The following is a 71,549-nucleotide window of genomic DNA, read 5'->3' as shown; positions in this document are numbered from 1 at the left end:
ATGTGTATTAGCTATAGATATAGATAGGGCCTAGAGCATCCAAAAGGATTTTCTCAAAAAACTTTATGATAACCTCCGTAGTGAGTTAGGGGAACAATCATGTATTCTCACATCATTTATTTAACACCTAATATAGACTTTTTTAAAATCACGCAAATTACTCAATTTTTTGTGCATATTAATAGTCCATCGTTTTGGCGCTTCGAAGCACGCAACAAAAAAAATTTAAAAAAAATTATGAGGACCTCTATAATAGTTGGGTAGTCATCACGTATACTCACACCATTTCTTAAACGTCATTTTCGCATTCACAATTGTTTTTACAAATCACGTAAATTTCTCAATTTTTCGTATGTATTAGCTCATTAATATGGCGCCTGAAGCACCTAAAAAATTTTCTCAAAAGACTATATGAAGATCTTTTTAATGAATTGGGAAATCACCACGTATGCTCATACCATTTCTTAAATGCCCATTTCCGCATTGACATGCCTATCTAGAAATTGCACAAATTCTTCAATTTATCGTGTGTATTAGCCCATAAATCTGGTGTCACGGAGCACCTTAAATATTTTTTAAAAAAAATTTTATGCGAATTTCCGTAATGAGCTGGGAACAATCATGTATACTCACACAATTTTTTAAAGTCAAAATTCGCTTTTACAAGCTGTTTTTTAGGAATCAAGCAAATTTCACAATTTTTCGTGTGTATTAGCTCATTAATATGAAGACCTCCATAATGAGTTGGGAAAACATCACATATCTTCATGCTATTTTTCAAACACTCATTTTCACATTTACAAATCATTTTTTAAGAATCTGTAATTTTTTCAATTTTTTGTGTGTAAGTAGTGCATTAGCCTATGAATATGACACCCAGGAGCACCCAAAAAAAATTTTCAAAAAACTTTATAAAGACCTCTTTAATGAGTCGGGGAACCGTCACATTTGTAGGAATCAAGCAAATTTCTCAATTTTTCGTGTATATTAGCTCATTGATCTGGCACCCCAAAGCACTCGAAAAAAATTCTCAATTTTTTTTATGAGGACCTCCATAATGAATTGGGAAACCATCACGTATTCTCACACCATTTTTTAATCGTCCATTTCTGCATTTACAAATCTTTTTCTTAGAAATCGCGCAAATTTCTCAATTTTTCATGTGTATCAGCCCACAAATTTGGCGGCCCGAAGCACTTAGGATTAATTCTCAAAAAACTTATGAGGACCTCCCCAATGAGTTAGTGAATCATCACGTATATATACCCACACTATTTTTAAAGCTCATTCTGCATTTAGAGACCTTTTTTAGAAATCGTATAAATTTCCCAATATTGGGGTGTGCCCATGGATGTGACACCCAGAGTACACAGTTTATTTTCTAAAAAATCTTTAAGAGTACCTCTGTAAAGAGTTGGGGAACCATCATATATCTCACACCATTTTTAAATGCTCATTTCATCATTTACATGCCTTTTTATGAATTAAACAAATTTCTCGTTTTTCGTTTGTATTAGCAATAGATCTGGCGCCCCGAAGCATCCAAATTTTTAACCTTTATGATGACCTCCATATTGAATTGGGGAATCATCATGTATACTCACATCATTTGCTTAACGTCCATTGTCGCTTTTATAAGTACGTTTTTAGAATCACGCAAATTTCACAATTTTTCGTGTATATTAATTCATGGATTTTGCCTCGGAGCATGCAAAAAAAGGTTCTCAAAAAACTTTATGAGGATCTCCATAATGAGTTGGAGAACCATCTCATATACTCAGATCATTCCTTAAATGTCATTTCGCATTCACGTGTTCTTTTGTAGGAATCACCCAAATTTCTGAATTTTTCGTGTGTATAAGCTCATGCATCTGGCGCGCTGGAGCACCCAAAAAGAAATTCTCAATAAAATTTATGAGTATCTTTGTAATGAGTTGGAAAACTATCACGTAATTCGCACCATTTTTTAAACGTTCATTTCTGCATTTACAAGCCTTTTTAGGAATCACACAATTTCTTCATTTTTTCATGTGTATTAGCTAGCTAATAGATCTGGTGCCCCGAGCATCAAAAATATTTTCTCAAAAAACTTCATAAGGACATCCTTAATAAGTTGGAGAAGCATCATATATACTCACACCTTTTTTTAACTTTGCATTTACAGGCTCCTTTTTAGGATTCACGTAAATTTTTCAATTTTTCGTGTGTATTAATCCATGAATCTGGCAACCTTGTGCATCAAAAAAAAATTCTCAAAAAACTTTATGAGGACCTCCGTAATGAGTTGGGGAACCATCACATATACTCACATCATATTTTAAACACCTATGTTCGCATTTACAAATCCTTTTTTAGAAATCGAGCAAATTCCTCAATTTGTCGTGTGCGTTACCCATGAATCTGGTGCCCCAAAGTACTCAATTTTTTTCTCAAAAAACTTTATGAGAATCTCCGTAATGAATTGAAGAACCATCATGTATACTCACTTCTTTTTTTAACAGCTCATTTACATATCTACATCTACTTTTCTAAAAATCAGCAAATTCCTTAATTTCTTGTGTATTATGATTTCTTGAAAAGATGTTAGATGGGTCTGCTTGCAATTTTAAACTTAATATGTACGGAAAAATAGAATTGAAATTCAAATAAATACATATTCTTGATATATACCTGCACAAACAATAAATTACTATTATTACGCTGCAATTTCAAACATTTTAATTTTGACTATATGAATTCTCGCTAATCATATCCCGTTTTAAACGTATAAAGAAAAAAGGCATGAGATAAAAGTAATATGTATGGCCTTAGCTTGATATTCATAGCAATGCATGCGAGTTGCAAACATAAACACAGAAAAAGAAAAGAAAAGTCCAAAACGACAAAGTGAGGGAAAATGGAAAAAGGAAGATATGTTGCATGCTAGACAAAACAAGTGGGGTCATTTTTGGTTCAACTATATAAAGCACATTTAACCATGTTCCATAGGGCCCCTGGTCCCCAACAGCCCGAAAGTGTCACCTGACACTGCTTCGTCAGACTTCATTTAATATTAAAGAAAAAATTAGTGTATGAATTATTTTTGGATCCACGAAAGGTCGAACTCCAAGAAAATGTGATATAGGAAGTATATACAATAGCAGATGTATTAGTAGATGACTAATTTAACGAATCAATTAATCTGGACGTACTATACTTAGATATAATACATAAATATATTTATTAATGTCCTCAAACTTTGAGTGTCTACAAATAGGCACTTAAACTTGTATAAAGATAAACAAATAGACTGACGAATCCTACTTGTCACAATACACGTAGGACACCATGGAGGACATAAATTTCCATGTAGAATGTCATATAGGACGTTTGTGTCAATTTTATATAAGTTTAGGTGTTTAGTTGTGCACATCCAAAATTGGAGGGCATAAATGTGAAATGAGGTCAAATTAACGAACATATTTATATATTATGTTATAAATATTACACAAAAATGATAATTTTACTGTTATTTCAAAACTCTCCTCCGCGTTATTCTTGGTTGTGTAGGCTATGGCCCGGGAAAGTGAGAGGGTTGTGTTCTTTTGGGGACCAAAAAACAAAAGGAATAAAGCACACACTGAAACTACGAGGCACATGCTGCTTATACTGATGGATCATAAAACATGCTTGTTGCTCATGGATCACTTCCTAGATGTTAATATACTTGTACTATTCTACATACATGCACAGTTTATACAAAAACTATATAGTTATTTTAATGGAAAAATGGAGGGTGAAAAACTATTAAAATAATCGAAAATGATATATAATAATAAATTATTAGTTCAAATTAAATGTTATAATTATAGTCTGATTTAATTTTACTTCGTATTGGATGTCTCAAGTTTAAAATTCCTTGCCAGCAAAAGCTAAAATTTGCTTTCTGAGTCGAGCTCGTCGCGTCAGACTTGTCTGGATACCTTTCCTATGTGATTTCCGAGCTATCACATAGTAGCTATGATATTACCCTGTGGGCATTCAAAGCATAGCAACGACGGATTTCCTGATAATAAAAAATGAAAGTTTGGTGCGTTATGTGGTGGCTTACATTGGTTCACTTATTTCCAACAAATCTTCTTATCCTTAATTGACATAAATGTCCCACCATTTTATGACGAGTCTTCACATATAAGACTACAAATTACTTACCAACACTCTTTTAAAAGATGGTTTTGAGGTGAGTTTTGGATGTGGCATAGTTAAAATGTATCGACATAACGAGTAGATAAGGCTAGTAACAATGAGGTATGTCAAATGAGGACATATCATATGATTTTGTATCGTGAAACATAAATCACATTGATTTGATATACGTATATGATTAGGGTAACAGTACCTCGAGTATTTATTTTGAGGCGTAAGTAAGAAAATAACCTCTTAAAATTGCTTGATGGGTCCTTAATTTAATATCACAACATACAAAACTCAGATTGTTACTAAATTTTAAGAAGCTAAAAAAATTTATGATCAAGAAAATTATTATTGGGTAATTAAAAGAGAACCAATATGCAAACTACAAAATAAAAATACACTATCCTTCACCAATTGCTTTGGTTCGATTCTTCTAATCACAAGTTCTTTATTTTTAAGCAAGTTTATAAATTTCTTCTCAATTTGTTTCAAATTTTAATTAGTTTTTTTAGATGAACCAATTTCAATTACTTTTTTTTAGTCATTTCTACTCATATAAATTGTTTTTGAAGTTCTAATAATTTTAATGCAATATTATCTTTTCTAGTATTTATTTCTATTATAATGATTTATGAAAATATTTTTAAAAATAGAAATCTATAAAAGACGTTCAGTGGAATGAAGAGTCAGAATTTTCATAAATGAATTTCAAAATATGAAAAAGTAACAATTATAAATAGTATAATTTTTTGTCCAAAAATACAAACGAACTCTTTCAACTCTTATTAGCTCCGCCCATAGTGCCCGCATTTTTTACAACATTGCTTACAAGTTGAATGACCGATGAAATTCAAAAGCATATTACCATGTTTTATTTTCATTAAATTTAATCATATAAAGCAAAAAAATATTATGTGACATAATTGGACCATCTTTCCTTGTTATAGAGCAATTGTAATTGTTACTAATAAGAATATTTTAAAACAAAAAAAGTAATATGTAGGGTTTTTATGTTTTTTTTTGGCATATTTTAATATTTATCTCGCATAAACGAATTTAAATGAATTATTTCATATTTAAAATCTGAGATTTTCCTTATATAGTCTATCATATAAAACCGTGAAAAAAATAGTAATTAGAATCATAAATATATAGATGCTTTAATAACAAAGTGACCTCCGATAAAAAAAAAATAGTATGACATTAGTACTCAATCAAGATAATCTTGACAATTTAGGGTATGGTTGTGCACACTCAAAAATACTTAATATTATTAAATGCACATGTTATTTAATTACCTAGTGATAAAATAAAGCTAATCCATCTCAAATAATTCATGAGATAGATTTGATCTCTTTAATTCACTTATAAAACTAACATTAGTGCTTATTTAAAACTCAATCTTCAGAATCTGATAGAAGAATTGGTGTTTGGACTTCTGCAGAATTTAAAGATAACACATCTGGCTATGAGCTTATGATGACATATTGGGTAAATTTAGAACCAGATCTAGATAGGGTTTATGAGTTCGGTTAAATTTAATACTTTTTTTAGAATTTTTTATTTGTATTAAAAAATTTATATATTATTTTACAGGTTTGAACCCAAACCGTGTTATAGTATTAACAAGTTATTATTTGAGCAATTTTCACATATAACAAACATAAAAATCATATTTATATCTTATAGCTATATTTTGTATAATTGCGTATCATAACAAATTTTATGTTTGGTATATAGAGCTTTTGATTTGTATAATTCGCTAGATACATCTTATTTTATACAAATTGTTCAATTTTGTATTATTTTATTTTATACATTGTAATTTGTATAATAAGATTTGTATTTATATAATTATAAATGTATAAGACAAAAATATATGTATTTTTATTTATATATACATTTTTCTGTCGCTTGATATAAATAAAAACCAATTTATATATTTTATACCAAAATATATAAAATAATTAATTATGTACCAAAAATAACTAATTGTAAATCCAATCATATGATAAAAATAAAATATTTATCACAAATTTAGATAAAATAAAGTATAATTATAACATTTAATCTAAATTAATACTTTATTATTTCATATCGTCTTCCCTTATTTTAATGACAAAGTGATACAACGTGCAAAAGTACCACACGTGGCTTACATGCCGTATATTCATAGCAAATTAAAGGAAATCAATCACATGCAGACATGTGACTAAATTAAGTCCTATTAATTTATAAGTAGGAGAATGTGATTTTCCCATATACTTTAATTATTGATTAGTGAGTTCATTAATCATAGTGGACTACTAATTATTCTATTAAATATAAATTAATTAGTATGGTGGTGACAAAAGGAAGGAGTAAGGAAGGTGATAATTATAATTAATATAAAAGAAAGGGTTGTGAAGAGATGATCAGTTAGCATGCAGGGAATGTGCAGAACATGCTGTTCCATTCATGCTGCTTCACTGTCCATACTTTGACACATGCCTTTCCTCAACTTTTATGCTCATTAGGCTCCGAGGCGGAGCTAAATGAAGGTTTATGAATTCAAATAAATTTCATAATTTTTTTTGTAAATTTTGTATTTATATTTTAAAAATTATATATATTGGTGAACCACTAACAAAATTATTTGATACTTCTAAAAAAAATTTAAAATATTCTAAATTCTTTATTTTGACTCCGCTTGATATTTAAGATTTCGCATTCAAATTTTGAGTTGGTATGTGGACGTACTTGATCAATTGATCAATAATTCAATATACATATGTGTTAACATTAAGTTCAATATATATATATATATATATATATATTGACTTGGTTACTGCCGAAGATTTTTTTTTTTTTTTGCCTAAATCATAAACAATCACCAAATATATTGAATTTTCCTTTCAGATACGTTAACTACGTCATTTTTCTATTGAATAATTGAAACAACCATAATTTATTTCTTTAAAAACTGTTGACAGATTTTGATATGCTTTTCTATTCTAAATGCATTCAATTGTGTTTGTATTTTAATGATTTTGATTGAAGGAATGAAGACAAAATGTGTTTTAGTCTCATTTGTTTTCTAATGTGTTCAAATGACTTGCGATAAAACACAATTATTCTCGAACATTTCACTATCAATTAGATTAATAAGTTCTAAAATAATCTTATCAATATCCCTCATAAAATATGAATCCACATTTGTCAACGATCTTTAAAATAAAAAAATTATGAATAATTTAATAATTCAATAGAAAAATATTTGTTTTTTTTCCTCTATATTACACTGTTTTTAGGCTGGCCCCATACTCACATTCACATGCTCCCTTTTCAGAAACCATCAATAAACCTTTTCTCTATTTTACTTTGACTTTATTGCCCTTCGCTGACGTACTCTTCCTTTTTTTAGGCCATATTGATTTTTTTCTCTTCTAAAATTCTACTAATTCATATTGATTATAGTGTAGGGTTTATCATATAATTAATTTTCTAGTTGGTCAAGTTCAATGCTTTTACATAGTACGTACTTGTCTAATCTTTTAATTTATTTATTGAGATTGTGTCCTTATTAGTTATAGTGGATTAATGTTCTTATATGATAATAACATTTCATTGGTCTTTCTATCATAAAGATTTAGAATTGATTTTGTTATATGTCATGTATGAAGTCTAGGAATAAAAATCATTCATTAAAAATCACAATAAGAGATAAAAAAAATTAAAATGCTCCAAGTCGAACCAAAAAAAAAAAAAAGGAACATGATTGGAGTTCTTCATATTTACATCACCCCATAAAGTATAAAAATGTGGGTATGTAAACTCTTTTAGGTCTCATTTATCCGCCCTTAATAGAGGTCTAAATTTTAGTTATTCAGTTTCATCCTATTAAGATATTCGCTTTTGGGTTTGAATCTAAATCTTTTAAATTCAGACAATTAAGTTCATTTATTTTATTTTTTAAAAAACCTCTTAATGGGTTTGAATGAATCAAATCTGTAGAAGACTCTTAACAATATTTAAACTCATTTAATAAGTTATCAAATAATAAATTATCGCTTGTCTGCTTTAAGCGTGCCTTTTTATCTGATAACTAAAAACTTTCTTTCTCTCTTTTCTCAATCAAACACCATTTTTCCCCTCTTGAACTGGTAAGTTTTCATAAATCCTTTCAAGTTTTTTTTATATTAATAATTTTCTTGTATTGACTGTGTCAAGAACATTGTTGGCATATTGGCGTTTATTAAAAATTTTGAATTAAAAAAAATTGTACTTCTAAATCATGATTGTAAAACTTTTAAAACTTTTTGTTTATCAAAAGCGATATATTTTGTTGAAATGAAATTTTTATGATATTTTATTAATTAAATATTAATTTCACATGCACATTCAGAAATTGAAAACAAACAGTATTAATTATTTAGTGTTCAGATTTAGAGTCCACATCTTAATATTCAAATATATATTCAAATCAAAACACCTGAATCTTAAAGCAAATCTTAATATTCAGATGTGTATTCAAATTCGAACCTCTTAATATTAATGGAAACAAATAAAACATTTAATCAAAAATAAGTTATTCTTTGATTATTATTCTATTATCATTCTGAGATAAAAATAACACTATAATATGAATGACTAATTTTGGCACAATTCATATCATATTTTATCTAAATTGATAAATTCAAATTAAAATATTTCAAATTTAATTATTATCTCTTGTCTCTGATACGAAATGTGCTCGAATTTATTTAAATATGTGCAGAGGGTAATTTGGTAAACGGAAGTTGAAGGTCCTGTCAATTAACATGTGGCATAGAAGATAAAAATCAGCTTTTACTGTTTCTGATAAATTTCGTGCTCGCTAGTTGTACCCATCTTCCCGCGACAATTTTTCGATTCATACACCAAATTTATTGTCGTTTTTTGACCAAATATATTATTCGATAAGTTCATTGTGTTTTTCTTTCGAATATCGATAAATTAAGAAATATAGAAATAATTTATTTCACTAAATATTTATTAATATTATTTATAATCACCTTATAAATTATAATCTTTTCGTTTCAAAAAATTGATCTACTTTGACTTGAACAGGAGTTTAAGAAAAAAAGAAGATTTTTTAATCTTGTAGTTCTAGATTAAAGTTATGTCAAATGTAACAAAATGCTCTTTAATCTTGTGGTGTTATACATGTTATGTGTAAAGTTAGGAGTCGTTTGGTACAAAAATAAATAATGCAAGGGATTAGTAATGCAGAGATTAGCAATGAAGGGATTAGTAATGCAGGGATAATTTTTATCAAGTGTTTGGTTCATTGTTTCTTATCTAATTTTGTGTGTGGTTTAAAAGTTAAAAAAATAATCTTTTCAATTATACCCTAGAGTTATTATGAGATTTTGTATTTCATGTAATTGAGTCAAAGTAAATAATTAACGGAGGATATTATTTTTTATAACATTTTTAACTAGTTAGGAGAATTAAATTTTTATTGTCATGTTCACTATTTTCTCACTTAAATTATTTGAGAATAAATAATTGTCATCTTAATAAATTAGAGTTGATAACTCAAAAGGCCACACAACTATAATGATTATAAAAAAATTTTATTGAACTTTGTTTTGTATCAATAAATTTTAAAAAACTCTTTATCATAAAATAAAATAAAAATATAAAATAACTATAGAAAAATAAATTAAACTATTTTTATACGCGAGATGTGTGTGTGTGTGTATATACACACACACTCTTGTTTTAGACTACTTGTGTAATGTTTAATGAACTTTCATTAAGAGACAACATTACTTATAAATTGTTCCTAAATTCATATATCAACATTAACATATTAATCGGATTATAATATTTTATATTAATAATAAATAAGTTAAGTAATTCACATTTTAGAAACAAAAAATTATATCTAAATAATAAAAGTTGTAAGCTAATTTATTTAAATAACTTTATTAGTATAAATATAAAATATAAAATCAAAAAAATAAATTAAATATTAAAAGGATTTGAGGGGTATTTTTGTCTTTACCTAGAATAGTCCATGGTATTAGAGCTAATACCTCCAAATGGAAGGTATCAACAATACATCACATAATACCATGTAAGATGTATTAACTAATCCATGGATTAGTTATACATAGGCTCACATTCCTACCAAACACAGTATTAAATTATACCACATATAATACATGAATTATTTCTTTCAATACATCCTACCAAACGTCCCCTTAAAGTGTTATTAAAAAAAAATGTTTTTTTAAACAAACTAAAAAGAAAATAGAGTCATTAAATGTGTGTAATTTTTAACAATAATCTCTTTTAAAAAAGATAATTAATTTTATTTGAAACTTTAAATTGATAGATACTTTGAGATATTTATTTTTATAAATTACGATAAATAGTTTGAGATAGAGATAATAATTCCTTCAACCCAAAATATACGTTGTTTTTTTTTTGAAAAAATTCTAGAAGTCAATATAACTACATTGTGAAATAAAATTTTATTAAATTAACTTAATATTTAAAAACCAAATTCAGATGTTAAATACAATTTAAAAAAACCTTCTATTCTATCTGTTTTAATTTATATGGCATTTTTTATTTGTTGAAAGTCAAACAGTTTAAATTTGATAAAAAATTTTACGTATAAAATATTTAATATTTTTTTAAATGAAATTTATATATTTATAAATTACGTAAAAAATATTAAAAATCAAAATAATTAATAATTTAAAATATTTAAAATATATATAAAAAATTTACAATTAAAATTAAGTTTATTTCAATCTCAAAATTCAAAAAATATCAGAAAAAATTCTTCTCACCATAGTAATTATCTGATGAAACAGTTGTGGTGGCAGTGTTGTAATTAGTTCATAAACAAGTGGCAAATCACAAAACTCACCGTTCTCTTTGGCTATAAGTAGCAATTTTAACAGCACCAGTTCCGTTCAACAGAAACTCCATTTTTCTCGGCACCAAATGGGTTCACAGCCAAAAAAATCGAGTAGCTTGCGGCTAAGGAGATCGAGAAGAAATTCTTCCGTGGAAAAACGGTCGAAAAATGGAGTAGTTAACAACAGTAGCAATGCCGCCGGCGATGATAATTCGATTTCAATTTCGGAAAAATTGGAAGCTCTGAAGCAACTTCTCCCAGTCAACAATGGCGAACTAAAAGCAGATCAGTTATTTGAAGAAACAGCTGATTATATTGTTCTTCTCAGAACTCAAATCTTCGTTTTACAGAAACTGCTCGATTTTTGTGACGATGCATCTGGTCAGTCCCAACATATTAATGCTGTATAGTTAGTAGTAATTATTTCCTAATCGAATTTTTATTCTTAGTAGTTAGGTTCTCAATTGAAGGTCAGTAGTTACTAGTAATTTATAGTGACAAAAATCTGAAATACATTCTAATTTTTTTTTTTTGAAATTATTGTTACGATATAGTACTGATAAAATATGTTCCATAAAATTTGATATCGTAATAATAGTTTCAATCAAAATTGAAATATGTTTCAGATCTTCTCTTAGTTATATGGTAGAGTTCTACATTTCTTTGAATCTTTCTGAGTTTTAGCGCTGCTGAGCGTATATTTCTGTAACGTCCCTAATGGGAATATTTCATTCAGATAAATTATATATTATGCTTTGAACAACTCCTTTTCATTGTTCCCCTTTCATGATTGGAAGTTTACTTCTCCCAAAGAATTATTAGTCGAGAGGTATTAGATAGCTCTATAATTATTTATTGTATCGTTTATATCTTAGTAATAAAATAAATATATAGTTTTTAGATAATTAATTTGGTTTTCAACCAAGCGATTAATGAAGATACATTGAAAAGTAAAAAAAATTTGTAATTCTAGTAATGTTGATTATATAGTCAAAAACATTTGTAATTCTAGTAATGTTGATTAAAAACTAATCTCAGTATTTTGGGACATTTTCAATGTTTTTTACACAAAATAGTTGTAGAAAAATAAACAAAAATGTCATGTAAACTTAGATTAATATAATATATAAATATATTTTTTAATTTAGCTTTAATTAATTGATATTTATGTCGTTAATGAGAGGGGAATATAATGGGTTTGATGTTATGGTATCACATGCTTTGTTATCAATGGCTGTGACAAGTAGTACTACCACTACTAATTCCCACATGTGCACCATCTCCCTATTTATGAGAGTCGAATGAATGTTTGAATGGTCACTCGTACGGGGTATAAAATTGAATTAAATTATAAATTGAGTTAATTGAAAAAAATTTGAGTAGTAATTTAGTTTGACTTGGTTTAATATTGGAAAAAAATCCCGATTATATTTGGGTGGTTTGATTTCAAGTAAAAAAAATCAACTCGAGATTAAATCAATCCGATATATATAATTTTAAAATTTTATTTTATACGTAAAATTACTTATTTTGATATAATTTTTAAATATCACTTATACTTTTTCATAATTTTTATCTTTTAATATATTTATTTCATGTTTTGAAGTTATAATTCTTAATAATCTAATAAAGATTATAATCTATACATGTTGGTAATTATAACAAAGTCTAAATAAAAATTAATTTAATACTAATGCAAAAGAAAATCAAATGAACACTAAGTATGGCAATAATACTAAATATTTTATATTTTAGTTTTACATAGATTTAGACAATTAAAATACATGATCTAATTTTACTTCTTTTAATATTTATTCATGTAACTAATACTTTCTAAACTTATTTTAGCATGATTTAGCACTATAAATAATGATCAATTTCATTATGACTTATTAATTTGCAATAGTTTTTTACGCGATTTTATTATTATTTTTTGTTGGATATTTTAGTGTCATTAATCATATCACATTTTCTGTTATTTTCTTGAGAAATAACTTGGATTGTTGCATTTTTGTAGAACTAACGAAATATTTGAAGTAAAAGTAATTTATATGTTTGTATGAAAATTTTATCGAAAAAACTCGAAAATAAAAAAAAACCCAAAATATCCAAAAAAAAACCGAAGTTGAAAATCGAGTTTTATTGATTTGATTTGGTTTATAAATTTAAAAATCCGACACAAATAGTTTGATTTGATATTTGAAAAACCCGAACCAATCAGGTCATTTACACCCCTGATCACTCAATTTATAATAAATAGTTATTAAAGTTACTTTATTTTATTTTATTCTAGGTAAGTTATTTAACTTTGCCTTAGCTAATCTGATATCAATTGGTTGGACTTGAATTTAATAGTTATTTCTTGATTTGTCCGTTAATTAAAATTATTATTTAAATTTTAAATTATTAACAATCTTAAAACACCATCTAGTTGATCAACTAAACTTAAATACGCTTTCGATTGGTCACATGATATACAAGTGGTCTCAAACTCTTCTATAAGAGCATGCACTACATAAAAAATGAGTTTTAGCGGCTATTAGCACTCTTTGTATATGTTTTTAAAGGCTTTAGTGACATTAGATATAATGACACTTAACTAATGCCGATACTAAAGACTTTAGCACTCTACATTAATGTGTCTATTTATCGCTGCTAAAAGTTATTTTTGTTTAGTGATGGAACTTTTAATAAAAAGTCGAGAAAAGTATTGAAAACAACTTAAACTTGAAGAGAATTTAGGAGTACAGTTAATCAAGTAAAAATATATTTTTAAAATTGTCAATAGTTTAAATCAAACTAATAATTCACATCAAATTTACGTCAAAATTAAAACTGTTTTCATACCCAAAATGCTCACTTTTAAATTTGCTCATGTAAAACAAATGTGGTCAGATTATGACTTTTAAACTCATTGTTTTTTATGCCAGATAAGAACACCTAGTATTATAAAAGGATGAAGACAATGTCTATAGTTAAGAAAACTAGTTAATACACCATTTAATTTATAGTAAAAAATGTAACTACTAATCAAGAAATTGTTTCAAACACAACAATAATATTTTCTAAACGAGTTCCAACATTATATTATAAAGAAAATAAATTAACAACGTAGATTAAACTATTCTCACCACATGTACACAACAATTAATATTACTAGACCACCATAACTAGAAAACACACCCAAGATTAAATTAAATAAGAATACCTCACATATTACAAGTTTCTATACTTTTGAAACTACATATAAAGGATATAAATACTTATATTTAACTATTCTTAATGGATTAATGATTTATCGTATAAGGAAATTGAGTATTAATTGTTATCCCAATTCATTTGAAATGGGTTGACTATATAAAAAGTGTCTCATATAAAATATTTAAGTAATGAACTAAGAGAATATGATAGATTAGTGACCATTCAACACAAGTAAGTTTGTAATTTCTTTACTCTATTTTCTCGAAAACACAATTACCAACATTAGAAATGTGCTCCATATAAAAAATATTTTTCATAAAAAAATGTGTTTGTGGAATTATTTTTTTTTGAAAAGTAAGTGTGGGGATGGAATTAGGGGCTAAAGATGAAGTGTATTGAAAGGTGAGAAAAATACAATATTTTAAAATATTATTTGTGGAACTTCATTTTTCTACTTATACTAGAGAAGTCATTTCTTCTTCTTCTTTTTTTAAGAAATTCGTTTTCCAAAAAGAATATCTTTTCAAACTTTTGACCCTCGGCGCCAAACAAATCTACCATAAGGTGATTTTCAGGAAAATATAATCGAACGACAATCACTATAACAAAGATAATTTTTATCGGCAACAAAAAAGATATCTTAATAAAGAGTGCTAAAGTCTTTATCGGCATTTGGGAAGTGTCATTAAATTCAATTTCGCTAAAATCTTTAGGAACATATATAAAGAATATTAATTGCCGTTTTCTAATTAATTGCCGCTAAAGCTCATTTTTTATATTGTGAATGAATGAAATTGTATATTTCCAAAACTATTTAATATCTCCAGTATGATAATTCATTGCTTGATATAATTTCAATTTTCAACATGTTCATTTCATCTAGTGTGTCCATTGACTAAAAGCACATAAAAAAGTGGATCTGAAACATATATATCACACGTCAACATTCAAAAGATTATATGGAAAAACATTAGGTTAAATTCTTAAAGGTGATCACTTTTATTCAGACAATTATTGGAACAATAATAAAGTGAGTATTAATTATAAATTAAATGGAGACAGAAATATTAGTTCTTTCCTTTAATATTTTTTGGTTTGTTTGTCTTAATATAATAATGTGAGGCTCAAATTAAATAGGTAGAAAATAAGTGAAACATAAATTAAAGCAAAAGGATTATCTTTGACACATCAAAAACTACAATCGGCCTTTGTAAGAAATTAGGGAGGTTTGTGACGATTTTTCTATCTTTTCTACCGTTAATTAGTATTCTTATGCGTGATGATAATTAATTTGATTGTTGTCATCTGACTCTATTATGGATTTCCGATGTATTTTAAAACACATTAAATTCGTTCATTTTTACTTGTTATAGTTTTCTTTTGTAGAATTAAATTATAAAAACTGTGACTAATATTTTACGATGTATTTTTTCATTATATTGATATGCAAAAAATTAAAATTTATAGTACTTTCATATAGTTTTTAAATATTGTTTTTTTTATTTTTAATATCAAAATAATATTATCTAATTAAACTTTGAAAATTAATCAAAAATTACCACTCGAAATTTTGAGTCAGTTTTAGACATTTAAGGGACAATTTACAAAAATTAGGTGATTTCCTTAATTTTTCATGTGTGTTAGCCCATGAATATTTTGATGATATGCCTTCCGAATGATTTCTTTATGAAACCTATAAAGTGTTACGGAAAATTACGTATAGTCTCACAATTTTCAAAGACTATTGTGAGCACTTAGGGGCTTATTTACACGAAGAAGCCCATAAAAATTTATGTGTGTTAGCCCATGAAAATTTTGATGATACGATGACAAATAAAAATGAATAAACGGATTAATAATTAATGGTAGTCCAAAAAAATCAAGAGAGTAAAATTTTTTACCTTTTTATTGCCATGTGGTCCAAGATGGGTGCTTTTAACATTGTTGATTCTGACACCATCTTGGACAAATGAGTTTACAAACTGAGAAACAAATTACATTTAAAAAAACAAACAAACATAAAACATAACACACTTGGTAACAAAATGGTAAAAACCCACACTTACAACACATTAAAAAATACATGAATTTAAGCAGAAAAACACACAAATCTTCCTTCAATTTCCTATGATGATTTAATCCATTCAATAAAATTTATCAAATTTTGGTGAGACTTTCCACCTTCTTTCACTGAGTTCATATTCATTTCCTTGATTTGCATAGCTCTTTTCTTGAATACATCATTCCCTAACAATTGTTCCACTTTAACCTTAATTTCTCCACAACTAATAATCCCATTATCCCCTTTCTTTAGTCCTAATCCAACTTTCCATATATCACAAACATAACTTTGGTTCATAAATTGGTCAGCAAAATAAGGCCAACACAAGATTGGAACCCCGTTACTCATTGCTTCTATCGTCGAATTCCAACCACAGTGACTAACAAAACAACCTATACTAGAATGACTCAACACCTTTTGTTGTGGTGCCCAACTCACTATTTTCCCCTTTTGCCTCCCTATTTTTTCTTCAATTTTTTTCAAGAAAATGTCACTTTTAGTATCTAGAGTAGTAGTTCTCACAACCCATAAGAATGGTTTGTTTGATAGTTCAAGCCCTAATGCCAATTCTTGAAACTGAGTTTCATTGAATATTGTGAAGCTCCCAAAGGCTACATACACAACTGAGCATAATGGTTGTTGATCAAGCCAGTCTAGACAAGTTGAGTCCTCGGGCCAGAACGATCCGGCTAGTGAATTAGGAGATTCTCTAGAAGATATAAGGGCTTCTGCTTCAAGTGACAACGCGTTTGATTCGAGTGAGTTGTTTGAAAAAAGTGGACCTATAGGCACTATCTCTGGTGCTAGTTTGAAGGCTCCTGGTTCAAGATCATATGTTGAGTTGCAAATAAGCCAATCTGCTGATTTCACAGATTTATTGTTGTGAACCAACATGTTGAAAATGATTTTTTGCATTGTTGAATTCCCCATGCTTGTCCAAAGTAAATCTGATGTGTTCATGATTGGCATAGTTGGTTCAAACTGAAAAGTATGATCTTTTATTCTTGGAGTCCCTGCATTATAGGGTTAACAAAGTTTCACTTGTGGATACAGAGATTACGTTTTATGCACCGATGATATGAGTAAATAAATCTCTATGATAAGTATTGATTGTTAACCTGGTAAGAATTAGTAATAAGGATGTCCACTAAGAAGTTCAAAATATGAAAAAGTAAACACTCGAAAATTAAAAGGAAGTTCAACATCTTCTGTATAAACCCCTTCAGTTATTTGGAAAAGTAATCACAGGGGATTCAGTTGTTTTTTACTTCACCCTTCAGGAAGGCGTAATACAACATATCACATACTAAACTACACCGATATTATTAAAAAAAAAAAATCTTTACACAAGTCAGTAATATGACTTGACCCAAACATAAAAACATAGATTAGTATAGAAAAGTACTTACCATCATTGTCAATCAAGCCATCATGAATCAACTTTGGAATGTTAAATCCAAGTATCAAATTAGCAGCTGCAGCAGTTATAAAGGCTGCTCTCTTAATTCCCATTTTGTCTGCAAGTTCCAGAGCCCATCCAAGGCTCTGATCAGCAATAATGCAAGTAATCCTTTCGTCTTCCGATACATTAGTTACTTGAATCAACTTCTCAATTTTTCCAGGCATGATTTTAAAGATTGCTTCAGATAATTTACCTGGCACATTCTTATCCTCCCCCGATTCCGATTCATCTAAAACTGAAATCAGATGAATCTGATCATGCAAACTATTTTTTCCTGATAAAGAATTCAGAATACTCTTGTGTGTGGACTCTGTGTTGACAAAAGTGATCTTGAAGCCATATTTAGCTAAGGATTGAGCTAGCTGCATTAAGGGAATAACATGGCCTTGTACTGGATATGGTATTATCAATATGTGTAGTTTGCTCATTCTTGTTTCCTAATCTTTGATGTTCAAATGAAAACTAAACTTCCTAGGTGTACATTTTGGTGGAGAGAGTTGGAAATTTATATGGTTTAACTATTAACGGACGACAAATTTGGACCATTTTTAGTAATACAAATAACACGATAATTGAAACAAAGGAAATAACATGTAATTCCAAAATCGAAGAATAAGATAATAAGAGAGTACTGTTAACAATTATCATACAGTATGTCATATCACATAAGTTAATTCCAATAATTATCAACTTTGGTGTTTTGTGTATGAAATTGAAGTTGAGGAATCTTGTACCATTTCTGTTACACCAGACTACAATAATTTTTCAGTATTTAATAGTCAAGTTTCTTCTTATTTGGGGCTAATTTAATAGTGGGGTTGAAGTCCAAACAGAGTAACGACAGCTTTACCATTAATAAACAAAGAGATCACATCCAAAATAATGCCCCAGCTGATATATCAAAAATAAAGTTTGTGTACCAGAAATAATAAACTTATTATTCTAGAGATAGACTAGAAATCAACAACAATAATATAAAGTATGTCAATAAGTTCAAATGGATATTAGATTTGATTATAGAACCGCTGATACCATATTTCAATGTATGACTATCTCATCTAAAAGCTTAAACTGATAAAACACAGCTTTATTAGTTAATGATATTAATGTATAGATTGTTTATGCAACAAAATAACAAATGATATAATAATGCACGAATACAAACCAATAACATCATAAATAGCCATTGTCAAATAAAAAGCCCACCCCAACATCAGTTCTTTTTTATTATTCTTTTCATTTACTGATGCAGGAATTCAAAATCTCTGATGTGAGGTATGATGTATTATAGTTACAACATGAAAGCATATATATAGACAGAATACCAATAAGAACAATGCAAGTCCAGAATAATATATGTAGTATTATTGCCTGAGCCATATTTGATATTCTGGTCCTTTATCGACAAACTTTTGCCAGGTACCATCCAAATGAACTTCTTTGGAAGGATTCCAGTCCAAATGACCAAGTTTCATCACAAGAGTATCTCCAATCTGTGCAACGTAACCATCACCGTTTGCATGATATATCTTTAACGGGCTACGACAATGGATTCCAGCTCGTCTACGTGCCTCAATTAACTCATTTATGACATCACGGATTCCAAATTCATAGAAATGATCGTAAAATATTACAGGCTGCAATGACGAATAGAAGCTAGTAAGACTAGGTTATAGCAAAACAACATAAGTTAAAGAGCTCATTGTATGCGTGTAAGGAGTCCACAATTCCGCTAGCACACTCATGCAGTACTCAGTTTGGATCTCACTAGTCCCTTCTAGTTTAAAAGCTACTAATGTAGGTGAAAGGAAACTAAATGTTATTTGGTAAAAGAAAAACAAGGGAGCTTTATGTCACGGACTTAGAGTATTTGCTAAGACTCCATGCGGCACTTGACACAACTTACTCACGAATCTTTCACGATCTTCTAAGCTCAAGTAAGCCTTTAAGACTTAGATCGCTAAGAGAATGTAAAGAAAGACTTAGAAAGAACTTTGAAAGAAGGGCTTGTATTATACTTGTAAGATTTGCTTACAACTTTGCTTGGTTGGATTGTTGGATGATTTACAAATGAGAGCTCTTCTATTTATACTACCTCCTAAGGGCCTAAGTGTAATAAAAATTACTCTACAAGTCCCTAAAGTAATTACACTTTAGTCCATATTCTCGAGAATTCCACATTTTCTAGAATATGTTAAACTCTTCCAAAAGTATCTAAAGTATTCTAAGGAATTCTCTAGTCTTCTTGATTAATCTAGAAGGTTCTAGAATTCTCCGCAAACGTCTCCACAACTCTAGCCCCTTCCGCCTCTTTCCGATGCAAAATTTAACTAGGATGTGGCGGGACGTCACATTTAGCTACTCAATTTACTTCGGAGAACAATTTTTTCTCTTCTCCTTCTTAAAGATCTACCACAAAAATCAACGAAAACAAAGATTACCGTTCCAGGGTGGGTTAAAATATATGCATATCCTTGAGTAAGCTTGTCCCGAGGAAATGGCCAGTGGCCCTGAAAGAAAGGAATATTATTTGTTATTACATGATAAGATGTTTGGTATTAACATGTCTAAATCAGAATAACATTATCCGATTTGCAGCAATCAGTGAGTAAATGCATGAAAGCAAATTACGTATCAGCTCACGAAGCAGATAAAAATTACAATTAAATAGTACATACAAACAATAAACACTCCTCAAAGCAAGTTGAAGTTGGCTATATGAATTCTCAGTGTCCATTTAGGCTCATCTCTAATAGTCCATGGCAACTAATATCCAAGTCACTTAAAAAAAATTATAGCTCAGATATAACTATGAAATTTGCTAAAGACACTTCAGATACCTAATGTACAATAGATCAACTGAAGATCGTTACGTACTCTGCAAACTTAACTCTGATAATTGACCTCTACCATTGAAATTGTATGCGAAAAAATAAAGTTAACTAGTTCCATTAGGCCCCAGTCACAAAGAAAGATTCGTGTGGAATTACTCTGCTTTTAAGGTATGACGAATCCCACATCGGTGATAAAAGGGATGGGTGGTCTTTTTGTTTTGCTTGGACAATCCCCACCTTGTGAGCTCGCTTTTGGGGTTGAGTTTGCCCCAAGATCAATTTCTTAACATGGTATTTCCCGATGTTGGATCCCCGTATTAAATTGGCATGCTCCAGATGTCTAGCCCGTGTGTGTGTGTCTGTATGGTGTGTGGGGGGGGGGGGTGTCCCACATCAACAGTAAAAGGGATCTGTGGTCTCTTTCTATAACTTGGACAAGCCTCACCTCTTGAGCTAGCTTTTTGGGGTTGAGTTAGGTTCAAGATCCATTTCTTAACACAAGGTAAAACATGTAAGTTGGATAGAAGGCACATACATCAAATGTAGGACAGTGCAATCGAAAATTAGTAAGTAAAACATGGGAGCATATGTGAGTAATGACGGATCCAGAAATTCTAACAAGGAGATTAAAGAACATAAGAATATCACACTTGGAGGAACTTGCAAGCTAAAGCAATTTCTGAATTGCCTAGCCGCTACACTTATCGTGTTTCTTACATCAAGGAATTCAAAAATAAAAATTACCCTTAGATCTGCCACTATATGTGAGGGAGGCAGTAGGGTTGCGTGTGTGAGTGTGTATGTGTGTGTGTGGGGTGGGGGTGGGGGGGCAAGTATCAAATGATTTAGGCCAAGATATAAGACGGTAATCAAGTCAGCCTTAACTGCTAGCTAGCACTTCCATAATACATGTCTCGGTTAGCTAGGGTACTAACTCTGATCTATGCTCAATAGATCCTTCCGCCAAGTTTTGTTTTGGTATGCAACATCATAGACTAAACATTATCACTTGGTGAGCTTAAAGTTCAGAATTTTAAATCTCTCAAGCCTGAATCTCATGCTTCACTACTCCGTTTATTAGATTTCCAACAACAAATGCGAGTATAAAACTGCAGATTGAAAGTTTATGGATCAGATATGAAAATCTAATATTATATTATCAGAATATATATTTGGAACATACACTACAGAATACCCCAAGATTTTGGTGTTCCATGAACAAAGCAAAATTTTACCAGAAACATTCCTCAAGTTGGCCAAAAGATTGAGTGGTTCCCTCTAAAATTATAATTAACAGATAACATCTCCGTCTCCAAAAATTTAGTTCTTTTTGCAAAGACCTTAACATTCCGTCAAACTTCAACAGAACTGTCATGTGCACCTCATGTGAACGTTCTCCTTTCCCCTTTTCCAGGAGAACTTCTGCCTCTCCCATCCTCATGCTCCTTTTCCCCAGTGAGAAACATTACACATGCCTCTGGGAAACACCAAGGTTTCAGAAAAGTCATTTTATGAGGCTAAATTTCATTGCTCACATTGGAGTTGTTGACACATGAAGGTGGATATACATGCGCTGACATGGAACAGTCTGGTTTTGTAAGGTTTGATAAATGTTTGGCATGCAAATTCAGATCTTTTGAATTCCTAAGGTGTTTGCTTCAATGTCTTTCAGCTCCTCCTATTTCACATGTTTCCTGAGATCATCATCCCGGGTGTTTGCAACAATCAGAGGGTTCTGACCAAGGCTAATGAAGAAGGAAATAGTATTAGTTACGCATGAAACTATTATCTTAAGTTTCAGACTTTGGGCAATTTATTTGTGTATTTGTTTCTTTGGGCCAGTCTGAACCTAGCATGCTTTCAAGTTTCAACAGTCACTTAACCGAAAATCTCACGGCAATAAACTTTCCTTTTCCAGAACAGAAGTGCTCAAATTCTGGAGGCCGTGAAAGGCGAGTTTAAATGTACTTGTATGAGAGGGCTGCCTTGGTACTTCCATGTCTCTGACATGAGGTCTTAAGTTTCTTTATGATGGAGTATGGACTATGGAGATCCCACTTATGGTTATCCTGAACCTTCGGCTTCATCCCTCAATATACCAGCTACAGGAGATTGATTCGTTGTTGGAACAGTTGAATCATGCTGGCAGTTAAGAAGAATGGTGGGAGAAGCTGCAGAAGCTGATACTGTTCCTATTCTGCGAGCCGAGATGGAAAGAGAAGAAACCAAAGCAGAAGAAGCAGAGTGCTCATGTGCTGCTTGCATGACAGTCTCTTTATCCGAAAATGACAATTAAATTTGGGACCAAATTTGTTAAGATTTTTGAAAGTGGAAGGCATACCAGACGGATCTACTTTAGCTTTTGGCCAAAAACTCTGAAACAGAGGTTTATAAAGGTGAATGTTGACATATTCAACCTCCATGGCAGTGCATTTAAGTTGTAGCATGTCTCACTGAATGAGTGAGAGCACAAGTAGGCATGTACATCTGTATGTTTGTGTGTGCGCTTGTTAGAGCAAGAAAGAGAGAGGACCTGTGTGGATCCAGTATCATGATTCTCCAAAAATGTGACAGCACGTGAGGGCCACCATCCCATCACTCCGGTTGGCTTGCCTTGAGGATCAATTAACCTCCAATATTGGTTATGCAAAGCAGAATGCAGTATACCCTGCCAGAAAAATATCATTCACCAACAGGTTGAAAAGCTCATTAAAACCTTTCTGCACTAGTATGAAGAAGCAATTTAAATCTAAATCAGGAGGATGAAAATATTTACCTATAGATATCTTAGCATGAATTGATTATTAAAGGTTGATTTATTAACGAGTAGATTATGTGGGACAATAGATTACAGGGAACTATTATTTCCCAGGTTAGTGGGATAATTCTTGGTCTTGGAGTATGATACAGAAATCTACAAACAAAAGATGTTCTAATAGAAGTACCTTTGTTGTGACATCGAATGCTGAAGAGCTCCCACCAGTAGCATTGATCCAGTTAATTATGCGTTGGCGATGGGCATCTGGATGCATCAGAAGTCAGAACAACACAAATCTACTATCATAAGGAACTGGTGGATTTCCACATAGTGGGATTAGCCTCTCAATGTTTAAGGACATTGACACGCCTAAATAGTACAAACGATGAACAGTGGCTAGCACATGAACAGTGGCTAGCACATGAACAATGGCTAGCACATAGCTGGAGAAAAACCACCTTTGGCTATTTGCTTGAACAGATTGCAAAATTCCAACTTAAAAGAATTTGCAGAAAATGAGAAAATCAGTTGCACAACCTAACGCTGTGCACCACACATGTCAAAATATTTCTGACTAAATAGTCAAATCTACGGTTACATTTAAATAAATCTCACCTTGGTTGTAACACAAATTTCCACCTTCATAAGCGAGACTATCCCAATACTCGCCAATAGAAAATGCTGGATTTGATGCTTCTATATATTCTTTCACATATGCTCCTGAGAAGCCCCTGTGGACAACAAAGCGCCTGTATTACTACATGTAATAAAAGTCGTTTTACCAAGCAGAAAGATTCGAAGGATTGAGTAGATCATCCAGCTTTTAACTATCACAGAGTATCTACGGAAATAGAAGTTAAATACTCCAGGAATTAATTAATAACGGTGCCATGTCAGTTTCTTCCTAACATCTCATTCAAAGTGGCCCATACATTTTCATTCTGGCCACAACATTGGTTCTTAGGCGATAACCAAAGGATAATGAATTACAATGGAGATCAAAATTAGTATGAAAAATAGCTCTACGAGAGATCTGTTGTACGATATATGATCACTATTTTCAAGAATTCTATATGAGGAATCGAACATATGACTACAACTTTCCACCTTATCTTCATTTAGTTTCCACCATCCATTTAAGGGAGACAGAAAGAAAGGCAGGCAGACAGAAATAGAGAAAAATTTAACAGCTGGCCCTATCAAATTTCAGAAAGGAAAAGCTAGTAGAATAAAGAACAAACAGGAGATGCAGTAGAACCACATATTACAACCAAACACTTCTACTTTTATTCTTCTAATTCTCAAATTTTCTAACCAGTATGATGCAAGGTCAATATGTTTACAGACACTTGAACTTGTATTTTGAATGGAAGACCGAAGTACTAATTTCAATAGTATTAAAACCAACAAGCATTACAACTTCACCTAACAAAGTCAAGGCGCCACCCATCAAAACCAACATCATTTCGGAGCCAATTTAGCCACTTTTTTATATCTTGTCGTACAAATTCCTGGGAATGATCAATATTTGGTGCGGCATGAAATATATCACCTACACTTCAAACACAGATAAAGAAGGGGTAAGCAGAAAAATCATATAAGAGGAAACACTAATTGTCTATTCTCAGAAGTCTATGAAGCTCATCAAATCTGATGCAGGTGAATAACAAGAGGAAAGGCTCAAAATAATCCCTCATCTTCAGGTTAAGGCTCAAAATGATCCTTGAGTTTTCACATGGAGCACTAATAGTCCCTGATGTTCGCAATATTGGTGCCCTTTTGGTCCTATCCTAAAATTTTTTGCCTATTTTTTAACATTAATTTTGTCCAAAATTTTATACAAGGGATGTCCAATCGTTTTTTTATATATTTAATAGAAATAATAACTCTATCCGAGAGAAGGTGATAAGAAAAACACCTTGTTTTGTTCAGTAGAAATATTACTGCAGCTAAACTAAGAACATCTTAACATATGACTTTGCAGGAAAAGAAAAAATTATACTATTGCACGTGAAATTATCGTGATGAACCTCTCAACTTTACCTGCAATATGATTTCTACTAAACAAAACAAATTATGTTTTTTCTAACATTCTTTGATATGGATTTGTTATTGCTACTAAATATATAAAATGACGATTGAACATCCCATACATAGGTTATGAATAATCAATGCAAAAAAATAGGTAAAATTTTGAAGGAGGACCAAAAGTGCCCCAATATTGCAAACATGAGGGACTATTAGTGCTCCATGTGAAAACTCAAGGATCACTTTGAGCCTTAACCCAAAGAAGAGGGACTATTTTGATCCTTTCCTCGAATAACAACATTTTAGAGAGAATCCTGGAAACTCAAAAAAAGTCAAACACCAAAACTGGACTAAACTCAAGATAATTCTTCGCCTTCACCATGCTACACTGTCATAAGCATATCAAATCTTGCAAATACCTAAACAAATATGAGCAGAAGCTATACACATTGGTGTTATCAGAAATGAAAGTACAATGGAAAGATGTGACAATATAAGAATATTTTGCCGAGTCCTTAACATAATAAAAAAAACACATGGTTCAAGGCACAAATAAGAATTGTATATGAGCAAAGATTTAGACAATTTAAAAGAACACAAGCATTTACAATGCTCAGCAAACAGGATCCCATTAACAGAATAACTTTGGTTGTTGCTTTACTCAAAGACTGAACAAAGATGTGACAGAAAGATAGTATGTTGTTCAGTTGCATAGACAACTAAGGGAGTATCAAATGCTGGAAGCGTATCTCCATAAATTATCATTAAGATTGCACGAATGAAGTTATAGCAGTTCTCTAATATCTTAATGTTCTTATATATTATATAAACCTTTTCACATCTGGAAATAAAGCACGTGATATTTACAAACAGACCCCATATCATATGGAGCATTTATGTATCATGGAGAGAATTTATACCACTTGAAGGATTTCCACGGCCTTGAAAATTTGGGTCATCACACACAATTGCTTCAGGTCCCCATGCAAGCTTGCCTCCAAAAATGTTCCAAACACCATTCGGACTCTACAATCAGCCAATCGGGTGAGAGACCCATCGAGACTTGCAGTATAAGTTTGAGTCAAAAGGGTCATTACACCTGTAAGTTCATCTGTGACTACTCCAGAGCAGTCTCTATATTTTTTTCATACAAAACGTACAATCTCAAGGAGCAGATGAATTACACATCCACAAAAAATTGGGTAGAGATGGCAATGTTAATTTACAAATATGTTCTTTCATACAGACATACAGAGAGGATATAGGCAATTATGGAACAAAAACCTTTGTAATAGATAAAGCAAACTATATACATTGAACAACTTGGACAACCTTAACAGTTAACAATGCTGTGTTAAATGATATTTAAATCACTGTCAGCAAGAAAAATGGAAAGGTACTCGAAGAATGACTTCCAAACAACTCATACTTGTTTATCACTCCTTAGTCTCCCAACAGTTTATTGTGGTAGTTGTTTGAAGTAGGTATTTTGTTGTAGTGGTTATTTGCAGTTTCTCATTCCAGCAGTAGTTATTTCTTTGTAGTAGTTTGCATTTTCTCATTCCAGTAATATTAGGAAGCCATGTCCTAGTTTCTAATGGCAGTTATCTTATTAGTATTGTATTTGAACTGCGTTTTCTCATTCCAGTAATATTAGGAAGCCATGTCCTAGTTTCTAATGGTAGTTATCTTATTAGTATTGTATTTGAACTCTATGTGTATCGCATGACATCTAAACAGAAAATCATTTCAGTTTTTAAGTACTTTATCTCGAGATTGCAACTTCTTTCTTAACGAACTAGCAATATAGATTGTGGAAAAAAACATTTGATTTCATATTGCAGGCTGCAGTGTACCGTAACTAGATCCATATCGGGGGACCGGAACAACATGCTTCTAGAGCTGAAAGGTTCCTTCATAAACGTTTTATTTCCAAACAAAACAAAGCTAACAAAATCTCAGATATATTATGAAAAAAGAACTGTAGTTTAGAAAATGATTACCTGTTTGTGAGCACATCGATGGTTCAAAACAACATCTCCTAAGGCCTGGAAACACATGCAGAACAGCTATAAGATAAACCACATTGTTCTGCACCTATCAGTAGCTTAATAATCTCTACATAATTCAAAAATTACCACTTTGCTGTAATAAATTACATGATATGCACTAGTAGCAGAAACATAGCAAATTTTATTTTGATGCATTAGCAACAGACATATGTTACTAGTTAGCGAAAGCTAAAACATAACTGCAAGCAACTAACATGTATACTCAAGCTGCGTTGACGTTCAGTTCATGCAAAAAGAATACATGAGAAGAACGATGTAATGCTCAACTAAAGGATCAGGGTAACTGTCTGAATACAAGATATTTGACTAAAAATGCAAGGAATAACAAGTTAATCACTAATTTTATACAGACCAGAAGATCTTGGTTATGCATCTCTTCTATACAGCCTTTAAGCTCTTCCAACGAACCATAAGCAGAATTCAAGTTGTAAAGATCAGAAGGCATGTAACCTGCACTAATCCAGTGTTATTTACAACAGAACAACGCACCCTGAAACTTATTTAACCAAATCTTTTTGATGAGGATTTTTTTTTCATGTGAAGTTATTTAATTAAATGTTTGTATATGAGGTAGTTAATTCAGAAGGTTAAGAAGCATTTTTCGCCCCATCTAAAACATTCAGTTTTCATGAAGATTGTTCAATTATTAACAACTCTTTCGAAACAAATAACAAGATGATGTAAGAATAATCATCTGTAAAAGGATATAAATTGAGAAACATATGTTGTTATTAGCAATTTCCCTTTGGCTTCAAAAGCTAAATTGATCAAAGAGGTCAAAACCTTGAGGAGCAACTGATTCTGTTGGTGGTGGAAACCAAACCGATGTGATACCGCAGCGGGACAAATCAGCAGCTTTATTAGCAAGCTCAAGATACCATTGTCTTCTCCAGCTTTCCCAATTGAAACCTTGGAACTTCAAAATTAAAGAGAGCTTAATAGATACTAAGGATTGAAAAACAAGAGACCCACATGTAAAAAGAAATAGAGCAATAGAAATGATAGTGATGTAATGCCAATGAAGAAACAGGTGTCCTAAGGGAAGCCCCTGGAAGAGAATGAGAATTTCAGATAAACATTGACTGCAACAAGAGCTTCATAGAAGTTTTGAAAGCCTTGAAATGAATTTCTAGCCATTTGATGATGATGGAAATTGTGGTGGTGGTAGTGCTGGTGGTCGTGATAATGATGATGACAATGACAGTAATAACAATAATAATGATGATAAAAAGCAATAATAACAACAACAACAATAATAATAATAATGACAATTAACAGTTAAAACACAAAGTATATAACTTCCTCCTACCAAATTGAACATCTTAGTTTAACTTTGGTTATTGAGAAAAGCGATAAAGAAATGATTATTTTTACTCTTTGGGAAATATGTGGTGCATAATAGCTTCCGTGTTCATCTTGAATAGAACAGAGAAAAGGTTGTTTTGCAAAGAGTTTAAGTTTTTTTGCAAAGAATAAACGTGGTTCCATATAACTTTCCAAGACAGTAAAATATTCTCAAAGGATTTTATTTTAAGATAATAGATATGGAAATTGATAACTTTATGCATCATTTGGGAAGTATCACGAGAGAGAAATAGAAGATGTTTCTAGGGAAAAAAGAGATGATTTCCTATGTAAGATACAAGTGTTTACAGAGAGTATTGGCATAGTGGAAATCCTGTATTCACCACAACTGAGTTTCTGGACTTGTTTGAGTCCGCTATTGTATAATATTTGTATACTGTCCAGCTTCTTTTTGTACTTTGCAGTACCCCCTTGTACTGCTATTGTTAATAAAATTACTTTTATCTTATACAGAAAACAAATCAAAATAAAAGCTGGTATTACTGACCACAATCTCTCGTCCAGTACCCGTCCCTGATTCTGCATGCAACAAGTCATATTATAATGATTAAGCATTTCGCTTAGGAACACTGATTCGCAAGTAAAATAAAGTAAGATCATCCGACATGAATAGCTGCACCTAATTTTGTTTCTTCTGGAGTTCTTTGCCATTTAACTGTCTTCCGTTGAAGAGCACGTTCCAAAGCCTTCCTCTTCTTTTCAATAACTTCTTTCTCAATCACATGCTCAACGAGCGCATCTCCTTCCTTTAGCTTTTCTTGGGCAATAGACCATACTTCATCGGGTTTAGGCAAGTCCAAAGTTTTAAATCCTGATGTCATGACCTCAGATACATGAGTTTTCCTAGGTGGAAACCTGGGACGGATAGAGCGTATCCTCCGTGCCATCCACTCAGGTGTTGGCCTGCGAGGGCCATCAGTTAAAAGTTTCCATTTCAGTGAATCATCATCCATAAGAAAATCTATTCTTCCACCATTAACTCGATAAATAGCTTCCTCATCCCCTTCTTCTGAACAACTTCTCCTTAGTAACAAATCCTCAGCCATTTCTGCTCTTTGTCTCCATGTTTTTGAAGCAGCTTCAGCTGCTTTTAAAGATCTCTGCAGTGCTTCACATCTTCGCGTGTATGCCTCATCTTGTGAACGTGCTGTTTCTTTTGCTGCTTCAATGGCAGTCTTCATCCTCTCTAGCTCAAGCTTAAATGCCTTTGAAGCTGCCTTCTTTTTCTCCGTAGCATCTTTTCTCATTTTCTCTAATGATGATTTTATTTCCTCCTCCTGTTGTAGAGCTGCTTTTCTGCTTGATTCCTGAAACTCAAGCAATAACTTCTCAACATCATTTGCACGGAGTTCGTATACTTTTGCTTCTTTGCGTGCTTGCTTTAGCTCTAATTTCACCCTGTCAATCTCATTTCTGTTAACCAGTAATTGAGACTCCAAGTCATTCAAAGTGTTGCTTAACTTGATATTCTGGGACTGGACTGTTACGATCTCATCATCCCGATCCATATTATCTACAAATGCAGCCATGGCATTTGTTGTATGCTCTCCAGATGACTCAGCTACAGCTAAAGCCTTTTCTATGGCATCTTTAGACTGTTGTAGAACATAGGTTATGGCCCCGTCAGAGGCAGTCCTTATTTGTTCTTCAATTTGAAAAGCAGCCTCTGCTGCAGAAGCTTCAGCAGCTGAAACTCGTAATTGTGCATCTTCGAGTATGTGAGAAGTTGCCTGCTGAAAAGCAATCTCAGCAAGCTTCTCAACTTGAACCGCAAGTTCAACAGCATCTTGTTTTGCCAGGACCAACTTAGATTCCAAGTTAAATTTCTCCTCCAAAGACTCTTCTAGCTTACGGTTAAATAGAGCTTTGGCTGACTCTAGTTCTGATATGGCCAAATCCTTATCATGCATTACGGTGGACAAATACTCCTTCTGTTTAGCCTCAGACCGAGCTACCTTTTCAAGCAATTGATCTCTTTCCTTTTCAATGGTTTTATTTCTGGCTTGAACATCAGATAGAGATTTCCTAGTTGCCAACAGTTCATCATCATCAATCCCTACAACTTTACTCCTCCCTAATGAATCACCATCCTCATCATCTGTGAGAGCTTCAGTTGAATCATCCTGAAGTAACAAAGTAAGTTTCAATCGTAGTAGTTGCCCATACGGCAATGCCCAACTCAGTTAAATAAAAAAAATGATACTGATAGAAGGCATAGAAATGTAAACCATGCTCGAGAAAACAACATGTCTTGGTTTGCAGAGGCAGGCATCCGCGAACAGAACTCTGAAATAATAAGACCGTCACCATTAACCTTATTTGCATCACTAAAGTTTTAAACTTTGTACAGTACAATAATATCAAACCTTTTCCCAACAGAACGCCTTCTATAGATCGTGGAATGCGACTTAACAGCAACAAATCGAATAGGGTCATGGTGTCTGCGTGAAGAAATAATAGTGTGCTGTTGAACAGATCCAAATAATGCATCTGGTAATGTGCTTGTGCCCATATCTTCCTGTCAAGAGATCACTAATTTATAAAAGGGCCAATTCCACAAACATGACATCAATCAATCAATCTACTACAACTCAATCCCAATCTTGTTGGGGTTGTTTACATGAAAGTTCTATGGCATAACTCCGACATAATAATTTGTTGTGGAACTGCACTTATTCTGATTTGGTTCATTAGTTACTTGGTTTTGATATATAAGTACATTCAGAGCTAAACTCTTATTGGTCAACATAAGATTAGTTATTTCTGTTATTAACTAAAGCTAACTTCTAAGAAAATGATACACAAAGGATACTATTTCTCAAGTTACCCAACGAGAAATATCCGTACTCAACCAGTTTCAAGTAATGATATGATCTCCGGGACTTATAAGAAATCAAGGTACACTTCCAAGCTACATTAGTTTTCTTCAAAGATCCTAAAGTCAATTATGACATTAATGTCAAAAGACTATTGATCATATACAAGCTATGAATCTTCAATTTCCTTCATTTCTTTGTATCCACTCTCCTCTATTAGGCCCATTTCATTCCATAAACATACTACTTCAACAAATTAAATTAAACCTGTTGAACAGCATAACCATAATGTAAGATCCTAAAGTCAATTATGACATTAATGTCAAAAGACTATTGATCATATACAAGCTATGAATCTTCAATTTCCTTCACTCCTTTGTATCCACTCTCCTCTATCAGGCCTATTTCGTTCCACAAACATACTACTTCAACAAATTAAATTGAACCTGTTGAACAGCATAACCATAATGTAAGATCCTAACGTCAATTATGACATTAATGTTATAGGCTATTGATCATACACAAGCTATGAATCTTAAATTCTTTCATTCCTTGGTATCCACTCTGCTCTGTTCAGGACCATTTTATTCCATAAACATACTTGCTTCAAATAAAAGTAAATTAAACCTGTTGAACAAGCATAACAATAATGTAAGACTACTGAAGAAGAACATGAAGATAAAACGGGTAAAAAAGAACAATGGCGATGCAGCAAAATAAGAAAGACACAAATAATACTAACACTAGGTAATCAAATTCAAAGCTTCATAATTCGATATGAACTCAATCAGAAGATGTTTGATACTCGAAATCGCTCAAACGAAGAGCCCTCATTGAATTTTCAGATCTCTCAAAAGGCTGAAAGCGAACTAAAATGGATGAATATTGAAGGGGAGCTGAATGTACAGCACTATGGCGGAGCACAAAGCTGTTCTACTTTTTTTAACTTTTCAGTTGGAGAAAGAAAGGCCACTGATTGTTTAATGAGTGTGTTGACTCCATTCATGAAAAGACACAACTACCCTCTACAAACACCTCTTTGATCAAGATTTTTAATTTTTTTATTTTGCTATGAAAATTTCAAAAATATAAATTATATTTAAAAGAATACTTTTTTTTTATTTCACTGTACATTTTTTTTTTAAAAAAAAAAAATAATGATAATTAAATTATATTTCATGTTTTTTAGGGATATGTTCAAACTTCAAACAATCAAATATTATTTGAAAAAAATATAATTAAATACAATTCTATCTTCAACTTCTAACTTAAAATTTTTCAAATAAACCGAAAAGATATTTGCAATAGTTTATAGGGAAAATTACATGGGATGGCAAACATCCTTAACGAATTATATAATAAGGGTATAGTTTAATTTATTTACTTTATACAATTATCGTTTTTCTTTTTTTTTTGTCATAATTAATGGGACTCACCACCTATATTTTATCCAATCATAAAAAATCTTTATTTTGATATTGTATATAATTTTATACAAATTAATGTTATCTCTCTTATTCCTATTCCACCTCTTTCTCCTATAATCACTCCTTCTATCCGATTTTGAAATTCAAATTGGCAAAAATTTCACTTCTCCCTCCGGTATTGATTTCTACTTTCACAGGTAACCGCCAAAATCTAGCCGTGAATTCATTTTATTTATTTTTTTTCCTTCTTCAACAATTGTATATGTATTGTGCTTTTTAGTTTTTCATATTTTTTTGTTAAAATAATCTATCGTTCTTATCAGATTATAAGTTCTTCAAAATCAGAATGGATGATCATCTTAATCTATGAGGAATACCAGAAGTATGCCATTGCATGTCAATTTTGTTGACAATTTACCCTCGTTTTCAATGAGTTTAACCCAAGATTTTGGGGTTTATGTAGGGTCTATGACAAAATCCAAACAAGTCCAAGATGAACAAGCAATGAAAGTATTGAGATCCAAGAAAAAAAATGAATCAATGACAGTTCAAAAAGTTATTGACAACGTCATAGCTAGCGGCATTAAAATTGTCGAAGGAGGTACAAAGAGGAAAGCAATAACCAACAATTCAGAGTATAGTGATTTGAAATTCACGGAACCGAGGAACATCAGGATCGTGAGATACTGGCTTAAGATATAATTTTAGATAGAATATTTTGTTATTTATGTGCCAATATACTTAAAATTGTATGTTTAAGTAATTTTTGTATATTCACATAATTGAATATAGTTATTGCATGTTTAATACACGAAAGACATATGTATAGTTCCTTAGTTCTATAAACGAAAAACATAAAAAAGTACTTTAAGTAGATGTATAGTTTATCCCTAAATTATATTGTAATTGTTTATTGGGATATGTATATTCTGATTAGTTTATACAAATTATTTAAGTTATGTATATAATGACCTATATACTAAGTCAATTGGTGTAGTGTTGAATTGTATATTAAATGCTCCCAATTATATATGTATTGTAATTATAGTTGGTATATATGTATAAAGGTCAAGTGTATTTAATTATCTTTATGACTTATAATTGTTTATTATAATTTGTATATTTTAGTAGTTATATACAAACAGCTAAAGTTAAGTATATATTAAGTTTGTATATTAATGTAGTATATACAAATTGTTTAGACAGTTGTATATTGATATGTTTAAGTATCATATTCATCTACACATATTAATACACAGAAAAAATAGTTTGTAGATATTATACAAAAGAATTACAAATACAAATAAAATTGTTGTTAGCCTTTTTAAGCATTATGTACACCCTGACACCCATGTCATTGTGTATAACCATTGGTTTATTGCTTTCTTCAACTTTATATTCAATCTTCAATATCTTATTATTCATTTCAAGACCAATCTGTGCGGCAATTGTTGTATAAAACTCAAGAAATGTTGCTTGTTCCTTAAACACTATACCATCTATAATCAACGTAACTATTTGTATCGTCCCATCTTTCAAAATGTATCACCAAAATAGCCAATGAAGACATTTTCTGTAGAATTTACAAACAAAATTTTGTTTCAAAACAATCACAAATATCGTATATACAATTGACATAACATTTTAATATAACCAATTTAATCAGTAATAACAAAATTACATTACAGTGACCTTGGTTTGCTTATATACAAATATTGCATCTAAAAAAATAAAAGCTCATCACCGGTATATAATTGTCTCATACAGCTTTGTATATAATACATACATTTTAATATATACATTACTGCAGTTTTTGTATATGAATATTGGAAAACACAAAACGTATCATATACAACTATATTACAGGTAATGAAACTAAACACAATACTCAAATTTCATAAATATATACAATTTTTTCACACGCCTTCGTATACACAAAATTAATATACATTTTAAATATTTACATGAAAAAATTACATGAAATGACAAACACCCTTAAGGAATTATATAATAAGGGTATAATTTAATTTATTTACTTTATATAATTGTAGTTCCTTTTTTTTTACCATAATTAATGAGACCAACATCTACGACATGATGTTTTAGTCAAATATCAAATTGGATGATATCACTAATTTTTAATAGTTGAATTTATAAACTATAAACATTCTTTTTTTTTACCATGATTAATGGGACCCACATCTACGACATTATGTTTTAGTCAAATATAAATTGGATGACATCACTAATTTTTAATAGTTGAATGTATAAACTATAAACAACATTTAAAAAAAAATACATTCTGAGTTACAAAAAGAACTACAAAATATATAACTAAATATAACTCTAACTTCAATCTTTTTATACTTGGATAATTAAATTATTATCTCATATTAAAAAAATCTCATGAAATATTAAATATTTCATTTCGCATGCTAAAAAACCCTCACGTGCTTTTACTAATGTTAGTGTGGCCATCACGAGAAGTAAAAGAGAACTTCACAAATCTATAGAAGATATGCTTTAAGTTATAGTTTCGAACTTTCATGGCTCCTCGTGACTAATTTAAAGGAAGTACATCGTAGTAGTAGATACTCATTTTTATTAGTTACACAACAAATTACTACTTATCCTCATAGTAAAAAAGTTAGTGAGAGTAATGACAAACTTATGATGTTGTGGGTATCTACTAGGGTGATAGTAGATTATGATAATAATGATTGAGATAGCATGCGGAAGCAAATAAATAGCTGTGATGCATGATAGTGATAGTTAATGATGGTGATAATTTATAATAGTAGTTTATATTATATAATAATGATTCATTATATGTAATGATGGATAGTTGCAGATAAATGTTGGTAGCGATTATTGTAGATGTATAGTGGCTAATGATGGTATAAATATTAACTCTGGTGATTAACGGTTGATAGTAATTGTGATTGAGAATATGACATTGTAGATGGTGATATTTGATAATGATAAAAGGTGATGATGATTAGTGATGAAGATGGGTGATAATGTGGTAATGATATCAAATTGTTATGGATTTTAATTATTCAAATATATTTAAATCGATTGAGTGGTTGTAAAAGAAAAAGAAAAACACACACTTTGATTCAAACTTGAAAATAAATATACTCCGTTTTATAATTTAAATGATTAAAGATTACATATTCACTCCATGCAAATAAACAAAGCTTAAAGAGTGTATAATAACTAGAGGTTTATTATTACTATGCAAGTCCAATAATAATGTGTGTTGTTTAAACCTAATTAAATCAATGAATACATGAACATCTACAACAATAATCTAATTAGTAACTATGATTAATTAATATTTGCATTCACTCCATTAAATCATTTAATTGTGGTAAGTTGTATTTGTTTGGTATAAACACTCTATGCAAATAAGTAATTAATCTATAATAGTGAAGCTAGATAATAAATCTAATATAAATTTAACCTAGTCGTTTAAGAAATGTGTTGGGCATTTGGTCTAGTGGTATGATTCTGGCTTAGGGTGCGAGAGGTCCCGAGTTCAATTCTTGGAATGCTCCCTTCAATCTCTTCTTATATTTTATTTTTTGGCTTATGATGCTCAAACCATATCTACAAAAATATATTGATGTTCATGTTTTCCATGACTCCATGAACAAGTTTCAAAAATTAACAATGCAAAAAAAGAATATTTAGTTAGTAGAATAAAACTTAAAATTAATAAGATTGATATATTGATTGCGATATTAATTTTTAGTTTTGTCAAGTTCAATACTTAAGAAATCAAGTCATTCATTCCTTTCTTAGAGTATGAATAAAAGCCTCAACCACATTATTTTTAACGCCTCAAAGAATGTGTTCTTTGCTTGCCTTGTGCAAAAATATCATATTCACGTAAAAATTTTCGTCACTTAATCTATTTATTTATTATTATTTTTTAGCAATCGTTAGTAAAATGATAGTTTTGAGATAACAAAGTGTAACGAATATGAAGGAGTGTGTAAATTAAAGCCAAAAAAAATGTTATTGGTTTATTTTTATTAGGCTATTGGGTTAACATGCTTTATAATGGTTTTGTGAAAAAGAAATTATCAAATTATCAGTTAACATACTTTTATTGGGTTTTAATATTGAATTATAGGGTAAGTCAAACTATAATTTACTATTTTATCCATATATAAATATTAAATATTAATCTCAGTAACCTTATTGGTTACTCTCACTGCTCATTAAACACTTTACACTAACTTAAAGTTCACAACTTCACTTTATACAAAATCTCAAAATCTAAAGCAAGAATCATATTTTCTTAATTTCTCTTTATGTTGCACTTGTATAGTTCTTGAATCAATTCTTATTATTTTTATATTATGAGCATTCGTAAAGTTAAATTATTGTCTTATCGTATCAAATTATTGGAGAAGTCATACATTTATTTTATAAGCATTTTCTTATTGGGCAAACAAAAAATCAAACCGTTAAAGAAAAAAATCGATAACAAAGCATCTTATTAGTTTGGGTAATAGTTTAACATATCCAAAAATCAATAAGCCAAACCGATACAAACTAACTAACCCATTTTGAAACCAAAATAAATGTAACTTCGCTAGAAGGAGGGCTTGAACCTCCGACCTTGTGGTTAACAGCCACACGCTCTAACCAACTGAGCTATTCCAGCTTGTGATATCTCATTCACTTTAATTTATTAATCAATCAAATCAATTCGTACACATGCATGTCACAAGTCGTCTCCGCATTTGGCCGTTCAACTTGGTGTACCAAAATCCAAATCCATTACGGATTCTGAAAACCACAAATTCTTACAATTTGATGAATCCAAAATCTCAATCTGCCTGAAAATTCAATCCTTCTGCCGCTCCGTTGATTCAGAAGAAGCGTTTCAATTGCACGAACTAGAAATTTCTTCAGCAATGACGGAGGATAATTGCCCTAGAGTTTCATCTTCTGAAACCGTAGACTCCAATTCTTCATCGACGAAGCAAAGGTGCATAAAATTTAATCTTAGCTTTTTTTGAAGGCAAATCACTTCAATTGAGATCTAAATTCCCCTTAATATCACCGACTTAGGTCAGAATCAATAGTTTTGATTCATTGTATCTACATTCACTAGTTTGGGATTGAGATAAGTTGATTCATATATTGATTGGTCCCCTCTACTTTTTTTTTGCTGAGAATCCCTTTCCGGAATCCTATTAGCTCAGCTGGTATCATGTGTTAGTAGAATACTACTTTGATTTCTTTCTAAAAAGTAGAAACGAACAGTTACCTAGTTTTAATTAAGCTGCCATGATTAGATACGGGTTTGACCTAACTCAGTAATTAACTTTGGTCCAAACTTTTTTGGCTGAGGAGTTGGATTTTTTGTGTTTATTGAGTTCGTGGTTTCACATGACTCTCTCGCATGATTTTAATCCTTTTGATGTATTATTTGGTTCCATGAGTTTGTCAATGTCCTTTTTGCTCTGATGCTAAATTGAAAAAGTTCAGAAACTGAATTAGTACTTTGTTGAGATGAAACTGTTACTCTGCGGGAAGAAGCAGCATTGAGGTGAGGGCAGTAGTAGTATCTTCACCGGGAAGGTTAGCTGTTTTTTAGGAATTTAGAGAATCTGGGTGACTTAATGAATATTAGCTGGTTTGTTTGCATTATGCTGCAGAAGAGGAAAGAGAAATAAGAAACAATAACATACACAATTTGATTGATTGATTAATTAATATTAGAAAAATGATGAGAGACAGCTTTGTAGTCTAATAAGAAGAGTAAGCTCTTCTGGTGGTATAACTTTTCAACATCTTCCAGGAAACGGAGAAAGTGGGATCAGCCTGCGGAGACATTCGTTCCAGAAGGGGTAGCGGTATCTGGGATTTTTCCATTGGCAAATACTGGTTCTCTTGCTGGTATCACACTACCTGGCGTGATTCCAGTCTTGGGTGCTGCTTTTACGAATCCTCTTACCACTATTGGTGCTACTACAGTGCAGCAGCTTCCTGTAATTATTGCCCAAAAATCAGTTCAAGTAAGATCATCAGAGAAGATGCTGCTTATTATTTTCTAGTTTGGAAGCATTCCCCTATTACATGAGGGTTGTCACCTAGCTGTAGTAGTTATTATCCAAATGCATGATTTACATTCTCCCAATAATTGCTTTTCTTCCTTTTCTTTGTCGGTGGAAGAAATTGTTTTGTTGTCAGTAAGCGTTGCCCAATTATCTGCCTCCTTATATCATCATCAAAAAGAAAAAGTTCTCTGGTTCACTTCCTGCAGTTGTCTTACTGCAAATTAACAGTTAATGTGTTTGTTACCCATCCTAGGAAATTATACTGAATCAGGCATGTTCTTCGTGTCATTTTTCTATTACCCTTCTACGAAATGCTGTTTAGAATCATCTGTTTTTTGTTTGGATCGCTTCTGATTTTCCAATGAGCTATTGCAGCCGAAAATTCAGGATGAGTTGATAGCAAGAGAAATTGTCATTAATGATGCTGATCCGTCTGTTCGCTACAGGCTCACAAAGCGCCAAACACAAGAAGAGGTGAATATTGTTAATGGGTTTTGTAAGACTAAAGATGACTCGAAAAGCAAATGTGATTATCTTAAGGTTATGCTCATTATTATTGATCAGTTATCACTGTTTCTGCAGATTCAGAAGAGCACGGGTGCTGTGGTTATAACTAGGTAGCACACCATGAAGTCTTATTATATTGCTTATTGTTTAGCCTTTATTTACAGTGTGATACTTGTTTATCGTGGCTATTGCAGGGGTAAATACAAGCCTCCAAGCGCACCTTCTGATGGTGAAAAACCCCTATACCTTCATATTTCTGCTGGGGCACATGTAAGCAATTTTAGTTACTTGCATTTGGATGCACCATTTGGTTCAGGAAGATTGCTGATAAAGTTTTGTCCATCACTAAATTGCATAGATGAATCATTTTTCTGTGCATTATTAATTAATTAATACATTTGCCTTAGTGTCAACTTGTTTCTCTGAGTTTGGTTTCTGCGTTTTCTAACCATTGAAGTGGTTACCACCAATATTCTTCTGCTCATCTTCTCTAGTTAAGAGTTCATTTACTGCTATTTTCCCCCCCGTTTTTATCCAATGTATACTACACATGACTGGAGAATCTGGAAATATCTTTTCTCTTAAAAAGCAAAACCCAAAACATATTCCCATCTTCTGAACCTTTTCTACGTTTTTAAAAAAATGTCTACACCTTTCATCTATCCAGCCAAAATTCAGTGTAAATGTTTGACCTGGCAAAGTTAGCGAGAGTTGAAAACATAAAAGTATAAGGTACTAATAACCTTTTGCTATCTTAGGAACAACATCAACAACAACATTACCCAGTGAAATCCCACAAAGTGGGGTCTGGGGATGCTATCTTAGGAACAAAATTAAAGAAAAAAGTTGAGTGGAGAAATGTCTCATTTAAGTTTCAGGCTATCTTTTATTTTATAAAACACTTCTCCATGGGAAAATTGTACTTATCTTGGGTCACACTGATGAAAAAATTGTTATTCATTAAAGTGGGACTTCTCTCTGTAACCTTTTCAAGTTTTATTATTTGACCTCTTACTTTGCTGGGTGAAGTGATTGCTGTGGTGTATTTACATGTACTGTGGTTGATTCAGCTAGAAACAACACTTGAGAGGATCAGAGCAGTTGATCGTGCTGCTGCTGTAGTGGAGGAAATGCTTAAGCAAGGTCCTGTTAACAATGGATTAAAGGTAAGTAGTATCTGCTGAGGTTTGACAGGACCTGAAGCCAGAAAATTACTGGAACGTCTGACTCTCTTATCATCAGGTTAATCATCTGCTGAGTACTTGTGTATACCTGGGCTTTGAGGCTGATCCATCAGCAAATATTACTGTGCGCATTCGTGGACCAAATGTGAGCTTTCTTAATCTAACTTTGCTCATTTCTCCTGATTTATTGAGTTATTTTGGTATGTTGCCTATTAAGGGTTAATTTCCTTACATAATTTTCAATTTATGAATTCTCGCATATTTAACTGCATAAAAATTGGATCCTTTGTTTTTTGTGATTTACTATCCATTTGCCTTATCAATTTCTTTTACCTATATGCTGTGATTTGCTGGCAAATTTAAATACCGGGAAGTTCATTCAGCTGTTACTTCTCTGTTATGGATCAGATATTGGCATCATGTATTCTCTTTATTGATCAGATTATGGTCTGAGTAATTATGTGATTGTTTCTTCCAGTAGTTTGGGTGTAGTCCATTCTCTACCCTGCCTGGCTAATTATCTTATTTATCTCTTTTGGCATTATGATGCTTGATGTGCTCCTTTAAACTTTATTTTTATTGATAGAAAGCCAAGAGTTTCTAATGTTCTGAGCTCTCTCTGACATCTCCGTCCATTTGGAGAGATTTTCTTCTGTGCTGGTGGTTGGCTTTTTGTAAGTGCAGGATCAGTATATAAATCACATTATGAATGAAACTGGAGCAACTGTCTTGCTAAGAGGACGTGGTTCGGGATATTCAGATGAAGGACAGGGAGAAGGTGCCTATGTGTTGATTAAGATGCAATTATTTTCCCATGCTCCATAGCATGATAAGAATGATTATCAATAGTGTGCCACTGGCTAGATTCCTCAGCTATGAAAAAAGATTAGTTATTCCTCATAAATGTACTCTTTTAACGTGCAGATGTTCACCAACCTCTGCATTTACTCATATCAAGCAATAACAGTGCAAGTCTTGAGCGTGCGAAGCTTTTGGCAGAAAATCTTTTGGATACTATTTGTGCAGAGTGTGGTGCTTCTAGGTATGCATGTTGCTCTGAGTATATGAAATGTGATTGCAGCCTGTTAACTTTCATTCAGAAGAGGTTTATGTGGGCTGTTATTTTGTTGTGATTCTTTTTCTTTTGTTGGGCTGTCCTGAATTCTCATATGTGTGACTGTCGATCTGCAGAGTCTCTTCTTGTAAGGTTTATGGAGCTGTTCCGCCTCCACTGCAACCGTTAGCCAGCGTTCAGGTTTCTGGAAGTGAATCAGAAGTCAATAACACACCCACAGCCAATGTAGCTGCACAGATTTTGAGCTCCTCAACTGCAGCAGCAGTTCCCGTGACTGCAGCTGCAGGTGGGACTGGTGTTGTTTCTCAGGGTACAGTACCTCAATCTCTAGGCTCACTAGATCCTGTGCCATCTCAACCTCCCACCAGTTGTTATCCTCATCAATTAGTTACAAGTAGAACAAGCTATATTGGCTATGATGGTATATATCCCCAAGCCACTGCTTTGCAGCAAGTTGCTTTGGCTCTTAGGCAATCTACTTCTCCAGTCACTTCAACAGTTCCTCCAGCAACAACGGGACCAAGCATCACTTCACAGACAAGTACAGGTTCTGAGAAGGACAAGCGCCCTGCACAGAAGCGTAAATTTCAAGAATTGCCGGCTGGTGGAAAAGGCCAAGCAACTGTAAACCAGGTATGTGCTTAGTCTCCTTGACCTATACGAAGGTATCTCCAGGCAATTGCCCTTAACTGGCTTTTGATGAGAAAATTATAATGGTCATCTCCGAGTCAAGTACATAAAGCTTCATGATTGATCAGAGACGGGGAATGAATATTGAAAGCATTTCATGTTATAATTTCTGGCATATGAACCTAAACTTGAGTATCCAGAAGTTCCTCTATTATCGCTATCTGCTTGTGGAAGTATCCAACGGGGCACTGGCTGTGCAAAAATTTTTGCTCCAAGCATCCAAGATAAGCCCATCTCTTGGATGAGAACTAAAATGTTAGATGATATCATGTAAACAAAAGAAATAAGATACAAAGGGGGAACTGTAGATATATTAGTACAGCCATTGCTACTGTTCCAACTTAATTTGGTGGAAGATTGAGTGGTACATGTATCACTAATCTGAAATAAAAAACATCTCTAATTACTTCTGTTTAGCCATTCATTGACCACCCACTATGTGGTATCTATCAGATCGACTGCTAGAGTGACAATATAACTGAAGAAAGATGTTGGTTAATGTGAGACAAGTTTCCCCTAGTGGTTGTGACTAGAGGTCACTGAAGTTGTATTGTTTCCCATTCCTCATTTGGAGGGCCTCCACCAAATCACGAAGTTCCTGTGATTTCTCCAAATTTATGCTCTGAAACAAAGCCTTCATAAACATTGGTGCTATGTGGCGTATCTATAGCCTGTGCATCTGCCTTTTTATATCTTAAGTTGTGTCCCTTAATTGCCTTTAATTGATTCTCACTGCTTGAGTGATCTTCTGCACAGGACTATGCTGTGTATATGAATTATGATAGATTCTTCACTTCACCTTCCACTATATAAATGGTATTAATAGAAGGATGAAGTACACCTTGTGTAGCATGATGACTGGCAAAATTGGGATTTATCAGATTCTCTTATTTTTGGGTCTCTTTTAAACTTAGTTTACCATTCATCCTACATCTTAGTTTCTATTAAAAAAAGACTTCGTTGTCTCTCATTTTAAATTTTCATCTCATTGCTGTTGTATATGGAGCGTTTGAAATTTCTCAAATTTCTTCCCTTGAGATATTTTTCAGTTATAAAACATATACTCATTTCTGGTCTAACCTTTTCTACTTGATATTCCAGGTAATTTCTCTGACCTTGTATGAAGCTAACAGGCTGTGGAACTCTGTTGGACCTTTGTATGTTTCACAGGATTCTGGATACGGAGGAGGCATGGGGTTGCTACGTGCAATTTCAGTGTTATGGTGCCGATGCAAAGATGCCATGCCCTTCTGGTTTAGGCATTTTGTTAAATGTTAATATGCTAATATGAAATGCACATTATTAATCAACTTTGCTTCAAGTACTAAAAGGGTAATGAGATCGAGCTCACAGTACATTCTGCCTGTGAGGCTTTCAAACTGTTTCAACTTTACTCTAGAAGATAAAATGTTTTCTATTGGTATCTGCAATATATGCATTTTCTAAACATGTTGATCTAAGCTCCTTGTAACAAGTGAGAGAAAAAAAAGTCAAGCTGCATCTTACACGATTGAGTCCAATTTTTTCATGTCAACCAATAACTCTTATGATCATGCATTTGTTTTGAACTTCCCTTGCCTGCTACTATACAAGTAAAAGAATGTTCTCGAAAAACTCAAAACTTTTACCTCCTTTTTTCCTGGAATTTCTAAGTTTTCTGGATGGACTCCCCCTCCCCCTTCTGGTTGACAGAATCCACTGCAGGCTACGGAGCTTCTAATGCTTCAGGAACGAATTTCAGAGAAAGGTGATACAGACAAAATTGGTATTCCGACTCCCAGAAAGTTGGTTCAGCCCTTATCCAGTTCAATGCTGCCGCCGCCACCTCCTAGAATGATGCCTCCACCGCCGCCGCCACCAAAGTTTCAATCATCCTCACAGAAAGTGCATGATAACAATATGGTTAACAAAGCACCAAGTAAAATTGTACCAGGTATTTGCCATCACTCAAGCTTTTTCAGTCAAGATTTCAATAAACTCTTGCTTGGTTTGTCTATTAGCGATTGCCTACCTATCCTCATTACCCCTTTTTTTCTTGCATTTCTTGTTACTAAGTGGAAGTGTGAAAATCCATTGAGTCCTATTAACATAGTAGAACTTATTTTACTTTTTATTTTTATCTTCCACTTCTTATTTTTGTATTATATCAGCATGAAATAAGCTTAAATGGGTGGAAGTTCACTGAAGATCTATACAAGAGACCCCAAGTAGCTTAGGATTGAGGCCTTGTAGTAGTAGTTGTTATCAGACATAACTTGTCTATTTCATTTTTACAGTTGAGAAATATGAGAGTGTTTGTATACTTGTTTGATTTGATTTGTGCATCTCAGATACATTAGTCCAGCTAATGGAATATGGGGATGACGACGACGACGATAATGATGAAGCAATTGACGGACCTTTGAAAAGTAGCTCAAGTGCGGTAGCGACTCCAAAGCCATTCTGGGCTGTTTAATAATATGACCACTGCACATCTCTGAAGATTTTGGCAACAGCTGAATGTGCATTATAAGTTGAATGGTTGTTTTCAATTGACCTGGAAGTGGCTGTGAAATATAAAATATGTACCCTTCCCCACCCCAGCAAAAAGATGTGGGGCCACCAAATGGAGGAAAAGAGGAAAGGAGAGTTCTGTAGTATTGTGCCAATATGATAATATCAGAGTGTAAGTGATGCTCTATGTAAAATGACTCGTAGAAATTCCGCAACCTTGTATTTCCATTCAGAAGTTGTTTGCTGCTGGCTTGTAGTTTCACTCTGAACTCTTTATGAAACAAAGAAATGCCAGCAGTTTAACCTATTATTTTCTCTCAGTATCAATATGCAGTTATTCGAAACTCAGGCAATTAGCAACTTATTGAGTGTTCATCGATGTCGTCGAATGTAATGTAAGGAAGCACTTCCACTTACTAATTATGGGTTCTAGTCAGTTTAGCACACATTTTTCACGTTTCTTTCTAATTGCCTATTAAGTAAACAAATAGTGCTAATGCCAGCCCACAATCTTCATTTTAGCCACAAGGTCAAGAAAGTCATCACAAGTGCCTTCAAAGAAACAAGCGGGTAGCAAAAGATTCAGCACTGTACATTGCACAAAATCAGTACTTGGAGAGCTCCATGAACTTAAAACATTTATGAAACGAGTAGTGTAATCCTACAGATTGATTAAACTTAGATGAAGCATTCAACCAGTAGCAACCCTGCTGGAAATAGAATATACTTTCTTTTAACTCAACACGTATTGTGAACATGTACTCATCAAACCCAAAGTTGGTGAATAGCATATGAGGACGTATTATGAACTCCTCGAGTTGGCGTAGTCCTTTGGCTCATCATTGTCGTCGCTGCTGCTCCTTTCTACACCTGGTGTGAAATCATTGTCTACAGATTCAGTCCCTTGGTCTGCACTAAGCTGTTCTTCACCACCATTGTGCGAGGTCCCAGGGCTCCCACCAAATTCAGAGTTGTCCAAGAAGTCATTACTAGCGGAAACACCAGCGTTGTAACTTCCACTACTCCCACCACCATATCCAGCCCCAAAACTATCCCCACCATAGCTGCCACCACCTGCAGGGTAACTGTTGTTGCTACCATAGTTACCACCACCTCCATAATTCCCATATGAGTAACCTCCAGCTCCCCCACCATAGCTAAATCCACCTCCACCACCAGAACCACGCCCGAATCCTCCAGGACGCTTTTCTGTGGCATAATTCACCCTTATCCGTCTCCCGTGGAGATCCTGCAAAAGTAACGCAACAGATTTTACCCAGTACTAGTCCCAAAAGCTTTTCAAAAAAAAAATTCATTCTCAAATTATGGAAGAAAATAGCAAAATGTAATTTGTCCATAATATAAAAGAAACGGAAAACAAGATGAAGTCCTGATGGATTTCTGACCCAATAGAACCTTATTGGTTAGCACTAGATGGAAAGACCACCCTGTCACTAAGGCTAACTAATTAATTTCTTCCAGTAATTGACAGTGGAATACGGTGAATAAAACGAAAGGAACAACATGAAATTATCACCTGATACTGGTCTCAAAAAGTTGTTCAAATATTTCATCTCGTTTAGCGGTAAGAAAGTGCCGGAAGCAATTTGATCTTGATTTTTTGAAAGGCACAATAACATGAAGTTGCAAAATTTTCATGTAATAGAACCTATTAGATGGGAACCATCATTGATGGAGTGGACTAAGATGGATAGCATCTTTAGGAAAATAACATAACTTGCCTGACACTCTTGACTACACAAAGTGATACCAAAAACAAGAAATATCACTCTTCGAGAAGAACTGACCGGTCACAAAGAAACCTGGGCTTCATTACCTGGCCATCCAAGGCACTCAGGGCACTTGATGCTTCTTCAGCAGATGTATAAGTAACAAAACCAAACCCTCTGGATCTCCCACTGTCACGATCAAAAATAACTCTAGCTGCACGAGTTACACATCATTGTTCAGTTAATTTGTTTTTCTTGTTTAGGGCACATCAATTTTATAGGCTCCATGAACCACGTAATTGGAGTAAGCTGCAAAATCTTATTTTATCAGAGGTCAAAACATAAATGAAGTACCTTCAATCACTTGACCATGTTGGGAGAATGCCTCTCGCAGAGAGGTCTCATCAGTGCCATATGAGAGACCTGCAGGGGATAGTTGGCGCCATTATAGAGCAACAAAAGGAAGGAAAAAGAACATAGCAACTGCATACTACTGGGAACAAAATCCTTTTACCTCCAACAAAAAGCTTTGAAGAAGACATGCTTCTTATAGCCTGGTAAAGTGAGGTTCTAGTGGCACACAATTCCAAATTTGTGTGTCTGCTTACACTCTGTTTAAGCATATTTCCAATTCTATTGAATAAAGCCATCTTTAAAACCTATGAAAAGAACAGAACAACAGGAGTCCATATTAAACATAACATGAGAATAGATGTTGGATTTAGAAGAAATCTTTGATAGTAGCATAGTTCTACCATAATGCTAAAAGGCACTAGATGACACGAAACAGCGTAAAGCAAAAGAAAAAGATGGCTCCTTTTCTCCGAGCTCATATTTCGTCTCTATTTATATAACAGTGACATTCCAAAATATGTGAAACATCCCATCAAGAAAATTACTCAATACAACTTTCACCATATCATGACTTCAAAGAATTCAAATTCATCTTGACATCAAACACATTTAAACTAACTTCCCATTTCTTTAATAGTAACTCAGTCCAATAAACATGTTCAATCAAACATAGTCATACGAAACAGCACAAAGCAAACACATACCTACTCTTCCATATTTGTCATACAACTTATGTTGCTCAAACTCTTCAAAAATGTAAGGCACGGATTCTCCAAAAGTAGTGCATTTTATAAGAACCCAACACGGGTACAACATCAAAACTGAAGAGTCCGCACAATTAAAGAGCACAAGACACATACATTCCTCATCCTACAGTTCCCTCCGGCGGAAATTACCAAAAATAAACCAGCCATGAACTAATCTCCCTATTAATCAAAACCCATCAACAAAAAATACTAAAGATCCTATTTTTATTAGCAATCAGCACCCAATATGCTCACTAGTCACTACTGATCTCCAAAACAAAAAAAGATTCAATACAGAGACCGTTTTCGAAAGACCCTCAGCTCAAATGTATCACAGTACAAAAAACCAAGAAAAATGTAGCTGTAAACCCCCACGATCATATCATAACTATAACTCACAGTACTAATAATGGTATTCAAGAAACAGAATGAAAATGATCAAAACCCCAACCTTATAAAATGGAAACAATGAAACAAGTTGAAATAATAACAATCTGTATCATAAAAATGAAAACCCTTTTAAACATTAAGCTAATCGAAAATGGATATAGTAAAAATTCAAGAAGAAACATACCTTCGAAGATTTTTTTTATTTATTTTTTCTTATACCCAGGTGAGTTCAGTCAGTAGGGTTTAAGAACTTTGTGGATATAAATATTGTAAAATATATTGGCCTTACGATTAGTAACTTGGAATGATCTGACCCGTTGGATGAAAGATTCCAATTCTTTTTTTTATTTCCATTATTGCCCTTTGTCTAGAAACATCTAACTATGTTCTATACATTGATATTTAATTACGTGGCATTATTACGATTGGATATGTCAATTTAAAAAAGAGGAAGATTTTTTCATTTTTTTATTTATTATTTGAGTGTTTTTTGAACTTATTTTATTTGAGGCTGAAAAATACTTAAAAGTTGTTTTAACTTAAAAAAAATTGGTTGATGCAAATCAGCTCATAGTTTGAATTGTGTTTTTTTTATCATTTTAATACTATAATATTGTATAATTAAAAAGACTCTTAAAATGTGTGGTTTTTTAAACTTGAATATGTGTAGTATCTATAAAATCTGATTTAAAAAGAAGAATATATCATGTAAGTTTGAGATACCAAAATATAATTAGTTAGATTTCAGTTTCAAGTTAATTAAATTAAATTATTACATTTGTTAATACATTATTTTACTTGGACTTGATTTGTTAACGCAAAATAATCATGCGTCATATGAAACAATAATATCTTTTATCAAAAAATATGAAGCGCACACACCAAGAGCATCCAAGCTTATCTCTAATTTCTCCAAGTTCATGTTTAAATATGTAAATAATATGTTACTTAAATACGTTTAAAAATATCTCAGTTACAATTTTCTCAACCATAATTATTATAACAATTAACCATTGAGTAAAATAAATAAATATATCATTTAGACAACCAAACCACTCAACTTTATTTTATATGAATAAGATATTTTTTTTAAAAAAAGAAATCACTAAGTCAAAATTATCATAAAAATAAGGAGAAAAGTTCAAAAATAGAATTGAATTTTGACTAAAGAATCATCAAATATCATCCTTATAAATTGGATTCACCTATCACCTATCTCATTGTTGTTCAACAATATGCTATGTTTTATCAACAAAAACTATATTTAATTTTAAAATATCACTTTGTACACGTGATCAATGATGATATAATCATATCATTAATTAAATCAGTAAATAAAAGCTCATCTAAATTTTTTTTTTTTAGAAAAAAGTTTCACCTGAATTAAACTCACCCTACCCAATCCATGTTTGGTTTTAGTCATTATCACAGTGTTTCTTATAATAAAATTAAAACGATACAAAGAAAAATTACATCAACTGTTATTTAGAAAAGTAACGAATTATAAATCGAGAGTCTTTTCATATGATGTCTTGTTGTAAACGAACTTGGTACCATTGTAGGGAACCAACATCTCCATCAATTTCAAGTTCACAAACAGATTTTACTAAATATTCAACAGCATCATCACTATCTTCAAATCTAGCAAGGTCTGGTGGCAGTGTTTTGGCTGGCCAATTTTCTAACCAACTCTTTAACTTGTCTCTTAATTCTTCCTCAGTAACAAATTCCTCTGACTTCCCAGGTTCCATTAGTACATAAGTGTCTGTTTCTATGTTTGATCTTCTCCTTCTTGTAGCAAATGTCTGATTAATTTATTTTACACACACACAAAAAAAGAAGAAGAGACAATTAACAAAGTGAAGTGTGGCTTGACCTATATAAAATAGATGAACAGAAGTGAAGTTTTAAATAATTTTCATCGGTCACGTCACTACATAAAAATGATTGTTAACTGCAATTAATTTTTATGTAACTTTAGCGGCAATTTACACTCTTTGTATATGTCCTTAAAATCTTTAGTGACACTGGTTCAAATGACACTTAACTGATGCTGATAAAATTTTTTTAGCATTCTTAATTAATGTTAATACTTATTGCCGTCTAAATTTTTTTTTTTGTGATATTGAGTTAAAGGGTGTGTTATGGAAGTTGATGGAATCTAATAATGGAATTTGGTGGTTTAATTGAATATAAAGATACTTTGTAGGTTGAAGCAATGTAATGTATGTATTTTCTCGTTTATTGACATTATGCATGCTAGAGTCCGTAGCTTAAAGGGTATAAAATATTAATAAAATTTTTAAAATGGTACATAAAATTTTATAGTAATCAAAACAGTAAAATTGTTGAATTTCCTCCGCCGAAAAAAGCAAAATCGCTGCAGTGCAGAATGTGATTTTTTTTAAAGAAAATCGCTCCCTACGCAGTGATTTCATTTTTTTAATTCTTTTTAAGCTTTCTTTTATTTAAAAAATAAATAAATTTTAAGGCAACGATTTTCTTTAAGTTTTTTTTTTTAAAAAAAATCACATTTTACAAAATCGTTGCAGTAGCAGTGATTTTACTTTTTCCGGCGGAGGAAATCGCTGTTGTTCCAGCGATTTTTTCATTTTGGTTGATATAAAAATATACCATTTTGAAATTTTTGTTAATATTTTATACCCTTTAGGCTCGGGACTCGCGTTTGTTACATCTTTACTAGAATTTTTAATTTAAATTCACTATAATATAATCAAGTTGTTGTACAAATACAACTTCAAAAGCTGTTGGGTAATTGCATTTACGAATTAGAAATTGAACTAATAATACGTGTGTAGGTTTAAATATGTTTTTATTAGTGTTCTAACTATGCTCGATTGAGTTTTCTGTGAAATTGAAATATTTTTAATCCAATTAAATAACGACAAAAATATAATATGAATCAAAGTATCAACGAAAGACAAATATGGTGAACTTCGCGTAATTTACACAAAAGATACCTTTATTCCATTGCGGTGGATGTGTCTACAAGTCAGACTGTGGGAAATTGAGGAATTAAAAGGCTGAAAAATAGGTTGTTGCCAATTACTTGTATGCAAAATTTGGAGTGGATGTTGAATTCTCCATGTCTCTGTCCCTGCCATATGAAATATAAGTTACAATTACTAAAACATTTTTTTGTCCTACTTTACTTTAATTACTACAACTACAAGGTCCTTTTTCATTTTTTTGGGGATGTTCACAAAGTGAGAATCATCTCAATGAGATAACAATTCATTTCGAAATTCAAGAATATATAGGAGTGTGTCTAAATATTCAAGAAAAACGAACTTTAGATACATGTCAACTCAAAAAAACTAACCATACATAGCAAGAGATCACAATTAGTGGCATACACGAAATGTGTCGAGATTTGAAGAAGTGAAAAATTGAATACATCGATATAATAATAATAAGGGTCATTTTTCATATTATAACCTATCTTTTCATTTTACTTGTGATTTATGAATACTTAATAAAAAAAAAAAAAGAAGTCAATATCTCTTACATTGCTTAGGACAAGGTATATACGTCTCCGGATTTTGAGACCCGAGACAACAACCCATTTCCAAAATCAATATGGAGATTCTAACTTGTTGCATAATACAAAGTTATTCCACTTTCAATAATAATACATAAAAAAAAAAGTCACTGTTTTTAACTAGATAAAAACAGGAAGAAGTGCCAAGGATTTCAGTGGGAAATTACCTATACAATTGTAAGTCTTATTGCACCACAACTGTGCCTCCATGAGTTGCTATTTTTGAACAATAATGACTAGTTAACAACATATCAGAATGGTTGCATTTCTTAATTTTTTTTTTTTGATGAGATGGTAGTGGATAAGATGATGGTTTTCAGCCTCATCTATATATATTTATCCTGTGTTTTCCAAATCAGTTAAGTGTATAGGCTTGGGAAATTCTGGGCCCCAGACCCAGTATTTAATCCATATGAGACAAAAAAAAGCTACAAACTATACATCAAAATTCACAAATAGCCACTTTTCAACTCATGTAATTGAAAATGTGATGTAGTTTTAAATTTCACATTGTGAAACTCGAAACATTACGGTGGAATCTGAAACTCCATTACATCGACTATCCAAGACATACCGTGGTCAGTGCGTTATGACGATATACGATATAAGAGAGGGATAGAGAAATTCTTGAATAATGTTGAGGGAAAGATCTGTTTATGATATAGTTCAATAAAGTGTCGTTTCATTTCCTTATTTTTTTTATAATTCATCCACTTCTAAACTGATTCTAAGTACTGCGTGACATCATCTTCAACCAACCTTCACCATACATTGAATATGACCACTAAATTGCTTATACACTAAAGAGTTGCTTATATACGTTTCTTAAATGGAGTTTAACCTGTTGTCTCTACAACTGATGCTAAGCAGCTAATGGCTGGTTACATGAAAAAACGAAAAAATCAAATATCAAAATTGTTCTGCTTGACGAAAGTCAAGTTGAAATTGAAAGAAGAAAAGATTGTTGAAAAGAAAAGAAAGTTGTGAAAATTATAGTTGTATTCGGATAGTCATAGTTTTCTTGAAAAAGTTCAGAATAGCTCATATCTGGTGACCTACTCACTAGAATAACAGAAGTGCTGTTAAAGCTAAATCACACTTTCAACAGAATTGACAAGGGGTGTCAAATGAGCAGGTAGGGACGAATCAGATCGGTCATATTTTTATAGGCTAATTTTGCCACAGATTCTTTTTTTTTAAAAAATGTTTCTATTCAACTTGCCTTGCCTTCTATGACATGTAATTACTTTGGGTAAATACCGTGGTTTTCAGCTGAAACACATTAAAACTCTAAATTGCCAAGGCACGATCCAAATTGCATGTATGAAGGTGATATGCATATATGCTTGAGTGTGTAATGTGAATAAAAGAATAACAGTTTGTTGAACGTCAATAGCCCTAAAATATTACAACATATGACCTTACAACTATTAATAGCACTAACACTTTGCAAAGAAATACAACTCCTGGCAAAATGGTGGGATGGTGTATACAAGACTTGCTCTCTTCAATCTGTTTGATCTATAATCTGACAACTGAAACTGCACCAAAAAATGAGATTTGAAGAAACTTATAATGCTCACGACGAGAGGTTGCTTCGCCCAAGATGAGAGATCCTAGTTGATGTTATTAAAGGTGCTTCCTCATCCACCATTGGATCTGAAGAGTCATTCTTTGTACTGTTTCCCCCAAGATCAGCATTGTCATCTGGCAAGTACAGATGAGATGACTTCTTTTCCATCTTAAGCTCCTGTAAAAGGTTTAAGTACAGGTAAGACATACTTGTAATTCCAAGGAAAATCATATGAAAGTCGAACTCTCACGATTAACAAATACAACAGTGTTGTCAAAGGAGAAAAACTCTAAGAAGCAGTCGAGGTCTATTGGGACTTCAAGCACAATCAAGGTGTGGGCTTTAGTAAGAAAAGGTCCAATGAAGGGGAAAAAAGAAGAAATATATATGTAGTTCAAGAAAAAGGTGACAAATGCATTTATAATGTTCTCCTTAACTAATACACTTAGTTACCAATTTTATTTGTTGTTCAGTATTCCTTCGAGATAGAACTCATGGGAACGACTTAGTGCATGGCCTACACTGAAACACAGCTTAAGTGACACAATGTCTTATCCGAGCTTTAGGGCTTAAGCCAGCTTTAAATATCCTTTAACACTGAAAGACAGTCAATTAAACAGTCAGGTGACCTCCTTTTCTAATAATGTTGGTGTCCAGGCCAAGACACAAAAATGTACCGTCAAATATTCAATAGTGCACCTCGACTGTTTCACCAGGAACTAGGTACATACTACCTCCCACTACTACGTATACTGGGACTCTGTGTACCAACACTGAGGCAGGTCGGAATGAAATCACCTAGTGTTTTTCTTCGCTGAAACTTGAACTCATATCGCACATGGCTTTCACCAACTTCATTGACTCTATGCTACATCCTAGGATGCATGTGACGTAATCAGATACATTTCTTTTCCGTTTCTTTGATTTCAAATATGACGAGCACGGTAAACAATTGGGTTAGAAAATCCACCCTTGACCCACACAAAACATGAATCGATAAGACCTAAATACAATAGAGGAAGCCAATAATAATCTTGACCTCAATCAGGAAGGGGGAAAAAGTGGGAGATGCAAAAGATATACAGAAAAGCTTATCCATATCTGGCATTAGCGATTATAAGCATCCGTCACATATGAAATAGTTATAATGCAGCTTTTCTCTTGTAAACACATTAGGATTTTAACTGTTTTTTATTTCAGTTTTGCTGCTTGAGACAAGAAACATCAACTCCCTAAGAAACAAAAGAAGCATGCACATATGCTTATGTTCCTTTGGAAAATCAGAAAACACACCAGGAATGGGAAAAAAATGAAATATAAAAACTGAAAACGAAGCCATAGTCTGAAAGTCAGAACAAAATCTGACCTTAGCTGTTCGATCTAACATAGTATCTACAGGAAGCTGGGATGCTCGTACGTCCTTGACCTTCAAGTAGTTATACATCACGACACCACATAATGCTATACAAAACAAAATTTCATCAATATGGTGCATGTAAGCAGAAAGTTCCCATAAATAAGGAAAAATAAGCTTACCTATGGCATAGCCTGTAATGTTAAGAGTGGTAATCGTTGACTCTGGAAAAATTAAGGTTGAAAGGGCAATTAATATCCAATCTTTCAAGACACCAGCCACTCGAATGGTTACAGCACCAGTTCTACCAATCACTAAGAAAATTGAGAAATTCAAAGCAAGTGCACAAAGTGCATTTGAAAAGAAAATCCAAAAATTGAATTGTATCTGCGTGACTTCCATTTCAGGCTTCTCCAGAAGATACCATGGAATAAAAAGAAAGACGAAACTGCATAATAAAACATAAAATGATGAGTGCCTCAAGAAACAGCACAATATTCACTTGCATGAGACTCTAGACAACTTCAGACAGACATTTAACATACAGGAAATTACTCACTCATTGCGAAAACATAAAATGTTTGCCTTTGAAACCAGTAGTTTATAGAAACTACCTCACTTTGGAAGAAAATGTAAGCAAATATGTATAACATCCATTGCATATCACAGCATACAGATAATCCTTCTATCTCTATGTATAGAGGAAGCCATTCACATAACAGTTACCAAAATTATCACAATCAAAGTAGCAAGTAGCTATCCAACTAGTCAACATCCACAACACTTTTTTGACTTCATAAATGCCAAGATATACTTCTGCTGTTATACATGGCATGTAGGAAAGATTTATACACATGAGAACATACTAACAGAAACTTAATTGTAATATCTCTTGTTTCTTAAAAGTATATTATCCAAGTTATGGTATAATAAATATAACCCTACTGTTGCAAGCCTATCCGTCACAAAGCATGGAGTTCTAAAGTGAATAAAGCAATGTGAAACTATATCCTTTTAGAAATAATGCAAGAAAATATTATATTGTCTTTTTTTTTCAAGTCCTTTAAGTACAATCCGATGTAAATAATAGGAAAAATGTGGAATAACAAAAAAGTTACGAGGCAGAGTGCCATAGTCAGCCCAGAAGCAGCACACACATGCTGTTGGAACAAGAGGATCGGTTGAAGTTTTAACATTGTCGTTGTTTGTAAACACATGATATATCTACTTAGGCAAGACAGCAGAAAACGACAGTACATAATAAAATCCATCAATTTGCTATGCCAAGTTTTCAACCAACCATGACACAAGACCTTTCAACTTTGTTTTCAATTGTTTATGCAGATCCTAACAAATGAATGATCTGGTCCAATGCCAAAGTTCATTGTCTGTTATATCTGATTCTACTGCACAACTAAAATAAAAAAATAAGTCTATAAAATTGTCCTTCCTCTAACAGCTTTAACATTTAGATAATGTGATTCACATTTCAATAGACTTTACGGCAGTAGGATGATATGAATGTATCAGCAGTTACTGTAGTCAGGAGCAATCAAGAAGTTACTCCAACCCATTAAAAGATACCAATCTCAGGAAGGTACTATTCCCTGCTATCCTTTTCCCTCTGATTCCAACACAGGGGCGGCTTGGAATCATTTACATCCAAGTTCTCGTTCATCATATAGACTGGAACAAAAAACATGCTTGACCAAATGTAAACAGATAAGTCAACCTTAGAAGATTGAAGAATACCTGCATGGAGCTATGTAATATAAACTGGTGATAGGATTGAGTGTTAATCCTTTTTTCTGGAGAAGAACTTGAGTTAACACCAGCCTAAGAGCCTCAGCAAATATCCCAGTCACCTGGTAAACTGTGCCCACTACGTTGAAGTGAATTTCCCCATAGGAGGATATTACAACACCAACACTGACCAAAAACATGTTCAAGAATACATCGCATCTTAGTTTGTCAGTTCCACAAATAACAGCCATGACAAATGTGGCCACCGGCACTGTGATTTCAATACAGAGAAAGCTTCAGCCATTCAGTAGATTCCCGAGCACAGGAATTTGTAACTAGAAAAGAATACTGTATATGACATACTCAGAGCTTTGAGCATCTGGATGAAGGCCACTGAAATGAACAAATATGCGGTGTTGCCAAACCTGTGAGCACAAAATATGCACCTTTCAGCATAAATTTATTTTAACCTCATAGCCTCAACTCATTCACAAATCACTCCTTAAGGAATAGTACACAATAATATAGCGCACATCAAAGAAGAGAGTACCCTCTTTGTTATAAGACGACCCCCATATGGGCTTGTAGGGTCAGCAGAGGTTAGTAGAAAATTTTCGCCGTGGTGTGATGCAGGTACAATGCAGGAAAGGGAGCATGCATATTACCCATCCAATAGTCATCTCTTAAAAAGTAATGACCTACAGATGGAGGTGTCCACCATTTTTATCATCATCCCGATTTCTTGCCTAGGTTTCCTTTCATCTTTACTTTAGTACAGAAATAAGAAGTGGCAAAGAAAGGATCACGAGAAGCTAAATGATCCACCCACCACATAAACAAGTAGAAAGGTGTAGGATAACTCTGAAGTCTGAAATAAACTATTACTATTCACATTTACCTGAAATATGAAATGCCTACATTTTTTAACACGGTTTTAAAAATGAGCTACAAGGATACCAAAAAAAGGACTTTTGCGTCATCAGCAAAAGAGAATTAAACAATAACAAGTGTGAGTAGATTGATTCCATCTATATTGTAACAATTGATCAGATACGGGCCTTTTCTATTTATAACTGTAAATTATTATTAATGAAAGCATCCAGGAGATAGCCAGTACAGAGAGAAAGTCTCATTTATTTCTAGGTACTCATCTCAGCAGGTAAAGCAGTTTAGCAATTTCAAGCCAAAGATTCAAAATCTCATTGTTCTTAATGTTGAACATTTCTGCTAGTATGTGCATGTTGTTCTTGTTTTGTGGGGAAAACTTGAAATGTGAGCTCAAGCAATGTCCAAAGTTTAGGAGACATCAAAATTAGGTTTGATCAGACAATGAGAGAAACTGATCATCCATGTACAGGATGGAACTGCAGATACGAAAGCTTTCATAATTACGGAAAATCTTCAATTAGTTCAGATTAGTGACCTCCGTTCCACCTGACTTGAGCAACCCAGAGTGAAATAGTGACGTATCTACATATGGAATATCAATAGTCAAAAGTGTCAAACTTTATGACATAACATTATTAGTAGCACAGTATATTAAGCTGTAGCTGAATATGAAGAAAAATATAATAGAGTATGTCTAATAGGAATCTCTCCAATTTTCAAACGAATAAATACCAACAAGTCACAAGTGATCATGAAAGACAGAACCCGTAAGAAAAGCCAACAAGAATTTTAGCTCCTCAAAGTAGAGAGCTCACCAAAGACTTGCAGCAAAGAAAGCACTGATTGGAATAACGCACGTTGCATATCTGAAAATTCGGTAATAAATGGATATATGAGAACAATGATAAGTTTCAAAGTAAAAGCAGTTAACGTATGCAATTCTCACATTTCAAGAGTCATCTTGACAGGTGACACCACCTGCAAAAGATAATCATGAATTAAAAGGAGCAACTAGATGAAACTTAATACGAGAATCAAAGCACTAAGATCAGAGATGAAAGATTAATTTGCCAATTCAGATAATGTAAAAGAATGAAGCAAAATCAGAAGCTAAAGACGACCATACACCAATAATCCTTTTATTACACAAACAGAGACTTAACAAATTCTCCATGGAAGTTCATTTGCATGGCCTCAAGCATCTCTCCAAGGCCAAAGAGCAGTGCAAAAAGAGAATAAATTATCAACAGCACAGTAGTTTCCTCAAATAAAGATTGAATTCATCAACAATGTTAAAGATCCTGATGAAGAGTGACTAGGGATGAACCTCAAAATAGAACAATAAGTGCTCAGATGAATCTAACATAGTAAAAATCTGTCCAAGAATTTTCCTTTCAAATTAGCATACCACATTAGACCCTAATTCCATGAGTTGCTTAGCTTTTGTTTGGCTAAAAATTATTCGTGTAATATTTATATAGGATCACGGAACTGCCGAGTCAGAGAAAAACAATTGCCAGGCTTCTCGTCTAGATCCCTAAAATCAATTCAATGGAAATAGTTTAACTTATCAAAGTATTGTAGCAATCTGCTTATAATAATTATGAATGTTTTAGTCGGAAAAGACACTAGGCAAGACACTTCTATTCTCGCAGGGAAACACAAATGCATTAACGAGAGAGACGGAAATGCTTAACCTTTATCTTCTACTCCCTACAGTCTTTTTTCTTTGAGATTTAAGGTATTAGCACACTCATTAAGAAAACTATTTAATAGCATTAATCATAAGGGGTATTTGACTAAATTACCTTTATCTTTGAGTAATTAATGACTGCATGCCTTATTTGAGTAGTAAGTGCCCAATTGGAAGAATAATAATTAATGTCTTGTTGGTTTTCCGAACAAATATTTTGGACCAAATTCTTTTACGTGAAGTGAAAGATAAAGGACCAAAAGGAGTATCTGATAATTAATCAAGAAATTAGAAGTCATTCAGCAGTTAAAGAAGAAGCCAAAAGTATTTTGTGTGTATTTGGGGGGTGGGGTGGGAGACTTTTGTCCTGCTATGACTAAAGTTTGATTAGACAAGATGATGTTATCAGGATGCTGAATGATCATGGTGTATTAATAGATACAATAATATGAATGAAATAACATCAGAACAAAATAATTATGTGACAAGATCTGAAGAAAATCCTGGACCTTTTAAGTTTTAAGTTTTAATACATGGATCATATCAATTGTGTATATAATATGCTAACCTACTGAAAGCAACCTGGTAGAAACACAACTTATACCTAGCAATCTCAAATAGCAAGCATTTCGACAACAATGTCAACAATAATTGAGTAGCAAGAAGTCATCATCCAGAAGAGCAAATATGACTAAGAGTAAGAGAAAAATGTCAATGTATTTCAGTAATTCTCAACTACCATACCTTGAAGACACGGACAAGAAAGAAAGCCACTAAGCCTGAAAAGCCCATATGTATCATGGTAAGTGTAATTGGGAGTGGGAAATTGAAATATTTTGGTGAAAGCACCCACTGCAAAAACATAATATAAATGGCAGAAGAAAATTATTAGATTGTATTGATGATATTTAAAAGTAAAAGAATTACAACTAAGTCAGAGATAAAATATATCCAAAGGAAACTTCTCCCGTAGCTTACAATGCAACATATACAGACTGGTAAAAAAAGAAAAGAAAAAAACAAACACCCAGCAAGACCTGTGCCAGCTGTGGTGGTGGAGTAAAAGGCCAGATACATAAAAGTCAATCTTTGGGATGTGTTTGAACAAATGAAGTTTGTAAGTCAAGCCCTGCTGTGTGCTCACTCCTATAATTCATGCTATTGGAAAAGCCAAGACACTAGTCTGCTTGTGCAGCAAGGACGCAGAGGAGTGAGGAAGTGCAAATTTGAAAACATGTGCCCCTTATTCGACAGGAACAATATAGCCTCATAGTATATGCATTACAAACAAACACTGCAAAATAGTTGAACAAGAATTTTCTACCTTCTACTGCCAAATGAGACCAATTCTGAATCAACTATGTGCAGTGTCCACATCATTGGTTTTCATATTGCCCTATTTATTATTCATTTCTTTTTTATTATTAAAATTCCTCGTGTAAGAGCTTGCTCATACTGACATCAGTCTCAGATTATATCCCGAATGAAAAACATTGGGTCCTCCCTCATAAAGAATTAATCTTCCCTTCAGGGTGTTTGTTTAGTTGAATGGGAAGTAATGAAACTTGTGTCTTTCTCCATTCAGTTAGGAATGGCTATGACAGTTGATTTTGGACCAGCAGCAAATAGTTGCATCATGCATGTTTTACTATCCTCCTTTTGGCTTCCTAAGAATGTAAGTGACCCTGGCCCCTCTAAGTTTCCTTGGAAGCACATGGCAATAAATGGTAGCAGCTTGTCACTTTGGTTCTTCTCAGAAATCGCTTAAACCACAATTTTAATATAATTGTGGTTTTCACTTCCCTTTATTTTATTTTATTTCCTTCTTTCATTTCTGAGGTTGCTTAAATGCATTTAAGCTATAGACATTTACATATCTAACTGACAAAGAACACAATCCATGAATCCAATGAAGTCGAAGGCAATCATGAAATACTTGGAAAAAGACACATACCTTGTTATACAAAATAACTCCTGATGAAAGCACGATATAGACAAGGAGATAAACGTAAGTCAATAAAAGCTCTTTGCTGATCATCATTGTAAGTCACTTGGTGATTCAAATGGCTCCACCTCCCTATATTACAATGTAAGTCTCTCAAATCCAAAAATCAATAAACTCGGATCCAGGAGATCTGTGCAGTTACGAGGTGAAAATTTAGCTCAACGTCTGTATTCATTCCTTAACAATGATTGTAATGCACCAGCCTTGTTTCTGCTTATGCCGTTATAGAAACATGGACTGATAAAGTCTGGAGATATGTGTGTCAAATGTCAAATTACTAATATCAGAATGAGTCTTCATTTTCTAACGACAAAACAACCTGATAAATCAAAGCAAGCACTAAACAAGTAAACCTAGATTATATGAACTTCAAAATAAAATGAATGTAACGACGAAATTATAAATTTTAATGGCATGGAATTCCATGAAAAGGTAAAAAGCTTGCCGCAACACACTATGAAACATCCTTTAATGGCCAATTTAGAAATATCTACTTGCAGTCATCCAATGCATGCACAAGATGACACAGATTACAAAATACAACTTGGCAATCTATCAGATGCAAATAATAAGAGTATCCTGCTGAGCCAGGGAACTCTATAAGACTATCTGGAAATAGCTAATATTTATGGACATACACAGACTCAATTTGCCAATCAACCCCTCTAGACTGCAGTTAACGTAATGCTCACCAAAAGAACTTGCTATGAAACATTTTAAAAAAACTCACATTCCGCAAATTTTCTTTCATCTTATTGTAGAACAGACAGAATACAACAAACTTCTAACTGGTAATATCGACTTATCGAGTAACAAAGTAAGCAATAAAATAGCACTCCTAATCCTTCAACGACCAGATTTTCTTAATGTTGAATCAATTCAGGAAACAACGCAATATAAGCGAACTCAAAAAAGTGCAAGCAGTGGCAACAAAAGTGAATACTAATAATAATTAAAAAAACAAAAACAATAGAAGAACATATGAATATCCGGAAAACTAAAACGAAGCCGAGTAAGCATATGATATGAGCTAGCAAAACCAGCTACTACTGCTACTAATAACAATAATAATACAGATAAAACAACAAAAAAGTAGTGATAGCATCTCTAGCGGAAAAGGAGAAAATATACACATAAATTTATCCTCACACCAATATACACCTATACGTTCAGGTAAAGGAGAACGAAAATGTAGACCGAGAACAGGTACCAGGAGAAAGAGCTCGGAATTCGTGAGAAGGAGATCTATTTCCGGCGAGATGCCGACGGTTCGATCTGATTTTGTTGATTTAATTCTGTCGATTGGTTAGCCCTATGAACACGATTACGAGTTCACAGTGAGTGTGTGACCTTGATAAGGAAGAGGAATCAGGATTAACAAGAGCTGCAAGTAACGACGAAAGGGTCCTACTAATTAATTACTCTCTCATTACGTACCTACACATAACACATGTTATTTAAAAACTGTCTCATTTTGTACTATAACTTACTTTCCTCGGTTTAAAAAAATTTAATATTATCATTCTAAATTAAAATTATATTAAATATATAAAAATATTATTTAATTTTATAATTTTAAACATGTTTACACGAAAAATTAAAGTTAAAAATTTTAAAATAAAGAAAGTAATTTGAATTAAGTGATAGATATTCATATAGATTAAAATTATTTTATAAAAGATAAAATAGATATTTTGAAATTAGATTATATACTTAATATATTTAGAGAAATAAACCCTTTTAAATATGTATATACATTTTTTATTTTATTTTAAATAATAATAAAATTAGATTATGTACTTAATATATTTAGAGAAATAAACCCTTTTAAATATGTATATACATTTTTTATTTTATTTTAAATAATAATAACAAATGCCTTTCTAAATTATGACATATTTTTAGCAATGAAAATGTTAAGTAATGATGTTTGTACGGTAATGAAAATTGGCCATGAAATTCGTACGTCTCTTTTCTCTTCGTCTTTTTTTATTTTAAAAAAATGAATTTACTTTTAGACCATTTATTTTTATCTATTTACTATCCCATTATCTTTCTATTCATTGTTAGGAAGACATTCCCAACTATAAATAGTGGTTGTCTTCTTTTAGTTTACACAAAAGAAAAAAGATATTTTTTGAGTTACATTTTGTGATTATTAGACTGTTATATTCTGAACGAAACAAGTCAAGAGAACTACTGTTGGACGGGTGAAAAATGTAATGAACTTGAATCTTCTTAAAGAGAACAAGATATTTATGCTCAGCCGAAAGAGATTTTTATCTCTTCATTTCATTGCAATTGTAATTGTGTAATTCTGTTATTTTATAATCTTCTACAAATAAACTTAAAATAATCTAAAATATTTAACACCATACCTAACACATGAATAAAACAACTAGATATAAGATATTTTAACAAGTCTTCAAAATTTATCAACAAATGAAAAATATATTATAAATCAAAAAATAACTTAGAAACCTTTGAAAAGCTAACCCCCAAAATTTAGTTAACGCGTAAATATTATAATTCTTACAAGAAGAACAAAAAAATAAAATCAAAGAGGGATAACACATATATTAAAACATAATTATCAAACTTAACAAGATAAATAAATTCTAACTCTGGCAAATAAACTTAGAAAACCTTAAAGCTAGCGGCTGATAGCAAATCCTAACACTTAAAGAAAATAACTTATATTATTTAGCAAGAAATGAAAATTTTTAGTGAAAAAATAACATAGAAATCCTTAAAAAGTTAAACTCCAAACGGCCAAACCCTAATTAACACATTAATGTTTAAAAATCTTACAAGAGATCAGAAATAAAACTACACATAATCAAATATAGATAATTAAAAAAATGACATATTTTACAATATTTAAACGAGTTATGATGATGATATTAGCCCGATAATATTCACTCACACGTAACTATTTTTTCCCTCTCACATGTTGAGGAACAAGCAAAATTTATCTTTAAAGAAGGTCAACTTAGTTTAGAGGTTTGAGAATGATTATTTTTTTAAAAAAAGACACAGAAAAAAGGTCAACTTAGTTTAGAGGTTTGAGAATGATTATTCTTAAAAAAAAAGACATAAGGGATCAATATATACATAGAATATAAACTGTCATTTACTTCTAATTAATTAAGGTTAAATGAAATAAGTATTGCATAGAAAAAATAAGTCAAATCATTGGAAAATGACTTTAATATAACATTGACAATAAGAACTTTAGTTAGTACAACAACAAAAAGGAAAAATGAAATAACAACGATACAAAAGCTAATGTCTTTTTGGGCGATAACCATTGAATTTATTCGGTACAACAATAAAAAAAAATCAAATAACATCACTAATAATACTGCAGAATCTATTTTCCATCAATAAATATATGGTTTAGAGAGTTTACTACATAACCTCCATCAGCGTGTTCGACAAATTCAGTTGCATTTAGTATATCACCATGACAAAAACAAACTATCTTCACTTCATCTTTCTTCTTGTACGTGTATAATAACCCTTCAGTCTTCTTTCCGTTCTCTCCCTCACCTCTTGTGAAATCAATAATCATATGGTTAGACCATGAAGTTCTTCATCTTCCCTTTAGTAATATAATTTTCTAAATACATAGGTGATTTCTTTTCAACAAATGATGATTTCACATTGAGAACTAAAGAAAAAAAATATTTCCTACTTTAATTTTAATACTAATTCAAATTGACTTGTTGTATAAATCATTTTATAAAATGTTGATAGCTTAATAAGTGGTTGTTGGGTTTCAATCTCAGGTACACTTGAAGCAACATTTTCTTGCGATCCACCTGAAAATACAAAAAAATATTTTTTACTATTTATTCACAAACAAAAACTCATTTTTCCAGTGAACATCAAAATTACCATTCAACGAGAGCCCTAAATTCAGTTCTACATTTTCATTCTCTACATCTGAAGTTCCAATATTTTTTTTCAGTTTTCTCCATGTTAGAGAAATCTAAAAATCGAGAAAGCTATAGAATTTCAAAGTAAAAAATTATAAAATGGAAAAAGAAAAATCCAATGAAAGTTTCAGCACAGAGAAATCATTAGGTCAATTGGGAGCTTACAAGGAGAATTTTTTTTGGTGGAAAGTAGAAAAAATGTGAAGAGATATTCATTTTCTTGAGTTTAGTAAAATGACAAAATAACTCTTGAAAAGTGACACATGATTGTTTTATGAATAGTCGGACCACGTGGTTTAATAAGGACTTTGGAAATTGAACCCAAGAGGTAACTGTTTAATAATGACAATTGTCTTTTATAAATTCACTTTATAACTCTTTTTTACACCTTTAAAAAGAGGAAAAAGGTTAAATGTATTTTTCTACTCTATTTTATTCGTCAAATTTATTAAATTTTTTATTATCAGATGATTTTTACTTTCAACATTACTAATTTAATAGGGTAAACAATACAAATTTTATTTTAGGGTATAATACGTGCATTTTCATGATTTTTGAAAAGTATGCCATATTTCGGTCATCATATGCATCTATCTGACATATCTAGTTACATGTATCTCAGATATACAAGGTATAAAATTAGGTGTAATTTTTTCTATATATACAAATTCAAGTGAATTCCCATATTACGATCAATTACAATTTTTATCTACTATATATAGTTGATTACATAATATTAGTATAAGATTTTCTTTAATCATTTACCATATATAGTACTTACCATGTTCATTATTTCATGTATAGTTTTCGTCTAACCTTATAAGGAGATTTCCTTCATTCTAGAGGAATAGAAATCAAAGTTCTTCTCTTATTCATATTTATATTTTAAAATATATCTGATAGCAAAAATTCATATATTCAAATGTATTCAACTTGAATTTTAGTGTAAAATTATTACTTAGCAAGACAATATGTAATTGTTTCAAGGAAAATAGTTAGTTACTATGAAAGGAATTTTGTGTGATAATAGTTGTGTAATTATGTAGTTTTTTGAACTTAATACTTCCTCGTAGTCCATGTTAAGTGAATTGTTATAACATGACACATTTTAAGAAAATATTTTAGTACATACCAAAATGCTACTTTTCACTATTGCTCTTATGATAAATTTCAAACTATTTTCCGATAGAGTGTAAATTAGTTAAGATTGTCACTAAAAGAAGGATAATATGAAAAGAGTCTCGACAATTCTCTTAAATTTTGAATAATTCATTTACTATAATTTTTTTTTAAAAAAATCTTAATAATTCACTTAATATAAACTAGAGGAAAAATAAATACGACTCATTTTACAATTACCTATAAATTGGCAACAATAATTTTGGGTTAATGGAGTAGGAGTTGACGAGTTTAAGGATTTCGGATTTGGGTATAAATTGCTTGATAATTAAAAAATTGAAAAAATTAGCAAACTAGTCAAACTTCCTAACATAATTATTAAAAACATCTATACTTTAAAATAATTATTGTAAATGTCAATTATATCAATTTTTTAGCAAATAAAATGTATCCTAATATAGTTAAGTTTTGTTCTTTTTATTTCTCAAATCAGGCCCCGCATTGAACTAAATTATTCCCTAATGCGTGAAAGAGAAAGAAAAAAAAAACTCTCATCACCACTTTCCCCTCCTTCTAGGTTTTTACCCCAAATTCCTCCTTTCTCTCTCTTGAGTTTTTCACCATTGTTCTCTCCTTTCATTGTGTAAGAACCTCTTTTATTTTCCTCCAATTCCTTCAAGAAATCTCACAATTTTTTCAAAAAAATTTTCACCCACCGATAATGATACACTGTGACCAAGTATCTTTTGAGATTTCTCTATATTATGTAAAGACACTATCAATAAAATAAACATAAAAATATTTAGAGCGGAAGATTTTGAAAAACTAAGAATAAAACTTGAACCAAAAAGATAATGATCATTGTTGATTAATCCAAGAATTTATTTAAAATCCCACAAAAATTGTGCATAAAGTGAACATTAGATTCAAATTGCATGTTGTTAACTCAAATCTCTAGCATTATCAAGAAAATTGAAAATATACACCCCAAAAATTTACGAGACTTAAGCTTCGTGCTTCGAAGCTTACATATTATTCTGTGCTATGTAAAACACTTCAATCACTTCATGCCCCTACCTTTTAAAATATTATTCATAATTACAATTAATTTTCAAATAAGGGATCAAAAAATGAAATCCACATTACAATAACCGAAAGAGATCTAACATCATCAATCAATTCATCCCTAAATTCTAAACCAAATGTAAAATTCTGTCCATAAACCCTAATTTACAAATTTATTAGTCCTAATACATTACTAATAGCATATATTTCAACACATAAATGTCAAAATTTAGCAAGAAATAAATAATTGTTATATTTAGCATAAAATAAAAGTCGTAACTCAAAAAATAAAAGAATATCAATCATAGTGGTAATTTAAAATGAGATTGCATATTTGTGGGAGATCCCAGAATTAAGATATATTTTTTAAGTTTATTTAACAAAGGAAATTAAATAAAAATAAATGTATAATTATTGTATTGACTTTACAATAGAATAAAATGAAAACATGATGAGTCGATTTATCTACACATCCTTAGTTTATACTTTTTTAGGTAACAAGAATATAAAATTTGGATCACATTTTGAAAAATAATTAGAGTTCATTCAGAATTACATTCAATTTTTGAATAAGGAATCCAAAATTGAATTTTATATCACAATAAAAAATAAAATAATCTAAATGTATTGTCAATTAGTCTATCCGAACCCTAATTGCCTACATAAACTCTATCCGTGTACCTTAAAATGTAAAATTCTATCCATATACCCTAAATATAAATTTATTATGACTCATAAACATATAAAAATCAGTCACATATGTAAAATAACAAATAAAAAAAAAAAAATAGCAGCGCAACACAATATGCAATTAATAACATATGTATTAACACATAATTGTTTGATTAAGCAAGAAATGAAAATTTTAACTTCTACAAATAAACATAGAAAAATCTAAAATAGTTAACACCAAACCGAACACATAAATAAAATAACTATATAGGGTATTTTAACAAGTGTTTTCAAGATTTATAAACAAATAAAAATTCTAAATAAAAATATAACTTAGAAATCCTTTGGGACAAGCCTCGAATTCTAATTAACACGTGAATACTACGATTCTTACCGGAAGAACAAAAATACACATAATAAAAGAGTGATAACATATATATTAACACATATTTGTCAGATTTAGCAAGAAATAGATATTCTAACTCGGGAAATAAACAAGAAATAGATATTCTAACTCGGGAAATAAACGTAGAAAACCTTAAAGCTAGCAGTTGATAGCAAATCCTAACACATTAAGAGAACAACTTATATCACGTGTTTCAAAATTTAGCAAGAAATGAAAAACTTGTAGTCGAAAAATAACAAAAGAATCCTTTAAAAAGTTAAACCCCAATCCTAATTAGCAAATTAATATTTAAAAATCTTACGAGAGAGGAACAAAAATCCACATAATCAAATAGAGATAATTAGAAAATGACATTTTTACAATATTTAATTAGATGATTTAAAAATAAATGATATTAGCCTTGTGATTTTCACTCGTAGACAACTCTCTTCTCCTTTCTCATATTGAGGAACATGTGAAATGCTTTTTACAAATAGGTTTGAAATTAAATGGGTTATCTAGTTTAGTGGCTTGATATCGAATTTTAAAAGAATAGAATAAGGGATCAATATTTATAATTTGTGTAGAATAGAAACTGTCAATTGCTTCTAATTAAGATTAAAAAAAAGAAGCACCGCATAGCAAAAAACAAACAAACTGAATGACTGGAAAATAACCTTTATATAGCTAACGAGAGGAACTTTAATTTAGTCAGTACAACAACAAAAGAAAAGATGAATTAAACGTAAAAAAATAAGCATCACATAGCATAAAACAAGCCAAATGTCCGCAAAATAACCTCAATATAGCTTTGATGGGAGGAACTTTAGTCAGTACAACAACAAAATGAAAGATGAAATAACAACGATACAAAAGCTAATGCCTTTTTGGGCAATAACCATTGAATTATTCGGCATAACAACAAAATGAAGGATCAAATAACACCGATATTAAGGTTACTTAATTTGTTTTCCTTCAATACATATATGTTCTAAAGGATTTACTACGTCACCTCCACCAGCATGTATGACAAATTCATCTGCATTTAGAAAATTACCATGACAAAGACTGACTATCTTCACTTCATCTATCTCCTTACACAAGTATAAAAGTCCTTCAGTCTTCTTTCTTTTTGGTCCTTCACCTTTTGTGTAGACATTAGCCATATTGTTGAGCACGGAGTTTTGAGCTTCTCTTTAGCAATATTTTCCTTTGAATACACAAGTTATTTCTATTCAATTAAAGATGATTTCACATCGTGAACTAAAGGTAAAAGTATAAATTATTTCCCACTTAATTTTGGTACAAATTAAAATTGAATAGATATATATAAATCAATTCATAAAATCTTGATACCTTGAATAGGTGGTTGTTGGATTTTAACCTCAGCTACACTTGAAGCAACACATCCTTGCGATCCACCTGGAAACATAAATTTTTTTCGGACAAGGGCCTAAAATACCCTTAAAGTATTGAAAATGGTACAAAATTATCCTTCATCCATCTATTGGCTCCAAAATGTCCTTTTCATCCACCTATTAGCTTCAAAATACCCTTTTCATCCACCTATTGGCTCCAAAATACCCTTTGCATCCACCTATTGGCTCCAAAATACCCTTGTCATCCACCTTTGAGTTCAAAATTGATCACTTTTTTAATTGTTTTAAAATTAAACTCTTTAAATATTTTTTAAAATACTTGGCTCTCAACTATTGATTATAATTTTAATTTATTAATATAATTTATAAACCAACCCACTACCCACTCATTACTAACTAAACCTCGCCCAATTAATAATCCAATTATAATATCAAAATCGTCATAAACACTACTAAAACACGATGAAATTATAGATTCCTCAAAATAACATTCAAAATTATTCGAGTCCGAATCGAAGCTCCAATTAAATTTAGGTTGAGCCGCTTATTTATGAGGACACTTTCTTTCAAAATTGAATTAGAAATTTATGATTAAAGGTAAAAAAGTAATACATCCCGAATTAATTCATGCACTTTTTTAAATATAATTTTATAAATATCTATGATTTGTTTTAAAACTTTTAATATATTATTTTGAAAAAAAGTTACCTATGAAGTAACATCACATAATTGAGACGTAAGAATAATTAAGATGAATATAGTCAGACTTTTAAGTTTATCGGTGATTTTTATTTAGCCGCTTGAATGTATGATAATTTACTTTTATAATTTTTAAAAAACACTCAATTGGCAGTAGCTTGCATTAATAATTTGACGGGTTCATTAATTTAGAGGGATTTAATTAGTATTGGGTGGGTAGTGGATTGATTTATAAATTATACTAGTAAGTTAAATTATAACAAATAGTTGAGCGCCACGTATTTTAAAAAAATTATTTAATAGTTTAAATATAAAACCGTTAAATAAGTGGTCAATTTTGAACCAAAAGGTGGATGACAAGATTATTTTGGACCCAATGGGTGTGTGGGAAGGGTATTTGGAGCCAATAGGTGGATGGAGGGTAATTTTATTTCATTTTCAATACTTTAAGGGTATTTTAGGCCCTTTTCCGATTTTTTTATCAGTTATCACAAAAACTGATTTATTTTTTTCGAGTGAACATCAAAAACTACCATTCAATGAAAGTCCTAAATTTAGTTTCATATTTTCATTCGCTACATTTCTTGAAGTTCCTATGTTTTCTTTAGCTTTCTCAATGTTAGAAAAATCTAAAATTTGCGAAAGCTATTGAATTTTGAACTAAAAAATTATAAACTAGGAAAAGAAAAACTCCATAAAAGTTTCAGTGTGGAGAACATGTTAGGCCATTTGGAATTTATATAGGATAAAATTTATGGGTGGGAAGGTAGAAAAAGAGTGAAGAGGATAGCATGATCACATGGTTTATGAAGCACTTTGGAAATTGATCCCAGAGGTAACCACTTAATAGTGACACATGTGAGTTATAAATTTATTTTATAATTTTTCTTACCATTTAAAAAGAGAAAAAGGTTAAGTGTATTTTTCTACTTTGTTTTATTGGTCAAATTTATTAAATGTTATATTATCCTATCATTTCTACTTTCAACATTACTGAATTTAATAGGGTAAATAAAGAAAATTTAATTTGTTTAGAGCCTAATACATGCCTTTTTCATGAGTTTTTGAAAATATTTTTTTGTGTCAAATTTTGGTCTCCCTATACATGTATTTAACGCATCCAATT

The 71,549-nt window shown here is 31.8% G+C and overlaps 6 protein-coding genes and 2 non-coding genes across 19 annotated transcripts; 2 read left to right on the top strand and 6 right to left on the bottom strand.

The window, feature by feature from the left end:
- Nucleotides 1-16,151: 16,151 nt before the first annotated feature.
- LOC101248741 (UDP-glycosyltransferase 83A1-like) lies at nt 16,152-18,546 on the bottom strand. Its single transcript, XM_004233334.5, has 2 exons — nt 17,744-18,546; nt 16,152-17,347 (listed from the first exon to the last, which is right to left on the bottom strand). The coding sequence occupies exons 1-2, from the start codon at nt 18,222-18,224 to the stop codon at nt 16,398-16,400; spliced, it is 1,431 nt and encodes a 476-aa protein (XP_004233382.2). The 5' UTR covers nt 18,225-18,546; the 3' UTR covers nt 16,152-16,397.
- Nucleotides 18,547-18,868: 322 nt separating this feature from the next.
- Nucleotides 18,869-32,689, bottom strand: LOC101249042 (uncharacterized). Of its 4 annotated transcripts, none has more exons than XM_010318823.4 (16): nt 32,412-32,625; nt 32,191-32,296; nt 31,220-31,371; nt 31,082-31,139; nt 29,473-30,976; nt 29,341-29,372; nt 28,272-28,404; nt 27,841-27,938; nt 27,420-27,464; nt 26,337-26,442; nt 24,814-24,940; nt 24,004-24,119; nt 23,576-23,652; nt 23,164-23,298; nt 20,238-20,306; nt 18,869-19,433 (listed from the first exon to the last, which is right to left on the bottom strand). In XM_010318823.4, the coding sequence occupies exons 3-16, from the start codon at nt 31,363-31,365 to the stop codon at nt 19,161-19,163; spliced, it is 2,919 nt and encodes a 972-aa protein (XP_010317125.2). In that variant the 5' UTR covers nt 31,366-31,371; nt 32,191-32,296; nt 32,412-32,625; the 3' UTR covers nt 18,869-19,160. The 4 variants fall into 4 exon arrangements, with proteins under 4 accessions (XP_010317125.2, XP_069149553.1, XP_004233383.2 ...); XM_069293452.1 differs by having other exon boundaries at nt 31,100-31,139; XM_004233335.5 differs by lacking the exon at nt 32,191-32,296 and having other exon boundaries at nt 32,412-32,689.
- Nucleotides 32,690-36,584: 3,895 nt separating this feature from the next.
- On the top strand, nt 36,585-36,656 carry TRNAP-AGG (transfer RNA proline (anticodon AGG)). The gene has a single exon. It is a non-coding gene; the product is annotated as a tRNA-Pro (tRNA).
- Nucleotides 36,657-37,700: 1,044 nt separating this feature from the next.
- TRNAN-GUU (transfer RNA asparagine (anticodon GUU)) lies at nt 37,701-37,774 on the bottom strand. Its single transcript has one exon. It is a non-coding gene; the product is annotated as a tRNA-Asn (tRNA).
- Nucleotides 37,775-37,816: 42 nt separating this feature from the next.
- Nucleotides 37,817-45,432, top strand: LOC101249326 (protein RIK). 5 transcript variants are annotated; one of them, XM_010318825.3, is made up of 12 exons: nt 37,817-38,101; nt 38,918-39,134; nt 39,552-39,650; nt 39,741-39,793; nt 39,878-39,953; nt 40,754-40,849; nt 40,926-41,012; nt 41,552-41,645; nt 41,792-41,909; nt 42,059-42,575; nt 44,325-44,565; nt 44,963-45,432. In XM_010318825.3, the coding sequence occupies exons 1-12, from the start codon at nt 38,028-38,030 to the stop codon at nt 45,085-45,087; spliced, it is 1,797 nt and encodes a 598-aa protein (XP_010317127.2). In that variant the 5' UTR covers nt 37,817-38,027; the 3' UTR covers nt 45,088-45,432. The 5 variants fall into 5 exon arrangements, with proteins under 5 accessions (XP_010317127.2, XP_004233384.2, XP_069149548.1 ...); XM_004233336.5 differs by having other exon boundaries at nt 37,818-38,101; nt 39,759-39,793; XM_069293447.1 differs by lacking the exons at nt 44,325-44,565; nt 44,963-45,432 and adding an exon at nt 43,734-44,233 and having other exon boundaries at nt 37,818-38,101; nt 39,759-39,793.
- Nucleotides 45,433-45,696: 264 nt separating this feature from the next.
- ORRM4 (RNA recognition motif-containing protein ORRM4) lies at nt 45,697-48,623 on the bottom strand. Of its 3 annotated transcripts, none has more exons than XM_069293449.1 (5): nt 48,529-48,623; nt 47,370-47,512; nt 47,210-47,278; nt 46,963-47,069; nt 45,697-46,374 (listed from the first exon to the last, which is right to left on the bottom strand). In XM_069293449.1, exons 2-5 carry the CDS (start codon nt 47,503-47,505, stop codon nt 45,928-45,930), a joined length of 759 nt encoding a protein of 252 aa, XP_069149550.1. In that variant the 5' UTR covers nt 47,506-47,512; nt 48,529-48,623; the 3' UTR covers nt 45,697-45,927. The 3 variants fall into 3 exon arrangements, with proteins under 3 accessions (XP_069149550.1, XP_069149551.1, XP_069149552.1); XM_069293450.1 differs by having other exon boundaries at nt 47,370-47,514; nt 47,914-48,533; XM_069293451.1 differs by lacking the exon at nt 48,529-48,623 and adding an exon at nt 48,407-48,522 and having other exon boundaries at nt 47,370-47,514.
- A 1,130-nt stretch (nt 48,624-49,753) lies between these two features.
- Nucleotides 49,754-52,240, bottom strand: LOC101249885 (protein CHLORORESPIRATORY REDUCTION 7, chloroplastic). Its single transcript, XM_004233338.5, has 3 exons — nt 52,075-52,240; nt 51,327-51,463; nt 49,754-50,150 (listed from the first exon to the last, which is right to left on the bottom strand). The coding sequence occupies exons 1-3, from the start codon at nt 52,115-52,117 to the stop codon at nt 49,866-49,868; spliced, it is 465 nt and encodes a 154-aa protein (XP_004233386.1). The 5' UTR covers nt 52,118-52,240; the 3' UTR covers nt 49,754-49,865.
- Nucleotides 52,241-53,222: 982 nt separating this feature from the next.
- Nucleotides 53,223-62,618, bottom strand: LOC101250185 (probable sugar phosphate/phosphate translocator At3g17430). Of its 3 annotated transcripts, none has more exons than XM_004233339.5 (10): nt 62,374-62,618; nt 61,113-61,410; nt 59,903-60,010; nt 58,412-58,443; nt 58,281-58,331; nt 56,941-57,002; nt 56,587-56,848; nt 55,017-55,282; nt 54,847-54,941; nt 53,223-53,657 (listed from the first exon to the last, which is right to left on the bottom strand). In XM_004233339.5, exons 2-10 carry the CDS (start codon nt 61,197-61,199, stop codon nt 53,487-53,489), a joined length of 1,134 nt encoding a protein of 377 aa, XP_004233387.1. In that variant the 5' UTR covers nt 61,200-61,410; nt 62,374-62,618; the 3' UTR covers nt 53,223-53,486. The 3 variants fall into 3 exon arrangements, with proteins under 3 accessions (XP_004233387.1, XP_010317130.1, XP_019067756.1); XM_010318828.4 differs by having other exon boundaries at nt 61,113-61,235; nt 62,374-62,602; XM_019212211.3 differs by having other exon boundaries at nt 61,113-61,482; nt 62,374-62,594.
- Between the last annotated feature and the right edge of the window lie 8,931 nt (nt 62,619-71,549).

This window comes from Solanum lycopersicum, chromosome 2, assembly GCF_036512215.1.
Source record: "Solanum lycopersicum chromosome 2, SLM_r2.1".
Taxonomy (NCBI): Eukaryota; Viridiplantae; Streptophyta; class Magnoliopsida; order Solanales; family Solanaceae; genus Solanum; species Solanum lycopersicum.
Note: the sequence above shows the minus strand (reverse complement) of the source record. Positions and strands in the feature narration are given on the sequence as shown.

Coding starts and splice junctions, on each gene's coding strand:
- LOC101248741 (XM_004233334.5), bottom strand. CDS start 18,224: ATGAGCAAACTACACATATTGATAATACCATATCCAGTACAAGGCCAT. Junction 17,348..17,743: donor TGGCTTGATTGACAATGATG/GTAAGTACTTTT, acceptor CCTATAATGCAG/GGACTCCAAGAATAAAAGAT.
- LOC101249042 (XM_004233335.5), bottom strand. CDS start 31,365: ATGGGCACAAGCACATTACCAGATGCATTATTTGGATCTGTTCAACAG. Junction 31,140..31,219: donor AGGCGTTCTGTTGGGAAAAG/GTTTGATATTAT, acceptor TTATTATTTCAG/AGTTCTGTTCGCGGATGCCT. Junction 27,465..27,840: donor TGCATAACCAAGATCTTCTG/GTCTGTATAAAA, acceptor ATGTGTTTCCAG/GCCTTAGGAGATGTTGTTTT.
- LOC101249326 (XM_010318825.3), top strand. CDS start 38,028: ATGACGGAGGATAATTGCCCTAGAGTTTCATCTTCTGAAACCGTAGAC. Junction 39,954..40,753: donor ATATTTCTGCTGGGGCACAT/GTAAGCAATTTT, acceptor TGGTTGATTCAG/CTAGAAACAACACTTGAGAG. Junction 41,910..42,058: donor GCAGAGTGTGGTGCTTCTAG/GTATGCATGTTG, acceptor GTCGATCTGCAG/AGTCTCTTCTTGTAAGGTTT.
- ORRM4 (XM_069293449.1), bottom strand. CDS start 47,505: ATGGCTTTATTCAATAGAATTGGAAATATGCTTAAACAGAGTGTAAGC. Junction 47,070..47,209: donor ACATGGTCAAGTGATTGAAG/GTACTTCATTTA, acceptor TAACTCGTGCAG/CTAGAGTTATTTTTGATCGT. Junction 46,375..46,962: donor TGAGTGCCTTGGATGGCCAG/GTAATGAAGCCC, acceptor TTACTTTTGCAG/GATCTCCACGGGAGACGGAT.
- LOC101249885 (XM_004233338.5), bottom strand. CDS start 52,117: ATGGAGGCACAGTTGTGGTGCAATAAGACTTACAATTGTATAG. Junction 51,464..52,074: donor TAAGACTTACAATTGTATAG/GTAATTTCCCAC, acceptor TTCATATGGCAG/GGACAGAGACATGGAGAATT. Junction 50,151..51,326: donor TCCACCGCAATGGAATAAAG/GTATCTTTTGTG, acceptor TAAATTAATCAG/ACATTTGCTACAAGAAGGAG.
- LOC101250185 (XM_004233339.5), bottom strand. CDS start 61,199: ATGATGATCAGCAAAGAGCTTTTATTGACTTACGTTTATCTCCTTGTC. Junction 57,003..58,280: donor TTCTTTGCTGCAAGTCTTTG/GTGAGCTCTCTA, acceptor TTGTGCTCACAG/GTTTGGCAACACCGCATATT. Junction 53,658..54,846: donor TGTTAGATCGAACAGCTAAG/GTCAGATTTTGT, acceptor AACCTTTTACAG/GAGCTTAAGATGGAAAAGAA.